This window comes from Argentina silus (assembly GCF_951799395.1).
Source record: "Argentina silus genome assembly, chromosome: 15".
NCBI lineage: Eukaryota > Metazoa > Chordata > Actinopteri > Argentiniformes > Argentinidae > Argentina > Argentina silus.
Genome location: NC_139669.1, coordinates 16,763,728 through 16,825,242, shown reverse-complemented (window position 1 = coordinate 16,825,242; position 61,515 = coordinate 16,763,728). Strand labels below are relative to the sequence as shown.

General features: G+C 44.4%; 3 protein-coding genes across 4 annotated transcripts; 2 read left to right on the top strand and 1 right to left on the bottom strand.

Annotated features, from left to right (window-relative positions):
• The first annotated feature begins 16,501 nt into the window (after positions 1–16,501).
• zdhhc15b (zDHHC palmitoyltransferase 15b) lies at positions 16,502–22,608 on the top strand. The gene is made up of 12 exons (XM_083685707.1): positions 16,502–16,639; positions 17,074–17,100; positions 17,226–17,320; positions 17,534–17,654; positions 18,345–18,414; positions 18,865–18,897; positions 19,100–19,220; positions 19,551–19,683; positions 19,899–20,025; positions 20,183–20,298; positions 20,733–20,791; positions 21,014–22,608. The coding sequence occupies exons 1-11, from the start codon at positions 16,522–16,524 to the stop codon at positions 20,777–20,779; spliced, it is 1,008 nt and encodes a 335-aa protein (XP_083541833.1). The 5' UTR covers positions 16,502–16,521; the 3' UTR covers positions 20,780–20,791; positions 21,014–22,608.
• Positions 22,609–22,649: 41 nt separating this feature from the next.
• LOC310815786 (uracil phosphoribosyltransferase homolog) lies at positions 22,650–25,723 on the bottom strand. 2 transcript variants are annotated; one of them, XM_083685709.1, is made up of 7 exons: positions 25,521–25,723; positions 25,394–25,436; positions 25,192–25,261; positions 25,051–25,113; positions 24,186–24,347; positions 23,482–23,580; positions 22,650–23,312 (listed from the first exon to the last, which is right to left on the bottom strand). In XM_083685709.1, exons 1-7 carry the CDS (start codon positions 25,718–25,720, stop codon positions 23,206–23,208), a joined length of 744 nt encoding a protein of 247 aa, XP_083541835.1. In that variant the 5' UTR covers positions 25,721–25,723; the 3' UTR covers positions 22,650–23,205. The 2 variants fall into 2 exon arrangements, with proteins under 2 accessions (XP_083541835.1, XP_083541834.1); XM_083685708.1 differs by having other exon boundaries at positions 25,051–25,261.
• Positions 25,724–26,171: 448 nt separating this feature from the next.
• abcb7 (ATP-binding cassette, sub-family B (MDR/TAP), member 7) lies at positions 26,172–45,859 on the top strand. Its single transcript, XM_083685706.1, has 16 exons — positions 26,172–26,465; positions 27,510–27,587; positions 27,821–27,898; positions 28,975–29,094; positions 31,108–31,240; positions 32,874–33,142; positions 33,850–33,938; positions 34,180–34,267; positions 36,090–36,264; positions 36,510–36,667; positions 37,636–37,799; positions 38,328–38,457; positions 38,794–38,965; positions 39,645–39,748; positions 41,243–41,350; positions 43,149–45,859. The coding sequence occupies exons 1-16, from the start codon at positions 26,313–26,315 to the stop codon at positions 43,365–43,367; spliced, it is 2,238 nt and encodes a 745-aa protein (XP_083541832.1). The 5' UTR covers positions 26,172–26,312; the 3' UTR covers positions 43,368–45,859.
• Positions 45,860–61,515: the final 15,656 nt, after the last annotated feature.

Sequence of the window (61,515 nt, the reverse complement as noted above, 5' to 3'; positions counted from 1 at the left end):
CACCTTTAGGCCACTGACGTCTTTTAGTCCATTCTTATCAATGGATTGAAAACAATTTCAATCTCCTACATGACAGTGTCAAGTGATGTATTGGAGGTAGCGATATTTGTGCGTGTTCATTTGAATAGGTGTGTGCCGGGTGTACCTGGGTCTGTCTGAATGTATAGACCTATGTGTGTGCGTGAGAAACAGAGAAAGAGAGAGAGAGAGAGAATGTATGAGTGTGTGCGGTCCTGCTAGTGTACTTCATGAACAGCCTGAAAAGCGTGAAACGGCCCTCAGTGGACCGAGCCTCCGCACTGTCTATCACTCCATTACCAACAGAACCGCTCAGCTCGGTCAATGTGCAAAACAGCTGTGGAAAAGGCCTCATGCCTTTCTTTTTTTTTTTAATAGAGTGTCCCCTTAGAAATGTTTTCCTACTTTGTCCATTTTTATCAGAAGTATAGAAATACCCACCCACTTCTGTCATGTTAGATTGGTTTCCCTCCAAGTATGACATGATCTAGCTCATCTGGTTCTAGTTAGGGTGGGGCACCGTTTGGAGATAGAATGGATGTGAATGTCATTACTGAATCGATAAAGCCTTGTTAGCATGTTTGGACACACATTACATAACAACAAACACAACTTCAAATCCTTCGTACACGTTCAGCAGACAGAGCAGTAGTAATGTACTACAGTAGATGACTGTGCACCATATTGAGTGTGTGGTTAGGTTTAAGTACATCACCCCCCCCCCCCCCCCCCCTACCCTCCCACCCCCCGCTTCTGTTTCTGGTATGTAACTTGTGAACCACATGTTGCACAAATTTTAGCACCATTAAAGTGCTCTCTGTTGCCACTCGGGCCGTAAAGCACAGATCATTCTGGCAGGAAAAAGCAGGTTTGGGCGTCTTTCTCTCTTTCTCCGATTTTGAGACGAATTCAGACAACTGCTGCCCCCATGTTTCTGGAGGCTGAATTACCACAAGCACTTCAATAGCAAGTTTGCACTCTCCGCCTTTTCTCAGTTGTTAGAAACTGCTTGTGTTGCGTCCTCTCCTCCATCCTTCGCGTCCTACTGAAAACGTCGCAGGGAATCGAAGAGAGGAATCGAGGCGAGTTGATAAGAAATGAATGTTCCTCGTGCGATTCTCTTCAGCATGGGATGCGCCTTTTGAAATGACCAAATACACGCTGTGGAGATGAGCAACTTCACCAACATATGAACGAACTATCTACTGTATCATGACCATCCTCTACTAATGTGTCCCTTTTAGTGAATGATTATATGAAAGATTATACAATAGCCTCAGCTGATATGAAAGACTGATCTTAATAATAATTCCACAATGAAAATGATCATTACCTTTACCTGTAGATGGTAAATATTCATCACATAAGCAAAGGGGAACATGATTATATGATCATGTACAGTTACAGTAGTGCAAATTATGTCGTTTCCCATCCTCATTTTCTTAATGATATTATAACGGTCAGACAGGTGAACCCAGGTGCAGAACACAGACTAAGAGACAGGATCAGTGAAACCCCAAGCTGGGGTATATTTATTAAGAAAAGGCTGACTGAGCCGATATGTAGACAGGTAGTCCGGTAAGGGTCAGGCAGGCGGTTGGTCAGGCAGGCAGGGGTCAAACAGATAAGCTGGCAGGCAGATGGGCAGAGTTCAGGCAGATAATCGGGTTGGCAGACAGGCATAGGTCGAGTAGGCAGGGGGGCAGTCGTACACACAAGAGGTCAGGCAGGGAAGCAGGCGGTCATGCAGGCAGATAGGCGGATAGCCGTCCAGGCAGGGTTCAGGTAAGCAGGCAGGCAAGAGGGTCAGGCAGGGAAGGAACAGTGGACACAGGAACAAACAAGGTAAGGAGGCTGGGAATGCTAAGAAGCAGGAACTAGGAATTATAGCTAGAAGCGTGACTAACAATGAACTGATGTTATGATCCAGCAGGGTAGCAAAGGTTGAACCAGGTATTTATGGCAAACGCTGGTAATGAAAATGGGGAACAGCTGGTCATCTGACTCCTGCACACCTGACACCACTCCTGAAATCAGCCTGACTGGTCGAGAGAAAGAAAGAGAAAGACTGTCCTCTACTTAGAGGTAGAGGGCGTGACAGATATTATACAATACATTTATTTTCTAACTAATGTGACATATCAAGTTGTTTAAACCTCCCGTTGAGGAGAAACCTGAGTTTGAATGAATGGAGCGCAAATGTGTACTAGTAGACAGTGAAGCAGCATGTATGGAATGGTCAAGGAATGGAACGAGAGGGTTGCTAGTCAATAGCATCTTCCTCAAGTGGTTGGCTTACGGAATGCTCTATGGAAAATGCTAACAGTGCTCTCTCTTTCCTACTTTCTCTCTTCGGAGGATTCAACCTGTTGAACAATTAATATGCTCTTAAATATGGCGACCATCGGGAGAGGACAGATTTAGGAGAGGACAGATTTTCTGACTATCTCCTTCCACCCTCTCTCTCTCCCCACCCGTCTTTAGCGATACCCTCCTCCCCCTCTCACTGCCCCCCCCCTCTCTCTCTCTGAGCATAGCCAGTAGAAACAGCCTCTGGGCCATGTGCTGCTGCTGCTCGTGTGCGAAGGTAATTGGGTTTAATTAGTTGCACATAATAGGCACAATCTACTGAGACTGTCTGTGAAATCATGTCAAGTAATGGGAGGCGATGGAGGTCAATGAACAAACTATGAGAGAGAGAGAGAGAGAGAGAGAGAGAGAGAGAGAGGGAGAGAGCGAGCGAAAAACAAGCTTGTTTGTCATGATGGCTCCTATTTTAGCTGTGTATCTCAGAGTTCCTAATTGAAAGTGTATGAGGAATTTGGATGTTGCTCTTGAGGAGCACAAAGCAAAACAACACTTTTGAGCTCTGTCTTGCAGGTCAAATCAATTGAATAGCATGAGGATGTATTATTATCATAGATCTGAACTAAAATGTCTTGTATCACAGGAGTGGATCAATGACAATCGTCATCCAGCATCATAAGAAAAAAAAATAGGATTGAACTAATACCCATCAGATCTTCTGTTTATACTGATATCACACATCATTATGTTTCATAAATTCATCTATCCTATCTGCAAAATCTGTGTTATCTTGTCTTATCCCAGTAAGTTTAGTTACAGGTTAAAGTTCAATACTGTATACACCAAGAGAGGCTAGAGGAGGTAGAAATTCCATGCATTACAATGATGCCTGTCCTCCGATTTCTACCTCCACCAGCCTCCCCTGGTATACACCCCCAGTCTCTCCCAGTCACATTGCTTCCCCCCACCACCATAGTGGCTGTTTGGCCCAGCCTCTAATCCGGGTAATCGTTTATGCAAGCAGACGTAAAGGCATAGCTGAAATTTCCCCAAGTCCACTTTGATTACGTGCGAGAGACTCTAATGAGAGACATCAGGCTTGTTTTCCAGTCCTTTGTGTGCATGTCTAACACACACACACACACACTCCATCCTAGCCTCCATGTCTATTCTCCTGGCTCTCCTTTGATGCCAGCGGTGAGCAATCAGCCTAATTGGCCGTGGCAACACTGATGAAACATTTCAGAGGGAGGGGGGGGGGGAAACACAGGATTAGAAAACTACATCAATATCATTAATCACGGGCAGGAATCTGGTATTAACGGTGCCTGTTTTCTGTTAGAGGGCTAAACAGACATGAGGAGTGCGTGGAGAGGGAGGGAGATTCTCAGGCCAGCCGGGTCGTACGGTACACTGACCCCAGCTGTCCTCTGGAGGGCCAGACACCAGAGTTCACCCAGAGAGTGCTTCACCACCATCACCATCCAAACAAACAGTAACACGTCCTCACGCCTGTCACTGTCTAACACTGTCTGTCAGTTCCTTAGTGTACATGCCCAGGAAGGAACAGGGTGAGGACTACAATAGAGAACCATGATGGAACAGGTTGAGGACTACAATAGAGAACCAGGAGGGAACAGGTTGAGGACTACAATAGAGAACCATGATGGAACAGGTTGAGGACTACAATAGAGAACCAGGAGCGAACAGGTAGAGGACTACAATAGAGAACTAGGAGGGAACAGGGTGAGGACTACAATAGAGAACCATGATGGAACAGGTTGAGGACTACAATAGAGAACCAGGAGCGAACAGGTAGAGGACTACAATAGAGAACCAGGAGGGAACAGGGTGAGGACTACAATAGAGAACCAGGAGGGAACAGGGTGAGGACTACAATAGAGAGGAAATGTATCAACATCGAAATGTAATGACTATGTATCAGGGAGGTGGAGATGACCTCAGGTGGCTAGATTTACCACTGTGTGTACAGTGTGTGTGTGTGTGTGTGTGTGTGTGTGTGTGTGTGTGTGTGTGTGTGTGTGTGCGTGGGCATGCAAGGGTGTGTTTCATGACAGCTCTTCCTGTCTTCTTCTGACTCAGACACAGCAGCATTGACTTTGGAAGGCAGACGATGCTGTAGGAGCGTCTATCAGATTCAAAACAGGCGTAGTCATCCTTCCTCTGAGCAGGGCTGTCTGGTTCATACAGGACCAGTATGTTCCTCAGCTGTTTCTGTTTTCTTTCCCTTTCTTTTGTCTGCAGCTCCTCTTTAAATCAAGTCAACACGCTCACCTATCGCAGCTCCCGTCTTTGAACCCGGTATGCGATTGGCATTACGATATCGGCTGAACACGCGTGTGTTCAGTGTTATTGTTAACGTTGATACGATTGAGATACCGAAATGTATGCAGGGGCACACAGCAACAAACATTGGGTGACTAGATGACGTAGGGTCGTTTCTTGTTCCCGGAGCATGGCAGAGGGGTGAAATAAGCAGGGCCGTTACAATAGCGGCATCTGACATGAAAGATTCTGAGTGCAGTGCAGTGAGCAGAACGACATGAAAGGCCCTTTAATGAGTGGCCTGGTTTTTTTTTACGAGGGCTCCATGGCCCAGGAAAGCAGGCACTCAGCAGGCCAGGCCCTGGTGACTCTGTGGCTGCCTGCCCATCGGTGGCCATCCTGATGCCCAAGGCCTGGACAAGACTGCCCTGCCATAGACACCCACACCATCTGTCTCTGTCATCTCTCTCTCTCTCTCTCTCTCTCTCTCTCTCTCTCTCTCTGTCTCTCTGTCTCTCTCGCTCTCTCTCTGTCTGTCCCCCCCCTGGGCCCTTACCTCAGGCGCTAACGAGACCCTTGCCACCCTCGCCACTGCAGCTCTCTGTTTTCTCCTCCTTCATAACAACACTGTCTGGAAACCCTAAAGAGATCTTGTAAAACAAGAGAGGCAGGGGGATTTTACAGAACTACCTCAAGTGGAAAGTTTGGTATGCTAATGCAATGGGGGGCTGAGGGGCGAAGTGTCAGGCGTGGTGTATGAGTGCAGCTGTAGGAGAGCCCCAGCTCCAGCTCCAGCTCCAGCCCCAGCTCCAGCCCCAGCCCCAGCTCCAGCCCCAGCCCCAGCTCCAGCCCCAGCTCCAGCCCCAGCCCCAGCCCCAGCCCCAGCCCCAGCCCCAGCCCCAGCCCCAGCCCCAGCCCCAGCCCCAGCCCCAGCTCCAGCCCCAGCCCCAGCCCCAGCCCCAGCTCCAGCCCCAACCCCAGCCCCAGCCCCAGCCCCAGCCCCAGCCCCAGCCCCAGCCCCAGCCCCAGCCCCAGCCCCAGCTTCAGCCTCAGCCCTAGCCCCAGCCCCAGCCCCATCTCCATCTCCAGCTCCAGCTCCAGCCCCAGCCCAGCTCCAGCCCCAGCCCCATCTCCATCTCCAGCTCCAGCCCCAGCCCCAGCCCCATCCCCAGCTCCAGCCCCAGCCCCAGCCCCAGCCCCAGCTCCAGCCCCATCCCCATCCCTAGCCCCAGTGTGTGACTGTGTGACTGTGTGACTGTGTGACTGTGTGTGCATTAGCAGGAGGCAGGAGGGAGGAGGGCGCAGGGTGCACAGGAGCAGCGAAAGCAGCCCCTCTCTCGCTCTCTCGCTCTCTCCGTCTCGTTAACCCCCTCTCTCTCTGCCGCCCAACTTTGAAGTGGCGCTGCTGCTGATGTGATGTTTTTCTTGGCTATTGTATCCGAATGGAAAATACAATGTAACAAAGTTCTCATCGCTGTCCAAGTGCATAGTTTTCCTTTTTTTGAATGTGTGTTTAAATGATGGGGGAGCTATTTGAACGTGACACTGGCTCTCTAATTCCTCCTAATCCCTATCTCAACACTGAACTCTTACGTGAATGAGAAACCTCTTCCACTCTTAGTGCTGTCTCTCGATCGGTACATCTTTTGTGTTTCTTCCTTTGTCTACAGGTAGTGACATCATCATCTCAAGACGTGTCCATTATCAGTCGTCTGATGACATGTGGACAAGTTATTGTATTAGTTGTCATGGAGACAAAAAACATTGTATATACAGTACATACCTCATAGCGCAACAACAACAGCATCTTTTGGCACTATGATATTGCACATGTGTTTCTAAGAGTGTTTTTTTAAGCCGTATGGAGATTTAGCAAATCTACTTTTGACACTTTGACACACACTGTGCCAGAATATACATGCTGACTGAACATATTTCATTGTCGTGAATTTAATGATTAGAAGATTTTTTTAGGCAATTGTGCCATTACACACGCAAATCCAAATGCCAGAATATACATGCTGAATGAACATATATCATTGTCGTGAATTTAATGATTAGAAGATTTTTTTTAGGCAATTGTGCCATTACATACGCAAATCCAAATAATGCCCTAACCCCAACCGCCTACACACTCCTGGGTCCAGTATTTCAAAACATTTCATCTATTATTTAATCTATCAATTAGTCAGATCAATCTGATCCTGGATAGCAAAACAGAATCTGGTTAATTCTCATCTAAATAGTGGGCCCTGTAGATCTAAAGTGATATGGAAAATATCAATATGGAAAAAGTTCCACCTACTGTAGCCAATCAGAAGGTTGAAAAAGTTGAAAAATCTGATTTAACAGAGTGCTCCAGGGGAAAGGGGTTAGGGGTCCATTTAGAATTCAGTAAGAGAGTGGTGCCATTCTCAATGCTTGAACTCTGTCCAAGCCAAAAATATGACAGTTGTTCATAATATTAACCTTACAGGACCATCCAAGAGCAACACATTTCTGCCCGTTCAAATGCTGTTTCCCATCAATGAATCACACACACATTGTAAAGTATTTGTGTTTGCACTCTTTCCACAGCGATGACTCTGCCATCAGTTGTTGAATTTATAACGGTCCTTGGAAGGGCATCACATGGTGGGGGTGGGAGTTAATGGGGGCACATAATGTGTGTATTTGTGTGTGTGTGTGTGTGTGTGTGTGTGTGTGTGTGTGTGTGTGTGTGTGTGTGTGTGTGTGTGTGTGTGCGCGCGCGTGTGTGTGTGTGTATGTTGGGGCGGGGCGGTGGGGGTGCGGTGGGTGAGGTGCTGTGAAGACTGGTATTGACATTAGGCGTCTGAGGAGAGTGTAATAGGTCCCCAACCCAGCCAGCCACCCAGCCATCCAGCCACTGCACCCCCAACTGAGGATCGTTGAAGGCCAGAAAAGCTCCACAGAAGTCAGACTCTTTCCAAGACAGCTGCCCCCTCAGATGGACCTAAAGACCTCTTCACCCCCACTACCCCCCTGTACAAGTTTCTCTCCTGTTAATATATATACAGTGGGGGAAATAATTATTTGATCCCCTGCTGATTTTGTTAGTTTGCCCGATTACAAAGAAATGAGCGGTCTATAATTTTTATGGTACTTTTAGTTTAACAAATAGAGACAGAATATCAACAAAGAAGTCCAGAAAAAACACGTTATATAAAGTTATAAATTAATTTGCATTTGATCGAAGGAAATAAGTATTTGATCCCCTACAAACCAGCAAGAATTCTGGCTCATACAGACCGGTTATATGCCCATGAGGCACACAGATTACTCCTGTCACTTTAAGAAAGTACTCCTAATCTCTGCTTGTTATGGGTATAAAAGACACCTGTCATTAGAATCAATCTCTTCCATTCCAACCTCTCCACCACTATGGGCAAGACCAAAGAACATTCAAAGGACATCAGGGTAAGAGTTGTAGACCTGCACAAGGCTGGAATGGGCTACAAGACCATCAGCAAGAAGCTTGGTGAGAAGGAGACAACTGTTGGTGCAATTATTAGAAAATGGAAGAAATACAAAATAACCATCAATCGCCCTCGGCCTGGAGCTCCATGCAAGATCTTGCCTCGTGGGGTAAGGATGATCATGAGAAGGGTGAGGGATCAGCCCAGAACTACACGGGAGGAGCTTGGTAATGATCTCAAGGCAGCTGGGACCACAGTCACCAAGAAAACCATTGGTAACACACTACACCGTAACGGATTGAAATCCTGCAGTGCCCGCAAGGTCCCCCTGCTCAAGAAGGCACATGTACAAGCCCATCTGAAGTTTGCCAATGAACACTTAAATGATTCAGAGAAGGCTTGGGAGAAGGTGATGTGGTCAGATGAGACCAAAATTGAACTCTTTGGCATAAATTCGACTCTTCGTGTTTGGAGGGAGAGAAATGCTGAATGCTACAATCCCAAGAACACCATCCCCACCGTCAACCACGGAGGTGGAAACATTATGCTTTGGGGTTGTTTCTCTGCTAAAGGTACAGGACGACTTCACTGCATTGAGGGGCCAATGGACGGGGCCATGTACCATAAGATCTTGGACGAGAACCTCCTTCCCTCAGCCAGAGCACTGAGGATGGGTCGTGGATGGGTCTTCCAGCATGACAATGACCCAAAACATACAGCCAAGGCAACAAAGGAGTGGCTCAAGAAGAAGCACACTAAGGTCATGGAGTGGCCTAGCTAGTCTCCAGACCTTAATCCTATAGAAAATTTGTGGAGGGAGCTGAAGCTTCGAGTTGCCAAGCAAAAGCCTTGAAACCTTCAGGATTTGGAGAGGATCTGTAAAGAGGAGTGGACCAAAATCCCTCCTGAGATGTGTGCAAACCTGGTGACCAACTACAAGAAACGTCTGACTTCTGTGCTTGCCAACAAGGGTTTCTCCACCAAGTACTAAGTCATGTTTTGCTTGGGGATCAAATACTTATTTCCTTTGATCAAATGCAAATGAATTTATAACTTTATATGTGTTTTTTCTGGACTTCTTTGTTGATATTCTGTCTCTATTTGTTAAAATAAAAGTACCATAAAAATTATAGACCGCTCATTTCTTTGTAATCGGGCAAACTAACAAAATCAGCAGGGGATCAAATAAATATTTCCCCCACTGTATATGTATATAAACAATTTTCCTTCTTCTAGCATTGTGACTGCCTATGGCCCCTGGTCCGAGCATTGATTACTTGATCTTAGGATGACTGATGGAGAGATGATTCACTTACTTAAACTAATGTACTTGTTGTAAGTCGCTTTGGATAAAGGCGTCTGCTCAATGCCATCAATGTAAACGTAAATGTAATCCAACACAGGGGGACTTGAACGAGCTGCCAATGTCTCTGTGACGCTGCAGAGAGAGGGCTGGCTGATAGACTGTAATCCTTTGTTGGGTATGTACCGTGTAGCATGACTCTGGTGAGACGGAAAGGATGGTATCTGTTGGAACTTGCCAGATACACAGTATGTTCCATTAATTTCTATCTATATCAGCCATGTCAGCTAATGAAGTGTTCGGATGGCGTGGCGGGTGATTTGCATTGGCACATGTGAGCTGTGTGTACGGCTGCCTGCCTGTGCTTCAAAGGCATGTATCAGATGTAAGACCTTTCCAGGATCCTCGGGGGGTGGGGTGGGGTGGGGGGGGGGGGGGGGGGGTGTACAGGGTCAAACAGCGTGTGCTATGACTACCAACCAACCCCCCGCGGCCTCCACTGCATCTGTCAAATTCCTCCGAAAACAAAACAAAACGTTGTGACCCCATTTGTTTTGGTAACCCGGAGCATGAAAACACATTAGCGTCTCAAAAAAGGGGGATTGAACACCAGAGGCTGTGATTCTCTAATGTGGTTTACAAGTCGTCGGCCGCGCCACCTTTGGCTGGCTTCTCCCTCTCAGCTCTGCTGACTGCTGGGAGCTGGGCTGTCTGCAGGGCTCTGGCCAGTTTTCACTTCAGAGACCTTCTCTTTTTAACTTCTCTCCTCTCTTTTGTTCTCTCTGCTCCTTCATCTATCCCCCTCTCTCCTCATCCATACATCCAGCTATCTCTTTCTCCTCTTCTTCTGTCCTCCAAGTTTTCCTCCTCTCCGGCTCTCCCTGCTCCTTTGCTTTGTCTTTATCATGGAAAAGGATTGCCAGAAATACCTGATGAATTCCTCTGCCCTCTCCCTCCCAATGATAACTCCAGATCCTTTCCCTCCCTTTTCTCATACAAATCTGGGAAAACAGTCAACCAAAACCAACGTTTTCGGAGGGAGAGAAAAACCAAGCCATTTAGGTATTTTTGTACCCTTTGAAATGTAAATTATCGACATTGACAGAGTGTCACTTCTTTATTTGGTAGGTCTCGTCAGAATATTTATGAGCATTTAATCTTGGATGGCATTTACTTGTGTATGGTTCAAATGGGCCACTCATAAATTGCTGTAAACTGTCAAGGCAGGAGACAGATTGGTTGTTCTCACCCAGATTTTCTCTATGCCACATTAATGTCACTGCTCAGCCCATTGTACCAGCTGACTCTTATGGAGCTATTCATTAACAGCTGGTATATGGAAGTTTCCGGGGTTTGACACATAAGCACCCTTCACTTAACCCTTGATACCCTCCAGAACGAGCGATTTCAGATGTACGTGGATGTGAGACTATGATTACCATTCATAATTTAGATGCTATCAAAACCCCCGGCTTTTTCCATGCAGCTCTATATTTCAAATGGACTCCATTATGGTTTATGCCAAATGCCACCTGAGTAGACAGAGTTTGTATACGCATGCTAACAGATCTGCCCAATTTGTGTAGTCATTTTTCAATCATTCATTTAAATATGGAAACCACAGTTAGTTAAATATGGAAACCACATCCATAGTAGAGACTGTGTCCTTTCCTGATGAATGAAGTTCAATTCCTCTTCCCCATCGGAGATCATTGCGTCAGTAGAGCTGGATCATCAGAAACCAATGAGGCCTACTACTGTACACTCTACCTCAGTGAATTCCCTGCAGGACCATCAGTGAGTAATAGGCTCAAAATCTGCTTTCTGGAGTAGTGGAACTGCAAAAAGAGAAAAGGGATCTTCGCTTTATGATCCAGCATACTGTACCAGTCTATACTGTTCAAGCATGGCACGAAGATGGTCAAAAGAGGTAAGAATTGTATTTGTTTTTCCGTCAGCTACTTTTTCCGTCATCGACTCATTTCCTGCTCTTAATCATCCAGGCAAAGATGCCCTCATGGGGGTGGGTGTGCTGTCACCGAGCAATCTTTCTTTATGTGTGACGTGTTTCACACATAAATAACACAACAACACTGTTGCGTGTGTGCGTGTGTGCGTGTGTGTGTGTGTGTTGATGCTGGCGTGTGTCTGTGTGTGTGTGTGTGTGTGTGTATGTGTGTGTGTGTGTGTGTGTGTGTGTGTGTGTGTCTGTGTGTGTGTGTGTGTGTGTGTGTGTGTGTGTGTGTGTGTGTGTGTGTGTGTGTGTGTGTGTTGATGCTGGTGTGTGTGTGTGTGTGTGTGTGTGTGTGTGTGTGTGTGTGTGTGTGTGAGACTGGTGGTTTATGGAAAGAGTACGCAAACACAGGTAGCGCTCTCGGGGGGGGAGGAAACTGTTGGCGTTGGAGTACAATGCAAAGCAAACAGCCACTCAACCTGTGGGATGATAGAGTTTCCAGCTGCCCAATGTGTCCTACGCACCCGCTGTACGGCCCAGTCCTCAATCTCTACCCAGTACCTCAACAGTGGAACTAGACAAGCACTTCCTTGTCACTCAGCAAAACAACACATATTCATGCTATCGGTACTATTTATGGAAAAACGGACCAAGGGTGATGAAAATGAAGCTATTTGAGAGGACTTACTTTTGTTCTGCCACCCCTTTTATGGGTTTATTTTCGTGTCAAAGAGGTGGTTAAGTATAGACAAGAGTACAATCAAAGTTTCCATTCCCGAAAGCGCACCAGACAGGGACAAAGCATCCACGAGCATTCTTTGATCTTCCACTCTATATATTACCATTTGATTACTTATTCCTTATTCATTTCACAGAGGACCCAGTACCAACCTGGAAGATTCCAGTGATGTCAATATGATAAGCCAATATGATAATCACTGTTCCAGCCCGATAGGTAACAAAGCGATGGAAAGTGGTTGCCATACGAAGCACGTTTTTCAGCCACCCCGTGATCTGAATACCATTGAGCAAACGCAACCTCTGACACGCACTCGGGTAATTTACTGCTTTTATGATGTCGCGTATGGCCTTCCTTGTGGCGCGACCATTGAAATTTCCATGATTGTGGAAGACACACACGGCTCCACCCTGTAGCAGATTTATTTTCACACATGCTGGATGAGGTGTCTGTAATTCCTCCCCGCCCTGTCATTGTTTGTTCTGCTGTTAAGTGTGAATATGAGCAGAGACTGGGCAGAAACGCAGCCCTGTTTTAAGGCCATCGCACACATGCTCACTTGCCCGCCCCTCGCTCTGCCATTTGCTCGTGTCACTAACTCAACAGCTCTCCAGACCCCAGATCAACCCCCCCTGTGTCCATCAGCTGCTGGGGGACCAGTGAAGGCTTGCGGTTCAGAAGTCGTCCCCAGAGTCAGAGCTTTTGCTAGTATGATAAGGTGGAGTCATCTATTCATAAACACGGGCCGTAATGCACCCATCTACAGTACCAGTCAAAAGTTAGGACACCTTCTCATTCAATGGTTTCTCTTTATTTTTTATTATTTTCTAAATTGTAGATTCATATTGAAGACATCAAAACTATGAAGGAACACATATGGAATTATGTAGTCAACAAAAAAGTGTTAAACAAACCAGAATATGTTTTATATTTGAGATTCTTCAAAGTAGCCACCTTTTGCTTTGGTGACAGCTTTGCACACTCTTAGCAAGGTGCGTCCAAACTTTTAACTGGTACTGTATGTTGGAGTACGGTAGCCTCCACTGTAGAAGTGAATGGCTCTCGGGAGGACCTAGGAACGAATAAGTTGTTCTCTCTACGAAAAGAACAGCCAAAGCTTTAGCCAGTCTTTTTTGAGTGGAAGATTGGTGTTAGTAGGGTAATGGTAGAATGCTTAAAGCCTGTTTCTGCATCATGTAAAAGAAAATGACTTATGAGGTTTGTGACATGTCTTTTCTCCCATGTTCTGTGAAGTCATACCCTTGTGTTCTTGTACTGGTCAATCTCTCTAATTACTCCTGTGTTCATGTGTGACTTTCCTTAATGAACCTCAGGCCGGAATGAAGTAATGTGACCGACTCAGACAAGTGGTTCTTTGATCACCTGCACACACCAATGACCATACATAAAGACGAATGCAAACTTTCCAATAGGTGTTCCATCTTGACTTCACACGGGTGCACACATGATGAATTCACTGTCCAGACGCTGAAGCATGCAGGGAATGAAATGGGAATGCTATCAAACTCTATACTCCATCTCAGGGTGATGCAAAAAACACCAGCCCTTAACCCTGTCAGCTTGCCAAGGGAGCAAGAGGAGAGAGCAGCTCTAGCAGACAGAGCTAAAAAGTCTGGGAATGTAATTAAGTTGCACACACACACACACACACACACACACACACACACACACACACACACACACACACACACACACACACACACACACACACACAGACACACACGTGGCCCCCTAATGCATCCCCCATTAAAGTGCTGCACATCCTCAGCATTCTACAAGTCAGCTCTGACTGCTGAGCAGAGCTATTTGAGATGACAGTCACAGTGGTCAAATGAACCACACGCTCTAAGTGCCACTTTATCTTACACGGCATAACACTGAGCAGCAGCTTTAGAGAATGCTTAAACGATTGGTAGGCGCGTCGGCCATTGTGTGTCTCTCAACAAGTAATAAGCCTCTACGTGGTGCATTGTTAACCCCAGTCCCTTTGCACTTTTCTCCAGCCACGCATGACTTCTCCTCAAACGGGCTCTCTTCCAGACCCTGCTGTCTGTTTATCTACGCTGCCACCAGGGCGGCATGGAATGCATCGCCAGCACGCTCCGCTCACACACACACAGACCCAGGGTCTGCCCCAACCTGCTGATATGAGGTGTTTGTGTTTCACTTTTTATTTTTTTTGTGGGTAAATGTTTTGATTAAGAGGCCGTTACTGTTTTGCTAGTCACAATGGCTTTGTAGTGGTGGGGTTTGCTGCCGTGTTGAAGGACGGGCGGCCGCTCCCTGCCTCCAGTGAACGGGTGAGTGAGAGAGGAGCTGTCATCACCCGACTGCCGTCACCACCACTGCCTGGGAGAGGGAGAGAGAGAGAGAGAGAGAGAGAGAGAGAGAGAGAGAGAGAGAGAAAGAGAGAGAGATGGTAGAAGAGAGGAAATTAAGGCAAAAGAGGGAGGAAGGAGAGAAAAAGGGAGAGAGACAGGGGGAGAGAGAGAGAGAGAGAGACAGGGGGGAGAGAGAGAGAGCGAGAGATGGTAGAAGAGAGGAAATTAAGGCAAAAGAGGGAGGAAGGAATGAAAGAGAGAGAGAGAGAGAGAGAGAGAGAGAAGAAGAAGGGAACAGGCGAGAACACGTGTGAGGGAGGTCAGTGGTGGGCGCAGCAGCCGCTCACCTCACACCCCCCATCCCAGATGAATCCACAGAGCTGACACGGAGGCTGGATTACGTAAAGGAGAGAGCAGGTGGTACTCTGAAGCACACACAGCCCCTCTCCCTCCGGCCTCCCCCCGGCCCCCACAAACCCTCTGATCAACAGGACTGTTGGGCTGTCAGAGCCCATGGTTAAATGCTCCAGTGACTGAGGTCCCCAGACATGATGAAAAGTTTCACAGTGTTCAGTAATGGGGAGGTTATTACGCTGGTTGCTATGCATTGTGTTGGACGACAGCGTCAGAGGATGACGGAATGCCATAAATCTTAGAACAAAAGGAATAAAGGAATAAGGCAGCATCTCTCTGGAGAGACGGAGGGCTTTTAGGATGAGGTATTAATACATTAAAGATGAGAATCACAAAGTCATAAAGAGAGAGAAAAGATGATCAAGTCAATGACATGGACAGCATAGTTCTTTGGGGACGGCTTCATTTTTTAATGCCTTCAGATTCATTTGGCTGGTCTGGGTCTCCACAACTGTCAGTAATTCAGTAAGCTGTCAGTAAACTTCTAACCTCCTTTTAGGTTACACATATAAATAGATCCCTCTTTACAGTTTCAGACATAACAATTTAAAGTTATAGAGTGGGAATGACCAGTGACCAGAAGACCATAATGGTTATAGGTTAGTGCAAACATATTGAGGCAGAGAACGCAATAGTGCCAGGTAGCAGATATAAATTCTACTCTGATTACTAAACTATTTATGGTGATGCCCTGAACTCACTTCTACCATGTCCATTTCTGTAAAACATCCTATAGGCCTACAGTATAGCAGCAATAGACTGAAAGTTCTCATGCTTTTCAGTGTTGATTGAGAGAAATACAGGTTGAGATTTCGGTTGGTCCTGCAGTGCCTCCTATTGGTAAATTTATCAAATGTCTACACATGGTGTTGTTTTTTGTATTGTCCAAAAATGTGTTTAGCTTCATCTTAAGTGAACACAGAACAAGGTGACGTAATAGTTAGTGCAGTAAAGCATGAATGCTAGAGGAGAGAAGTCACTTTTTCCATGAGTAAACATACAATATATGAAATAGGGCCCTGTCAAACACAGTAAAATGCAGCTTTTTGGCTTGTCACAAGATATGCCTCTCACTCTGATTTATATAGGCTACGGAGGTGTATACTACGAAGTGAGCTAGGTGAGTTCCAGCTAACTCAGAGGTTAATTGCACAAAAAACGACTGATAAAAATATATTTAGGCCTATCAAATATTATCATGTGCTAAAACAAAATGATCGCTGACACAGTAAAGCTGACAGAGTAAAATAATATCAGAATGCATTTGATACATATCATGGAATGAACAGTTTATTAAACAAAACGTTTATTATGTGGACTCAAGCAAGCTGAGTTAAGCGGACGTTCATTGATTTCAGCAACAATGTCACGGTGTCAACATTGTGGCACGGATTCACTGCTTTCTGCATTGATATAGCCCTGTGCGTTCTGTACCAATGACTTCATTTGCATTGATGTTTCTTAAATGTTTCATTAATCTCCAAAGCCACTTCACAAATTCTTCCCAACTGAATCTTTACATGCCTTACAGTTTAAATAAGACTACTCAGAAGTCAACATTGGCTAGATGCTAAATGTTATGCCTCCAGTACTTTGGATGGATCAGACGTCATATTTTTGTATTCAGTGCGTTTAATCGATCCCAGATGTACATAGATAACTTTCAGAACTGGTAATCGAGTGCAGAGAAGATGATTGCCTAGCAGGGCTAGCACTTGAACATGGCTCTCTCCAGGGGCTTGAGATGCTGTACAAGGGTTTTCTCTTGGATACCTGTCATCATAATCACCGCAGTGGTGCTGTGGTCATATTATGCCTACGTGTTTGAGCTATGTTTATGTAAGTGTTGGAGAGAAATCTTCGTATTCAATGTTGTTTCCGCTGAGGAGTGTAATGATGGCTTAATGCAGAAAGCCCTTTAAATTTAGCGAGCTAGCTTGCTAACCAGGAAGTATTTATTTACGGGATGTAACCTGTATTTAGCTACAAAATAGCTGTATACAATATTGTCATTTTGTCCCCGTAAAATGCTTACGAATAACACTTATCAGTATCTATCTAAAACAGTATCTATATATATATCTATATATCTATCAAGCTAGCTAACTGGCTACAGTGAGTATTATTTGTTGAGATGGAGAATACTGTCAGTAACGAATTGGTTAGCTTTAGCAAGCAGGTAGCGATAAGAATCAGTGAAGGATGCATTTGCATGAGAAATAAAATGTCAGCTCTTTTCATATCAACTGATTTACCATGTGTATGCTTTACAGTTACAATCAGCAACACACTGGAGAAGGGTGAGTTCTCTAGTCCTTCATGTACCCTGTATCTTGCATGTCTTCTGGTGCACACCAGGGGTTATAACTAGGGGTGAAGAAATCTGTCATCTTCTAAATTGTAAAAGTAATGTGTCTGTCTGCAGTGGCCTACCTGTTGGTATTCCATGTTTGCTTTGTGATGTTTACCTGGACCTACTGGAAGTCTATCTTCACTCCACCTTCGTCCCCTTGCAAGAAGGTAAGAAGAAGGTAGCCATTTGAAATGATAGGTTAAGTCATTCTAAAAGCAACTTTCTGTGCCGTGTTGTCAACAATAACCTGAAAAGTCATCATAAGGCACTGATCATCAAGGCACTTGATCAACCTCAATGGCTTATTATATGGTCTTCATTGTCAAGCAAAGGCTTATCATTAAATCTCTTATGATGATCATGTCTACTTGTTGGTCCAGTTTCAGCTGTCCTACTCAGACAAAGAGAGATATGAAATGGAGGAGAGGCCGGATGCACAGAAACAGATCCTGGTGGAGATTGCTAAGAAACTGCCTATCTTTACAAGAGCAACGTCTGGAGGTGACTGATTAATTGATTTCAACCTTTGACAAAAATCCCCAACTGTAACTGCCCTTTACTGAAGCTAGAAGATATTACTATTAGGGGCCATTCATATTATCTTATCAAAACGGATAAATCCCTGTTTTATGCTGTTATCAATACGTCTATCTGGCCCTGCTAGATGCCATGCGATACTGCTCCCACATAGCTGCCATAACTGAGAGCCAGTCAGATGGAAAGGCAGGCTCCGTCTCCGTTCTAAATCCCTTCATTGACTTGCTGCAAAGCCTGCCATTTAACATTTACATGCCAAAATGATGGCTCTCTCCCACACTCTTAACAACCTAGCAACCCAACCCTCACTTCATCATCCTGCACCTAATCCTCCTTTGCTGAAAACTAAGAGGCGAGTGTAATTAGCTTTTGTGTTTGTGCAAGTGCGTGCGTGAGTCGTCTGTTTGTGTGTGTGTGTGTGTGTGTGTGTGTGTGTGTGTGTGTGTGTGTGTGTGTGCGCGCACATCTTGTGAGTGTGTGTCTGGCGTGCGTGCGTGCGTGTGTTACATCCCCAGGAGTGTAAACAGCAAATGTATCTCTTTCATAAGGGCTGATAGCTAAGCTCAGACTAAGTTCTCAGTGGCAGGAAGTAAGTGAAGGGTAAGTGCAGGATCGTATGGCTGCTCTGGCGGCTGAACCTCCTCTTGCCTCCAGCTATCAGGTTCTGTGACCGCTGCCAGGTGCTGAAGCCGGACCGCTGTCACCACTGCTCCGTCTGTGAAACGTAAGTCTCCTCCCCCTCCCCCTCTCCCTCCTCTAACCCATTCATGTGGAGAGTAACACAGGGAAGAGGATATTTGTTAGCCTGAAACATTTGTGATAATTAGAAGGTGTTGGCCAGCAGGTAGACAATCTGTTTGAAAGGAGATCCTAATAGTGTTCAATCAGAGCAGTGGTGTTGTTGTTACCTGAACAAAGACAGGTAGACAGGCCTGGATTCATGTTTAATGAAGTATTCCTTGATTTATATTGACAGATATTTGAAATCCAGAAATGTTTGTTCCCATTTCTCTATGATACCATAATTATGCATACACTTTCCAAAAGTCAAGAAAAAGAGTCTAGAGTGGTTTTCTTGTCAAGAGAATATTTGAAAGTCATGTACTTTGACCTTTTCCAAGATTTTTCCATTGATTACTTAAAACCTGTTTGTCATATCCCGTGTCTATTGCAGGTGTGTCCTGAAGATGGATCACCATTGTCCATGGTGGGTGGGTGGCTGGCTACTGTTCTATTGAATAACCTCAACCAACATTGCATTGCCTCTCTCAGGCCAACTGTAGATAGGATATCACTACTTATCACCAGTCTGTTGAGTTGAAAGAGGACTGACCCTACTATTATTGTCTCTTGTCTCTCATCTTCTTTTGTGTGTGTGTGTGTGTGTGTCTGTTTGTGACTCTCCTTAGGGTGAACAACTGCGTCGGTTTTTCCAACTACAAGTTCTTCCTGCTCTTCCTGTCTTACTCCATGGTCTACTGCGTCTTCATCGCTGCGTCAGTCTTTCGGTTCTTCATCAAGTTCTGGGTGGTGAGTGAAACGATAGAGAAAGTAAAAACACGATACACATTCAGTTCATCAGGTGCAGGACAGAAGAACGTATCAAAGAAATGGCCGCAACTCTGCTATGCTGCCATGCTGATTTGAATTTTTCTTTGTTGAGTGAAACTAACCTCTGTCCTTGATCATGCTGCTCATCAAGTCTTGTGATGAACTCATGATTGCAAGTTATTGATGGACTCACGATTGACTCACCAAGGGTGATTCTGTGTTGTGAATTGGTGCAGCTTCTGCATTTCACTCTGCTCATTAGGCTCTTATCTGAGTTTCACTTCTCCTATTTCTCCTATTCTTCTACAGGGAGAGCTGCCCAATGGGCCTGCTAAGTTCCATGTCCTCTTCCTCATGTTCGTGGCCATCATGTTCTTCGTCAGTCTCATGTTCCTCTTTGGCTACCACTGCTGGCTGGTGGCCAAGAACAGGTCCACTTTGGGTAAGGCCACTGGTTTTCACTGATTTACTGGTTCCCCATAATCTCTGCTGTGTGGTAGACTGTTGACTAGATAGAGGATGAAGACTCGAACCATTTTGTGCAATAGAAAGAACCCCTCTTAGAATCAGTGTGTACATTTTAATTCTTCTATCAAAGAAAAAGTATTATACCCTGTACTTATACCCTGTACCTGTTCCATCTCTCCTCTCCTTCAGAGGCTTTCTCAGCTCCTTTCTTTCCCAGTGGTCAAGACAGAAACGGCTTTAACGTGGGAATCCGTAGGAATCTGCAGCAGGTGTTCGGAGAGGACAGGAAGCTCTGGTTTATTCCTGTCTTCACGGGGTGAGTGTGTTAAAGGAGACTACACCAGCCGTATGCATGGACCTAGTTTCAATAACGTGACTTGATTTGAAAGGTGGATGGAAAGGATGAGGATCAGAGTCCTGGCTTTCAAAGCTAACTTCCATCCTCTCTGCATTTGTCCTGTGTCCTTTTTCAGCCAAGGAGATGGCCACTATTTCCCCTTGAAGAGCCTGAGTGAGTCCCGGAACCCCCTTCTGGCCAATGAAGAGAAGTGGGATGAGGACGAGGAGGGATCTGAGGAGGGGAGCTTGGGTGAGTGGAACTTGGGAGCCTTAGGTCACCTCAGAGCTGTCGGTGACCAGAATGGTCTTGTTGTGTTATGCCAAGTTAAGAACAAAAACAATACAGCAACAGCACTGTTACCTGTACTGACCTAAAGACATCACCACATGTGTTCGTGCTGCAGTCCTACCCAGCTGGCAGGTCAAGTAAATGCGAAACATACTATGTATGAGGAGACACCCTCAATTGGTGAGGAGAATTCTTGCTGGGTGGCATAGTGGTTAAATATCATGGTCTTCTACTACCATCCGGTGGACACTTTGCGGGACTTCAATGTGTTCATCTAGTATTAAATTGTAAAAATTGTAACAATTAAAATAGAATCATCCCCCCAAAAAAGGCAGTTTAACCTTCACAATTGTATGAATTTGCTGACAGGGAAATGACGTACTTTATTGTTTCAGCCGGTGACAGGGATCCTTCTGTTACCATAGAGATGGAGGAGGAGTAGGACATTGATCACGTGAGTTATGTCTGACATCTATGAGCCTCAAAGAAAATACATTTCATACCTAGTGTGATTTTAAGATGCTGAAGTATATGTCTTCCCATTGACTAGTTGAATCATACCCAAGGTGCTCTACATTTACCTTTTATCTGTACTCTGTCACAAAAAGGTTGGTGTATTATTGTATTGATATTTCAAAGGACATTCTTGTTCTCTTTTGTTCTCTATAAAACATAGGGCCACCTTCGTAAGCTCCATATATGGACTTTTTTACAGTACATGTGGAGTTGTACCAATCCCACTGTACCATGAGGCAAATGCATTCCCAATCCTGTGGAGTTTCAGACACATTGAACAACTCAAGATGGAGCCAAATGTGTGGAAGAAGCCTGGGGTTCTTTGCCATTGTCATTTTATCTTGATTAATGGTTGAATATAATTTGTGTATCATTTAAGTTAATCATGGACAATCAACAGCATCACCCTTCTGCATGGACACATCTACAGTATCACCCGGGTTGGGAAAATTATCAACAAAGTGTTTACTCTGTTTCTTACACTGCACTTGTTCCTCTCAAGGCTTTGTCCTCTGTCAGACTAGACGATTGTTAAAACCTGTGGGAAAGTCTGCATCTAACATTGCAGTCTCTCTCTTTTCTGTTCTGACGTTGTGTTCTGATGATGCGTCCTGAGTTTGCAGCACATACAGTATCAGACCTTGGGGTTCAACCTGAGCACAGGGGCTCCAAACTGACGTAACACCCTCAAAGCCCTGGAGGCCTCCTGGAGTGTTGTGAGAGATTTGCCTCAACATTTGGTGTCCTTAAGACACCACACTGCACATTAGAATTGTTACACAGGTGACAGTTAGTGTCAATGTTTGTTTGTTTTATGACATACTGTATTGTGCACCTGTGGTATGTATTGTATGTCTATTCATTCCTTTGTATTGTAAAGATAAAGTTATTAGAAAGTAGCTCAAGGAACTACTGAGGTATTTGGAGATGGCTCCTTTCCACTGGTTGGTAGAAGTCGTCGAATTGCTACTGTGATATTGTGTTTTAATTTTTTCTACCTGTGTAAACGGAACATTTTGTCGATGGTCTTCATTACAAATGAAAAAGATAACATGACTCATGTGTTACACTGGCAGACTCAAGGGCATGTCAGCATGTGAGGACTATATTGTCTTGGCTATTGTTCCTTTGTAAAAAAAAATATATATATATATATATTAATTGATCCATCTATTCTGTACAGGACAAGTAACTGATAAAGCTATTTCCAGACCTGGTAGAAATAGTTTTCCTTTTTTTAATGCTGTAGGAAGGAGTACCTGATTTAGCTTTTCAGGTGCAATGGGTTTGCACCTTTTGTTGAAATGAAAAAGAAAAAAAATGACTACTATTTTCTCTCGGGTCTGTCTATTTCATATCATCTTCTATTTATGAAATTATTCCTTACTAAATATTATTTTACAATCATGTGTGGAGTTGTGAGAATGGCAGTGGCTGGGGTCTGATTATCTACCCTACCCTTGGACGAGAGGGTACTATCATGTTACTTGTTACACTTGAAGTGGAGTGAACAAGTGTACTCTGGAAGAAGGGTAGGGAATCAGGCCACAACCGCAGTGTTTGAAGGCATGTGTGTAGAGATGAAGAATGTCATGGATGTTGAGTGTGCCATGTGATGTTATGTGTCTTTGTATTTATTGTTATACTGTACGTCCACAGTGGAATATTTTTTTTGTGTGGGTCATGAATTCACTGATGTCTCTCTGGTGTGTCCCATTAAATCAAGTGATTATGTTGTTAATTATATAAATGAAATTTGACTCCAAGCTTCTTTTTTGACATTTATTTTTTATTCTATAGGGGGGTGAAAACAAACAGGAGTAAAACATTGCATTAGTAATGAACACAATCATTCCCAAAGTTATTTCCCCAAGTCAGACACATGGTTGCGACACATAGAATCTCCCTTCTGAATATATCTTGATCTTTAAAAAAATAAACTCTGATACAGCTTGGCGTAGTGTCTTATCTATCAGCACAAGTGAACTGGAAACAAATCCTTCATAGTTTCATCAGTCTGACACAAACCACGTCAAATCTATTGGTTTCTAGCTTGCATAGGCATAGAGGTGTGGGCCCATGTACCTGAAACTGTGAAAAGAGATTTTGCATAAACCTGCAAATTACAGTATTTACCTTTTCAATACATTCAGTTTCTGTGGGTAAATTGGTCTACAGCAAAGGCTAAGACAATATAGTGAGCAGGATTTTTAGACTTTTTTTTAGACAGAGGGGGTTTATGGCACAAAAAAAGGTGTACTTAAGAGGCTACTTTCATAACATTTCAGTAAAGATAGAATACACACTGATAGCGTTTCTCATATCACAGTGTGTCTTTGGTGCTGTAGCAGGTTAGTCTGTACCAAAGTACTTCTTCCCAAAGTGTGTCGGGGCCACTGGGTGTACCTCCGTGGTCAGGATGGTGATGTCTGGGAACTGCTGGATGATAGACTTGGCTCCTGGTACAGTATACAAGTAATCACATGTTCTGTTATAGTGATTTTGATATAATCTATCTAACAGTAGGTTTTTGATGGTGATGGATAGAGGGAGTGACAGGGTTCTAGTGGCGGGGATGGGGTGAATAGAAGAATGATAGTGAGGGGATAGAGTGGAGGAGTAACGTACCGTGAGGGGTGGAGAACAGGCTGAGGAGAATAATGTGTTTGGGCTGAAGGCTATGTTCTATCAGAACCTTTAATGCCTCAATCACAGTGTTACCTGTACCTGCACACACACAGACACACAGTATATTATTTCAGCTTTGACAAAAAATATTCTCCCACAATGGCTGTGCAATATTCACCAACAGAGCAGTCAGCAAAGTCAAAGTTGACACCTCAACTATTCATCACTTTAACTGGTACCTGCTATCATGTACTATGACAAAAAGTATTCTACATGGCTTCATCCCTGTCTTATTTCATCACTGGGGAACATTATAATGCAGTCGCATCACGACAGGGGAAAGCTGTGACCATTACTGCACTATTTCTGGAGGTCTTCATTATGCTATTCAGCAGCTTGCTGGCTATCTAGCAGGCACTGTATAATTTTCCCCAGAGAGCTGTAATTATCAGCCGAGGGTGAATGGGCCTGAATGATGTAGAAATGTGGAGCAGGCAGAAAAGGTCAACCTAAAGGGAATTTTAAAAACCCCTTGCTGTTTTCAAATCGAAAAGAAAATGTACTGTACATTTACATTTACATGACTGCTGGTTCTGTGTTGTCTTAAGTCAATGCAAATATGTTAACAAAAAAACTCCTGGTCAAGACAGGACATTGTTTGAAGTTGGAACTAGGGATTGGGTACATGAGTAGAACCTACTCACTCAGAATAGGGCACATGAGCAGTACTTTTCTCCTGTAGATGTCTGGGGGGAACTTGGCATAGTAGACTTTGGCTTTCTGGGTCTCCTCATCACTCTGGATGAGGATCTTGCCAATGCATATTGACTGGCAGCAGTCCCTCAGACCCTGCTCCATAGCCTCACCTGCAAGGGAGAGATTGGTGCTGTGTCTCTCAATATTCTAACATGGCCTATTTTGTGAATGAAATGGTTAAGGCAAATTCTCAGTAGGGATCCACTACCTTGGTTCACCTGTTCTAGTTTTTAAGATCAGTGGAAAGGAGAGGAGACAGCCACTTTAGCCTTCTGAGATGTATCCAGAGCACACACTGTAAGTACAAGTCATTGTACTTACCAGTGAACGATTAGTCTGGATCTCATTCCTACTGTATTAAATTGATCACTCAATGTCATTAAAGAGATGCTAAAGGATTTTGTCACTCATTCTTTACATCTATTTTGGCTTAAGTGTTGACTGTATGGTTCATGATATAATGTTAATTCATTCCTAATCTTATTAGACCACACAGTCCTCAATTTAAGGCCAACAAACCTTTGCAAAATAAGCTTTTACTCATGGGAGTAGGGAGGTGTACCCCTCTGTCCAGTCAGGTAAAAATAATGACCTAAGTCATTTTAGAACTACAGTAGCAGCTGAAAATATTTGTTTAAATCCTGAAGCATCTGTTTAAAATGACAGGATCTAAGATACCTGCTGGTAGGGTGAAAAACTGCAATACAATGCTTTGCTTTGCTCTCATTCTGAATTTAAGTTTGCAGCAGAGTTAGAGGAAAGTAAATTCAGTGGTGTGTTATAGGACAGGGGCTTGACCGCCTTTCGACTTACCACTCCTCATAATGCTGACTCCACAGTTGCCTCGCTTGAATTTGACACCCTCATACTTGTGCCCTGGGGGAAAATAAAGCAGAAGCTGTTTCCAGACATGTTTCTGGAATATAAAGTAATCTCTATGAAAGGGTGTCTCACCTGTTGGAGTGGTGACAGTGCACTCTGAATAGGGGAGTTGATTGAGTCCCTCTTCAACTACCAGTCTGATCTTTGGTAGAAAACCAAACAGACAGACAAACACTGTGCTATTATAACTAAACAGACTTTTGAAGACATGTAGTCTGTATGTATACTGTATCATCCATTTTGAAGAAATGTTATGATGGGGTCATAATCTTACCAATCGGTCAGCACAAAACACAAAATCCCCTCTGCTAGTTGTCCTACAAAAAATAAATTCATCATAATGTAATTTCAAGTGAATAAAACCCAGAGGATATTCAGAAACATGATGACTATGCACTCACTTGTCTCTGATTAGGGTCTGTAATTCGCGTATCTGGTCATTTAATGTGATCAATTTCAGTTGAGGTCCCAGACTATCTTGGTTTAGCCAGTTCACACACTGATTTCTGACATCATCCGCTTCAGGATTCGCGACCACCGGGAGGCTGCTTGCAAACCGCACATGCTTCACGACAGGGGGCTCTTGATCAGTGACATTCATTTGCTGATTGTGGCAAGGCTTTTTATTGTAGCCTACTCACATCAGCAGTCTGTGGCTGAGAAGAGCTCCCTTGGCCAAGTAGGTAGGCCAACAGCAAAGGAATTTCAGCAACACGTGTTCCCTTTCCCTTTCCCGTTCTCTGACTGACAGCAATGACTGTCAAAACACTGACAGGTTGCTATGCGGCTGGCAAATCAGGAACAAATATTTACAAATCTTAAATATGTATTTTTATATATATATATATATTAGCTTTATAAAACGAAGACTTAACATGTGACAGTGCCGTGTGACTGGTTTCCCCAACAAGTGACAGGAAATACAGTTAGATCATTAACTCACAAAAACTCGCACCGAATGGTTAAGAAATGTCATCAGTCACAAGAAGATCACTTGTGATTGCTAAATGAACAGTTACATTTTCTATATTGCCGGCGTTCACGAAGTCCGAATATTAATATTAGTTCAATTGCCAAATGTTATTTAAAAAAAAAAAAAAGCCTAATAAGTGACAGGGGGGTTGAGGCAAATTTCGGTGTTATCGGAAATGACGGAACTGTATTGATTATGCGAACACGCCTTCCTCCACAACATGGCGCCGGCGTTGTTGGTACCGCTGAAATGTGGCTTCCACTTTCAAAGACGCAAATTAGCCCTTTTACTTCAGCAGACAAGTTCGTATCATGTATGGAGTCAAGGGGACAAGCCGAACAGCAGACAACGTAAACAGAAAACGACATATTTGGTAAGTTGCGCAGGAGGTTGAAGAAGGACATTGTGTTTTAGCTGAGATTAAAGTGCCTGGTCACAGTGACACACACACAAACAAGCAAGGACAGTTCAAACCTTTCTAGCTAGCTAGCTAACGAATGTGCTAGTATATGATACGAAAACACTATAGTAAGCTAGTTTCGCTGTCAGTCAGCTACCAGCTAACCGAGCGTGTGTTGCGTATTAACCAGGGTTGTAATGTGGTTCATTCTTGCATGAGTCAAGCTGTTGTAACACCGGCGTCACCGATCCAGGCTAGCTAGCTGATAAGGTGCTGTTAGCGTGTTCCTCGCATCGCTTTATGTGATCGCTAATGCTTCGGTCACTAACGTGTCCCTAGCAAGCGAACGTAGTCACGTTAAATACTGTTCTTGCCAGTTAGTTAACTCTGCTTACTTTTGTCGTACATTGTTTGCTTATGAATAGCTTGATAGTTGGCGTAGCGAGTTAGCTAGCTGTGTTTGGGGTGCCCCTTCCAGTCACATGTTGGTGTCCGTCATCGACTGCGTGTTGTACAACATGTCCCGTGTGAGATAAGGTCCTGGTGATCCCACCCTGTGACCATGTTGACCTGTGACAGCGGTCTGTTGCTTGTTATTTACTTAACTTTTAAACCACTAGCACTGTTCACAACTGGCGGATTTAATATCGTTAACTGTGGTGATGTTGTTGTTGTGCAAACGGTCATCATGAACTGTACGTATAGTTGTTGTAGCCTCACAACCATGTTTTTCTTCTTCGATCATCGGACAGCCCTATTTTCTAATCTAGATCTTCCTCCTTGACACCCAGCACGTTTTTAGTTTTTTTTTCCGGGACACGATTATCTGTAGCTTTTAGTGAAGTTAGGCGATTATAGCTACTACGTCTAGCATTAACATTGTGACCTTAAACTGACACTAACTGTAATTGTATTGCATGCCAACCTTTTAACCCGTGTCCATCGGGCATTTGGCAAGATGCAATGAATAACTGATGTACGAATGTTTGTTAAAACAGGCTTTCTTGTATTTTTCAGTTGAGTCCAAACCTTAGAACAGCGACATGGACAGTCAACAGAGGCGAAAACAGCCGACGGATACTGGAAGCTGCCAAAGTGCGTTTATTTCAGTTCTTTAACCTCTTGTCCTTCATTATATCAGAGACATTCGGTCTGAATATGAACGCTTAGAATCATGTTCTTTGGTATGAGCTCTTACAGTGAAGTCACCATCATGCAATTATTAGTTTTATTTATAAGTGTATAAGGTCAAAACCCAATGCCCATGTGAAATAAGGGATGTATGTGTTCACAACAATGTGTCTTTCTTTTGGCATGTTTGCTTACAGCATTTGCAGGTGACGGACAAGCGAACATGCTGGCATGGAAGTGCAGGTGGACGGCTGAATGCAGATCCCAAAAATGTGGTAAGACCAACACAATAGACCTACGTCTAATGTTATATAATATATGCCATTTAGCTGACACTTTTATCTAAAGAGACTTACATTGCCGTGAGTGCATACATTGCAGTATATATGGTCCCAGCGGGAATCAAACCCACAACCCAAGCGTTGTTAGCGCCATGCTCTACCGACTGAGCCACAGAGGACCACATATATGAATATGCATCCAACAGGACGACATGCGTTAACGTATGTTTTCGTAGCTCATTGATCTACAGAGATGAAAAAGCATATCATTTTTATACTATATAACAGTACATTCAATTGTCCAGGGAAAGTGTCACATTGGTAATGTTGACCTTCACTATCCAACCGCAATTGTTGTTGATTTTCCTGCCAACACTGCCTCAGTTATTGCCAGATCATATGTGATTAAAGGCAGGTGTTTCACTTTAATTTGTCTTGTCCCGATGCCATGCAGCAGCTTTGTAGTATTGTGGCACCATATTGAGTGGATTAGGGGAATTACTGCATGTTCTTAAACCCATAGATGGTCCCTGCAGCAGGTGGCTGACAGAACTAGGTAAACAGCCATGTTGGCACCAGTGGGCTGCCTCTCAGCTGGGATGACAGCCCAGGCGTCTCCTTGGAGAGCTGTAGGGTCAGACAGGATCCCCAGGTCCACCTGGAGACTGTGCTGCTGTTGCTGCTGCTCCCCATGCCTCCCTTGGGGCTTCCCCTGACATCTGTGACTGTTAAACCCAATGGGAAAGGGAGAAATATGCTGACAATAATTGGTCAACTGATGCACCGAAATGTCAGATTGCTGTAAACACAACCTTAGTTATTATGAGAAAGAACACCTACACCCACATTTAATTCCACAATTCTTTTTATTTGTCAATGGTCGGTGAAGTTGACCTTTTTGACCTTTAGGTATAAATCCAACCGTCCCGTGTCTTGTAAAGAGAGATAGAGGGCGGTTTATTTAGTTTGACCTCCGCTGCCCGTAATGACATGTAAAGGGACATGGTTTGGTTCAGTCTTACTGCTGTCGTCTAAAAAAGGATTTTCTTTCTGTTGTGTTGTGGTAACAGCTGAAGGAGGTGGATTCGACCACGATCCTGTCTGCGATGCTGTCCTACGTGTGGCCCAAGGACAGGCCCGACCTGCGGGCTCGCGTGGCCATCGCCCTGGGTCTGCTGGCCGGAGCCAAGGTAGGCGGAGAGAACACGCTGACACGCACCACCACACTGACAAGGGGGTGGGATTTCTCCTTCCTCTGTTACTCGCTTGACGGCGACGACGATGATGATGTTAATGATGTTTATAATCCACCAAGGGGAGGACATTTGGTTTGAATTGTGTATATTCAGTATATCCCCTCAAAAGTAGTTTGAATCTGCTGGTTAAGATGAAAGGAATAATGAGGTGATGTATTTTAAACCTCACTCAATCAGTTTCCTCTGTTTGTTCTCTCTTTGATGATGCCCTCCAATTTACACCCTGAAAAACTCCCACAGCTCCCAAATAATCATATCCTGCTCCCACTCAGCATGGCTCCCTCTTGCAACACACACACACACACACACACACACACACACACACACACACACCCTAAGAGTTCTGCAGTATGCAGTTATTATATTAAAAGCACATACAGTAAAGCTCATACAATTCACACCAAAGAAAAACAATAATTCAGCCAATACAGTTCTTGTATGCAATGATTGTAAAATAATGAATCCATATATTTAACAATAAATAAAAATGGCATTATTTTGTGCTTTTTCAGGATACTGCTTCTAAATCCTCCTATAGGTCTGAAATACAATGTCTTGTGTCATGGATTAGTTTTCAGGCTTGATTCAGTCTGTTTATCTGAGTATCAGACTGTAATCCCTGTGGCCTGAGGGCCATCTCCACCTGAGGGGCTTATCTCTCTCTCTCTCTTTCTCTCTATTACATGGTCTATCTACAGGTACAGATTGACAAGGAGAGATAATCTCAAGTGTTATAATTGGGGAAAATGGAGCACATCCTTCTTATCGTGTTTAAGCAGTAGCATTGGGGGCATGTTTGGTTTTTGGCGATCTCCTACGACTTGTAATGTAACAGTTTGGTCTGTTGTCTTGTTTGCAAAGTGGTTCTTATTGGTTTCCTTTGGAGCGATATTGCGGTGGGCCCACATGTTACAGCAATGAGAGAACCCACTAAATGGAACCACGAGTGTGCTTCCAAAGCGTTGGTTCCAAAGCTTCCAAACACTGTAGGTCAAGTAACCTAATTGAAGTGTGTGTGTGTGTGTGTGTGTGTGTGTAGCAGTCTTCACTGCATTGCTTTTGTAGCTTAATTGAAACAACATATATTGTGGCAGAAGAAATATTAGCGCGCACAGGATTGCCGACATATGATTCACCAAACATTAAATCTGCACATTTTTTAAATGTGTTTTTAATTTTTTTTTATAGTAATGTGATGCATCAGAGGAGGAAAAAAACCCAAATCCCTGGTGTTTGAGGTTTAGGCTAAGGGTTAAACTGAAATGGAGTCCAAATGAGCGGGTTTATGTGTGTGCTGTACACTCTGGCTGTTCTAATGTGCTGTGGTCCTCCTAGCCTGAGTCACACAGCTGTCCTTGTGCTTTTAATTAGGCCTAATAACCATCTCAATTCCATTAGCTGGATGCGTCAGCCACCTCACCAGCCCGCAGCGCACGCACACACACACACGCACGCACACACACACCCCTAATGCACACACACACCCCTAAATACACACACTCACCCCCCTAATGCACCCGACTACACAGGGTACTGCGACACAACATCATGCGACACAACGGACCTCATAGAGAAAATACACACACACACAGCCTTAATGCACCTAGATATACACAACACTCGGATAGACCCCCGTAGAATAGACGGACAGCTCAGGCTTAGTGCACTTAGTCACACAACCCACCAGGAAAGACCCCATAGAGTTGTAAAGAACACTCTACCTAATGCATCCACACAACACTGCACAACAGGGCTACCGCCAACCGGAGTACTCAGAGAGAGCTTCAATGTTTAAAACTGCCCTCTGTTTCTCTGTCTGCCCCCTACCCCCCCCCCCCCCCCCCCCCCCCCCCCCCCTCACTCTCTTCCTCTCTGCCTCATTTTTTCTTTCTCCCTCTCATTCTCTTTCTCCCTCTGCCCTCATCCCTCTCTCTTTCTCCTCCCTAGATGACGAATGTGATGGTGCCCTTCATGTTTAAGTATGCGGTGGACGAGCTCAACCAGATGTCGGGACACATGTTGAACCTGAGTGACGCGCCAAGCACCGTGGCTACCATGGCAACGGCGGTGCTGATTGGCTGTAAGTCCCAGACCGCGTTCGGTTGGCAGGTGCCGGGGCTCATCAGGGGGAATGTGGGACTGCATATTATCTACCGGCTGACCTTTCTCAACACATTCATATCAACGCCAATCCTCAACCTCTGCTTCTCTTTTTTTTGTCATTTCCATCATGTCTCGCGCGTCGGAGTTAACTTCTGTTGATCCAGATGGTCGGCGAATGTTGTGATGCCTTACGAGTGCTGTATGGATTTGCTCTTAGACATACCAACCTACAGGAGACATACTGTATTTCTTTACATACAGTATGTGTCGTCCAAAAATAGTTTTCCAACAGAACATTTTACTTGTTTGTCGGAGGGGGGGGGGGGGGGGGGGTTGTACAATTTCTGTCTTGAGTAACATGTCCAATGAACCTATGATCCGTCCCTGTGAGGCTTTGTTTACCCCTCCTCTCACTGGGCCCTGCATGTTCGCTTCCTCTGAACCCAGGGAGTAGAGGACTGGTCAAAGGTCGTGCTCTGTGATTGTGAAGTTCCTTCCTGGTTAGAGCGCCTCCATTGTGACACGGGCGACCAATAAATCCAATACATAAGGCTAAACCCGACCCACCACTCCGTTTCCAGTCACTCTGGCTGCGAGTGAAATCCGTTCTGATGTGCTGTACACTTACCCCTATAGCCACTTATTTTAATGAGCCCACTTAGGTCCTGCTCACTAATGCTGCATCCCGAGTAATTGGGCCACTTGAATAGAACTCCAGACTGTGGGGTATTGGAATGAAAAGAATAAGGGGATATTCTTAGAAGAGATGTTTTTCAGTTTTATATTTCGTAATGTTTCCCGGACGAGGACTGTAGAGTTTGAGCGTAATATGGCTGGAAGGAGGTATTCAGTGTTCATCCTACTATGTCAGATGTGGACACATTTGTTCATTAGCTGAACATTTCCATTTAACACCACATTTCCAGGCCATAAAGACTGACAGACGGGTCTATTATTACCCAGCCATGTAGTCACGGAACTCGAAATGAACACTGATTCAGTTTCGACCACTGAGTATTTGTTCATTCATTGTCATAATACGAGTCATTTGTTTATGTTGTTGACAAGGCTTTGGCTACTCTTGATTGAAGAAATGAGTTTTGCGGCGGTGACTAATTGGTGTCATGTCTGGCAGAAGTTCTTGTTGAGTGATGGCTAGCTGCTCATAAAGCTGCCAAATGTCAAACCACTGAAGAGGCGATCTCAAAAGGAAATGTAGCCTGTCTCTATAGCCCCCCCCCCTTATTATTCTCCTCACACACTCCCCCCCCCCCCCCCCCCCCTGTCTGGAGTGTGCTGCTCTGCTGTGGCAGTCAGTAATCAGAGAGCATCCAGGTCTGTAATTAGAAGAAGCCAGGGGAGTCTGGGGCTGTACAACTACATGGTTTAGAGACACGCCCGTAAACGAGTAGTCTTGGGATCTAAGAGCAACTTACAAGGAGTGCATTTAAATGAGGCTGAAAAACCACCCATTCTCATTCTACGTGAGTGAGATCCCCACACAGCCCTACCCCTGTCTGGAGGTGCTCCTCTGTGTCTTCTAGAGCGTGTCTAAACTGTCCCCTCTCCCTCCTCCCTCCTCCCCCCCCCCCCCCTCCCCGTCATCCTAGACGGAGTGTCCCGGGCAGGCTCGGCCCTCTTCAACGAGCTGCGGAACGCCGTGTTCGGGAAGGTGGCCCAGAGTTCCATCCGCCGCATCGCCAAGAACGTCTTCCTCCATCTGCACAACCTGGACCTGGGCTTTCACCTGAGCCGCCAGACGGGGGCGCTGTCCAAGGCCATCGACAGGGGGACCAGAGGCATCTCCTTCGTCCTCAGCGCCATCGTCTTCAACCTGGGGCCGACCTTCTTCGAGATGGGCCTCGTCAGCGCCATTCTGGTGAGTCCAAAACCAGAGAGACTGTGTAGTTCAATGCACCGTCTGTGATTTCTGCTTGTAGGGCCACCAACGAAACATAAACGATGAACTAAATGCATTTTATTTGAGATTTCTATCTGTTGTGCCCAAGGAATAACATTCCATGACCACATGATTTGAAACTATACATCGTTTGTGCTGTAGTGTTGTAAATGTTCTATTATAACCAATCTTAAATAATGCAGTAAATAGGTCCTTATTGCTTTGGTTATGGTGTGGTAAAGAAAATAAAGAAGAAAAACATTTGGCGGCAGCACGGAACCCATGAAAATCACGAAAGCCAAACCAATAGAAGGTTAATGTCTTTCTGTGTAGTATGCCCTGAACAGATGCCCTCCACCTCGCCCTGCTGATGCTGATGGCTCCTCCATGTCTTTGTGCCATTATCCCACTCACATCCATAATATCAGGTTGCCTTTAATGAGGGCAGACTCCATTGCCCAAATAGCTAAAACATTAGCACAATTTGCTCTCTCCTATTTTCCCCTCCATTTGCAACACTCAATTTCATAGTGACATAACCAAAAAGAGCACACTATTATAATACCTTGTGAGACTATTATCGGAGCGTGATATTCAGATGTGGTTGCTTGACTTTGTCCATAATAGCTCTCTGGTTCCTAAAAAGAGCTGCTTTACATTAATAATGCTTTTGCCCTTCTCGACAGTATTACAAATGTGGAGCGGATTATACTGCTGTGACTTTGGGTACTCTGTCAGCCTACACAGCCTACACCATCGCAGTCACCCAGTGGAGGTACAGAATGCGTGTTGTGTTTTTTTTTTCCCAGCTCTTATTCACACAATTCACACATGTATTTTAGGTATTCACACATAAGTTGATGGGGCTTGTTCTGTTGGAGGTTGGAACCAAGCCATGTAATACCGTGTCCAATGGCCAACTGAACCTTTCCAGAATCTCTCTGGTCTACGCTTGAGTCGTGTGTGTATCTGTGTGTCTGTCTGGTCTCTGACGGTGGCTTCCATCTTGTGCTCAGGACCCGTTTCAGGATAGAGATGAACAAAGCGGACAATGAGGCGGGGAATGCAGCCATAGACTCCCTCCTCAACTATGAGACAGTTAAGGTGAGCCCACCCTCCCCTCCTCCTCAGTCCTTCTCTCCCCACTCCTCCTCCTCTTCTCTCTCTCTCTCTCTCTCTCTCTCTCTCATTTAAACCCTTTTCTCCACCTCCACCTCCCTGGTCCCTTCTCTTATCTCCTTTCCCCTCTCTTCTCCCCCATCTAAGCCTGGCGCATTAACGTGAGCAAATATTTACTCTCCTGTGATAATGTCGTGTTTCATTAGCATGATTACCCCTCACAGAATTTGTCTTTTAATTAATTTGATCTTGGGGGGGCCTCTCACTTGACTGAAACAGTCACACTGTTTTTCTTTCACTCTGAATGTCGTTACATTTGTCACACACACCACACGGTCATCTATTGGACAATCACACCGCGGCTGTTAAGACTTTGACTTCATTGAATAATATTAATATTCAGATATTAGATATGTTTGAAATGGGGAGAAAAATACTCATAGGGGTGTGACGGTCATGCAGTTTTGGCTAACAACAAATTGTCATGCAAATAACTGTTGCAATAGTCTAAACGTGGGGGGCATATTGATATGCAGTCATCCTCTTATACAACACAAACACTCATGTTCATATTCGGGATAAGCAGCACCCAGCCTCAGTTCCTTTGTTGCTTGATCCAGATATATTTTGGTGCAATGTGTTATTTTCTGCGATGTGTTATTTTGTCCTGTTTTCTAATGTTTTGTTCTGTGTTATTTTGTGTCATCTGTGTCAATGCGGCTGGATTTAGCATCACTGTGAGCCGGAGTGTGCATATGTAATTAGATGCCCGCCCACTCAGAAATCCGTTCCACTTTCACAAAGGGCTCGTTGAGAACCTGAGCTCACGCTGCTTCTGTCTGTCATTCGTGTGCTACTTTCTCCCTCCCTCCCTCTCTCTCTCTCTCCCTCCCTCTCTCTCGCTCACTCCCTGCATTTCCCTATATGCAAATCAACCAAACATCATTACTGGCGAGGGTAGTGAGTCGCCCGCTTAGGTAGAGCTGAGGCTGGCGAATGCACCCTAAACAGCACAATTACATAAGTGCCAGAAAAACGCTAAATTAACTTGTGTTTTTGTTTTGGAATTGTCTCGATGGCTTGGCTCACTTTGTAGAGGCTTAGCCAAACTTCAATGTGCATGATGCTCAGGACGCGTCACGCCTTTCCATATAGCAGCATCCGATGTTCTCTCTCTCTCTCAAACGTTTGCATTTCTACCTTCGTACTCTCATACTTCTAGTAATCCTGGACGGAGAGACCTGACATATTGAATAAAGCTTTGTTTGGAACCACGGCCACAGTTGGTCATGTGCGATTTAATTTAGCTGGGTTCGGAGCCCGTGTCCTGTCTTTGATGCCGAAGCTAACGCTACTGCTAATGTTAGCGGTCTCCCACCCTGTAACATTGTGTGTTTGAGGAATGAGACAGATGCTAATCCAGAGGCTGAGCGTGGCTTGTTTCTGTGATGTGCTGCTCTCTGTTTGTGCAGCTGCTGGCCTGGAGATAAATTGCCTCACGGCTTACTGTTTGTCAAATACATCATTAGCTAGCTACCTTATTCTACTCTGTATGATGTCCTGCTCTCCCTTCCTTGTATCCACTTCTCCATGTCTGCTGATACGTGAGAGGTTGGACACATCACAAACCTTTTATATTGTATGAAGCGATTCTGACAGAAAGGCTTTAAAGGGAATTTGAAATCTGATCCCTATCCCAGACTGGGAAATTCAAACTGCCCTCTGCTTTCAAGCTTCACCGTGTCCTTTCACTATTCCCCCCCCCGACTCATTCTCCTTTCTCCGCCCTCCCCTCGTTGTTTTCCAGTATTTTAACAATGAGAAGTACGAGGCCGACAAGTACGACAGCTATCTGAAGACCTACGAGTCGTCCTCTCTGAAGACCACGTCCACCCTGGCCTTGCTGAACTTCGGACAGAGTGTGATCTTTAGCATCGGCCTCACCTCCATCATGGTGCTCGCCAGCAAAGGCATCATGGCAGGTGAGAGGAGGGCAGTCAGAATACTTAATGATAGATTGCTCATTGGAACTGGATGCTACATATCAGTTCTCCATTTCGAACTCCTCATCCTCTACAAGCACTAAGGAGGATTTCACCTTGTCGAATCCCCTCAGGGACATTAGATTGATTTTAGATTTTCTTAAACCGCTATCATGTATTGTATGTATGAGGTTTTTTTTCCACTGAAATGAATGGAGATTTGACGGATCCGTTGTTGTCTTTAGGAACAATGACGGTGGGAGACCTGGTGATGGTGAACGGCCTCCTCTTCCAACTGTCTCTGCCTCTCAACTTCCTGGGCACCGTGTACAGAGAGACCAGACAGGCCCTCATAGACATGAACACACTCTTCACTCTGCTCAGCATCGACACCAAGATCAAGGTACAGAACCAAGGTCCTGGGCTTGGGCCAGGCCGGGCCGGGCCGTGGCGTCTCTTAAGACCTCTCTCTCTCTCTAAGGCAACCCGGAAGGCAAGACTAGATGTAGGGTTGGACAGCGTCACCCATGCAACCACGACAACACTAAAAGACTCTTATTTTACTTAGATAGTATAGAGGTGCCATTTGTTGTGGCCTTGCAATCCGAAACTCGTGTCTCTCTCGCCAGCCTGTTATTACTGTGGCTGAAATGAACGTGCTCACTTGTTTTCCCGGGTCAGTAATTGTCCTCACCATTGTGGTCTCCCGTGGGACGGCTCCGCCTGTCAGCCGGGATATATGACTGAACGCTTTTCTCTCTTTCTTTCAAAAAATGTGAATTACGTAGCTGTAGAATTAAGGCAAACATCCCTCGTATAACCGCGCGACACAATTGCTAATGTTATTCCGGCCCGTTGTCTTTTCCCATTTGGGGCGGCTGGAATTTGCATCTGTTTATACTAATGGAGCATGTGTGTTATCAGCCCTGTTCAGTGGCTGGCGAGAATGTTGGTAATTGCACTGCTGTTAGACACAGAGCAGGAAAGGCTTTTACTCTGGAAGTATGGACAGTGCTGTATTCACAGTCCTTGGCTGTGTTCCAACACTTAGAAATACACCCCCCCCCCCCCCCCCCCATCTGCCATCTCCTTCTCATGGTCACTGATCATTACATGAGCTGGATTGGGTCCTCTCAGGGTATTGATCAGAAGGGGAGGGAGATGAGAAAAGGATGTTTCTTTGAGAGTATTGAGACCCAGCCGCTGAATACAACATATTTGCTTTATAATGATAACAGTAATGGATTGTTTCATCAAAGCACCAGGTCTCAAAGCACAGGCTAATGTTCTGGGATAAATCCCACAGGGGCTCTGTGTTCAGATCCCCACCCCCTGACTCCTCTTCTCTGTACCCCTGGCTGTGTGTTCCAGGAGAGGGAGCTGGCCCCCCCTCTGCTAGTCACCCCGCAGGAGGCATCCATCAGGTTCGAGGACGTCTACTTCGAGTACCTGGAGGGCCAGAAGGTCCTAAACGGGGTGACCTTTGAGGTGCCTGCAGGAAAGAAGGTGGCCATCGTTGGTGGCAGTGGGTCAGGGTAAGTGTTTGTTTTATCCACATGCTTGACTGTTCAATCAAACACCTGGAATTAGGCCCATATCTTGAGTGAGAAGTTGTTGTTTTTTCCGATTGTCTGGAGATGCAGCTTGGTTGATGGACAACCTGATTATTTCTTCAGCTTTTCTCTGCAAATTCTGAAATGGAAACGTGTCTTCAATGGTTCTATCCGTATGCATTTAAACTTTCACCTCAAATTACCTCTGGTGAATGGGTATAATTCCCAATTAACTCAGTGTCTCAGCCATCACTGTTAAAACAAGACTATCCCATGTTGATGTCATTCGTATTGATGTGTTCAAATTTCGATTTATTGCAGGACTACAATAATCTGTCTCCCAACTCTAACACTATTTATTTGAATGGGATTTCTTGCGTGATTATGGCTACAAAACAAACAGTGTGGAGATCTCGTAAGATGTTTCTTGTGTATGTTCGCCGAGCCTCGTCTCCCGCTAACATCAGCAAACTGATCGGAGTGTGATTCGGTTCCACGTCATCGTTTCAGGAAGAGCACCATCGTGCGCCTGCTGTTCCGGTTCTACGAGCCGCAGCAGGGGAACATCTACATCGGAGGGCAGAACATCAGAGACGTGGGTCTGGACAGCCTGAGGAAGGCCCTGGGGGTGGTCCCTCAGGTAAGGGAGAGGACCTTCATTCGATACAACAACAATGGCCATATTGTCTGAATGTCTTACGTGAGATATATGCTCTTAGTTTAGGGTCAGTGGTCAATATGAGCAGTGGTCAATATGCTATGAAAGATGTTGCCAGAGAGGCAGACCTTTACATTTAACATTTCTAGTCATTTAGCTGATGCTTTTATTGATTTTAACTGAAGTGCTTACAACAAGAGGGCAGTGTAGACCAGTATAGAAACGTTTGTATTTGAATGTATAGATGAATTGTATGGCATACTGACGGCAGCACTCTTCTCTTCCCTCCCCCTCTCGTCCTTTCTCTCTCTCCGTCAGGACGCCGTTCTGTTCCACAACACCATCTTCTATAACCTGCAGTACGGGAACATCCAGGCCTCGCCGGAGGACGTGTACCAGGTGGCCCGGCTGGCTGGCATCCACGACGCCATCCTGAGGATGCCCCACGGCTACGACACCCAGGTCGGGGAGAGGGGCCTGAAGCTGTCAGGTAACACCCAGCCCTCTGAAGGCACACAATAGCACTCTTCATCGTCCCCCTCCTTTTGTCTTTGCACGGTTCATTACGTCAAACATACAGAATCATCTGGGTTAAAGATGCGGTATATTAAATACAAGTGCAGTAAGACAATCTATAACAAAGGACAATCTACCGTACCATCTGCTCCACGGCAGGGTCTGGTGCCGCCGACTCCGCTCACGGTCGTCAACACTTTGCATTAAACCCATTAACACGACATCCAGGCACGATTACTGACAATGGTGGATAAAAAAAAAACAACAACAGCCGTTTTTCTTTCTCAGGAGCTAAACTCGTAACTTCATTAATTCCACTGCCGCGGTACGTGACTGCTCCCAGGGAGTTAGCAGGAGGGGTCAGCTGGGGCCATGCAGCTCCTAACCTACTGTACTATTCTACTGCTACAGGCTGCTGTATTTATATCTGCTGTTGCCTGCACACCAGTTGCTTTTATGAGGCCGCATACCCTGCCAGAGTTGGGAGTACAGCTTGTTTTGCTTGTCTGGAGCCTCTAGCTGAAACAATTTTTAGTTTTTGGGGTCGTTACGATATGTAGGTCTTTATGACGAGTGTTGGGACTTTGTATGTAAGTCCTTTCACTGGCCTAATTCGCAATGGTTGTGTTATTGACTTTGTGTATGTTTTTCAGGAGGGGAGAAGCAGCGTGTTGCCATCGCCCGGGCGATACTGAAGAACCCTCCCATCCTGCTGTATGACGAGGCCACGTCCTCCCTAGACTCCATCACAGAGGAGGTGAGAGAGCGCGTACACACACACACACAGACACACTGGTGGGGGGGATGTCGGGGTCTGTGTGGGTCTCTATCTGTCCTGTGCCTGGTGTTTCATGCTGTGTGTGTCTGTGTGGTTCTCAATGTGTCTCCTACCTAATCCAAGTTAAGACATTACTTGGAGATCCTGTGTAACATTAGAGTAGTTCAGCTTGGTGCTCAAACAGTCCCAGCAAATGTTAAAGAATGGGAAAAGTACATTATGTGATATGAACTTCAGGAGAGAATATTCTAGATGTCTTTTCATTTTCAATTAGATTTTCAATTTTTATTGCTTTCCTATTGTGATGGCTTTTTATATCCGAATATTTACACTTCAGGACGGAGTACAATTATTTTTATGCACATTTTGATGGAAAATATTGCAGAAGCTACTTTGCATTTTCTTTGGTGCCTCAAAGTATTAATGTCATTTCTGAGTCAGTTTTCATATATATCCTGTCATTCATACCGCTGTTACTTAATAGAACAACAAATCAACTTGTTACCGACTGAAACCAAAATTATTTGACTGGCATACCAAAGTAGCAGGCAATTTATTTGTTAATTGGATTGTAGCAGCATAGCTTTCTTTATAAAAAACCAGCTATAATGCTACAATTGAGAAACTGTTGATGAGGCCGTATAAACTTGCTTAATTGTTTAACGGATTTCATTTTCAGAAAAGTGAGCCGAGCAAGTGAAAATAAATAAAATACACAAAAATGAAAAGTATGAGATATTAATTAATTTGGGAGCCGTGGTGAGATCTTAGCTTGTCATTGGTGTTTTGGTTATGGAAAGGTGAGACAGTAGTAATTACCACATTATGCTATTTTTAAGTCATATTTATCAAAATCCAGGGGTAGGCTTATACAGTTTATTTGAAATGACTGGGAAAATGACAGACTGTGGCTTTAATGAAAATGCTGCTATTTAAACATCGCCAATGTTTGACCTGAAACTATGAAGCATATTAAATTGCAGCCTACAATTTAAAAAAATAAATAATAATAATAATAATTAAAAAATCTGTCTCTTCATAAAATACAGCACTGCCCATTTATGACCTCAATCAACAGACCTCAACCAACCAGTTTGTCTATCTTGAGTTGAACAGCACTAACACAGCTGCAAGATACTTGAGATACAAAATATGAAGCCTGTAGTTTTTAGTGTTGTTAATCAGGTCTTGCCTTATATCCAAACCTAAACTAACGAATGTTGAATTCTCTCCCTTGCTCCGCTGTCCCCTTTCACCTTTCAGCTGCTGGTCGCACCAACAGATCGCACTGAAGCAATAATAGGCCCCTTGGTGGCTCATGCCCGTCTAAAATATAAAATATGCTGAAATAGGCCCAATCAGATTATTTATTTATTTATTTATTTATTTATTGAAGTGAAGCAGGGTATCAGTTAAACAATGAATCAAGTCCGTATGGCCTAACTCTCCTTTCCTGTCTCTTGTTGATTTTAGAACATCCTGACTTCCATGAAGGAGATGGTGATGGATCGAACATCCATCTTCATTGCCCACAGACTGTCCACCATCGTGGACGCAGATGAGATTATAGTACTTGACCAGGTACGGACTTCTTTACCTTCGCTCAACTGTTTTTCTTTCTCTCTTAAAGCGCAAACAAATATTTTGGGGGTATTTCTCACCAGTCCATCATTGACGACAGGGTCCTGAAATATCATTAGTTTGCACAATAGCAACATTAGATTTACTACCTGGAATAGTGCCATGATGGTCTGACCTCACAACTAGGATATCTATGAGATTTGTCTTAAAGTTATTACATTTTTGGACCTTATCAATGACGGGTTGACGAGAAATATAAAACAAAATATTCATATTCTTTCTGGAGCCATGTTTTTTTTTTTTTAATTTAAAATAAATAAATAATAAATACCAGTGGTACTGGTAGCTACTTAAGTGGCCAATTAGGTTGCGGATCTGATTTATACAGTATAAACGTGCAGTCCTTAATTAGCACCCCAATTAGATGGCTGTGTAATGGTGGGAGTGATGATCACCAGTAGAATGTGGCCTCCAGACCCTGACCTCCCTGCTCTCATCACTGAGCAGTCTAATGATGAGAGAAGCAGGAAAAGAACAGTCTTTTACGTTTTAATCATATATTTTGTTGTTCACCTTTCATTCTACCTGGTACATTGTGCGCCGTTCTCATTAAAGCAGCAATCTGTCATTTTGAAATCCGTCATCCCAGCCACATAAAGCCGAGGGTTGGAGTTGGAGAACTCTGCATACAAAGACACATACGGCAGTATGTGACATCAACATGGGAGTTTTAAACAGATTTTAAAGCCGTGTTTGTTTACATTGTTGTTGTGTGTAAACACCGGCGTAAAACCGGCTTCTATTTTGGCTTTTGATGGGAAAATATTGCATTACGCTCATGAGGAATCTATAAGTAATATTTTTCAAGAATCAAGGGTGTAAGTCATAGATTTCTACATTGGTTTTCTTCAGAGAGTGCCTTGTTTTGGTCAGATGGCGTGGCGGGTAGTCATATCTGTTGGCACACGTATCCTGCCTGGTGACTAATGTGTAGGTTTAAGGTGCCATAGTGATGACTGGGAGTCCGAGTGTAGGATACAGATTCTGTCTCACCCACCCTCACCTTCTATCAATAACCTTTATGATGGGGGGGGGGGGGGCAGTCAGAGAAAGAGAATCATGTTTTATGCAATAGACCTGCTTTATCCGTCCAAATGAGTCAATAGTGAGAAATGTTCTCTCCCTTTGAAGTGAGAGTGAAGTGTGGTTGTGCTCGGAGAGAAGCTCCCTCGTCAGATGGTTGGGATCAGAAGGTCACGGCGAGGAGGCATGTTTGCGTGTGATGTCGCCATGGCGTTCGCCGGTGTCATCAGAGGAGGAGCGCCCGGGGGGGGTGGTGTGCTCATTAAAACGTTGTGCGGATCTCGTCACGTGCGTCTCGTGCACGATGAAGGCGATGCCAACACCTCTGCATGCATCCTTGGGGGGGGGGGGGGGGGGGGGGGGGGGGAGGGGGTGGGTGGGTGAGAGCTGCAGGGGGGGGGGGAGCAGTTGTTGGAGAGGCGGCAGGGTTTGTAGGGGGGGGGGCTGCCACTGTTCTTCTCTCCACTGTCTAGTCATGCAGAGTGATATGGTAAAGAGGAAAGAGCCGATGGGAATTTATATTCGTGTCTCCATTCCGTCCTGCCTTTTGTGTCATGTTCTTTCTCTCTACCAAAAGTGCCGAGAGGTGTACTCACTCAACTATGCTTCATGGTAGCATAACCCTCCATCTCTCCTCCTTCCTCCACACCACCTGTCTCTTTCTCTTACCCCCCTCCTCCTCCTCCCTCCCCCCCTCTCTCTCTCCCTTCATCAGGGTAAAGTGGTGGAGAGGGGGGACCACCACGCCCTCCTCGCCACTCCGGGCAGCTTGTACGCCGACTTGTGGAACACCCAGAACAGTAAGATCCTGGGGGACAGCAACGGGACCAACCAGCCCCTCCCTGAACGCCTGTCCCAGAAAGAGGAGGAGAGGAAGAAGCTGCAGGAGGAGATCCTCAACAGTGTCAAGGGCTGTGGGAACTGCTCCTGCTGAGGGGGATTCCAGCCTCCTCCTCCTCTTCCTCCACCACCCACTCCTCCCTCACTGACAGCCTGCACTCAGTACTTTAACTTCTCACAGGAACACCCAGGGCGGGGGGGCGGGGTGGGGGTACAGGTGGGTGGGAGGGAAGGGGGGGAAAAAAAACTCACTTCCACATCCCTTCCCGCTCCTGCCAAGCCCTGTCCTTAGACCTCACACCCACCACATGACTGCCCCTCCCCCCCCCCCGCTCCTCCTGAGAAGGCGATTAGTCGCTGAAGAGGAGCAGGAGGCGAGTCGGTCTGCCATTGGCGGACGTCCAGAGAAATGTTCCTCTGCCAGTCATCTCCGCTGAAGCCAAGCATAAGAGATCCTGTACAATACATACATGTGTGAGACACCGGTCTATGAACATGACGGCTTTGTGTTTAGTGTTTCTTATGTCACTGGTGACCGATGCGAACACGCGTCACAAATAAGACACATGCCTTGACGTTGACATACTACTTATGTTGATTTGAATTTATTTTAAAATTATTTTTCCATATAATTAGGAGTTTGTAGGTAACTGTTTTTATTAAGAATGTGTACATAGTGCTATCAAGATTTGTCAAATACCTGTGATTAAAGAACCAGCACACTGTCCAGGTATATTTGTATCTACTGTATAAAATATCGTTTTCACAAGGAAACTCTGGCTTGTATGGTTCAATCGTTTTGATTGTTGCACCAAGAAATTAGTACCCCTATCCTAATATGTGGCCATGAAAATTAACATTTTTATTAACAAAATTATATGAATTGGCAGATAAACATGCATCCTCCACGTTATCGGAAATATGGAGTCTTATCTCGACCTGCCACAGAAGGGTTGAATGGTGGCTGATACAGAGAGGCTGCAGAGGCAGTTCAACCACCAGTAGCTGTACGTCTTTGAGCCTAATGCGCTCATGGAAATGTACAGCAGCTCTTTAATGATACCCCTCATTACCACTGGTTTCTGATGATGGGAACAGTGATGGAACAACCCTTGCGACTCATGAATGGGTTTTTCCTTCTACTCTTTATTATAGCATCTGTCATTGACTTTATTGGACATTTCTAATGGAAAGTAATGATGCTTTTAGATTGTAATACCATGCTAATTCTGCTAAGGACAACTTTGTAGATGATGTGTATTACACGTATCCTCAGCCCCCGTGGTGTGGGATGCACATTTAAATGTTCATATTTAAGGGATGGGTATTATATCCTCGTTTTTGGAGGGCTTATTTGGCAGGTCAGTGCACTTGTTGCCTACAGTTTGTCAGACCACTGTCTGAACTTATACCTATATAGATATATAGATATATATTATGTACCAGAACCACAGAAGGAGTGCCTCAGGTACCTGTTGCAACATGTTAATCATCATTGATGGCATTCTGATGTGCGTGAAACAGGAGAAAGTATGAATACATGTCAATATGCTGAAAGGCAGAACATTTCTATTGGCTTTGTGTCTGACAAAGACAATAAAGATGAGTCAAACAGGTCTACTTGTTTACGTCTTTTGATCTGTCAGTTCTAACAGAGACTTAATGATTCGACTGTTTAAGTGCATCTTCACGACATTTGCATAAAGCCCAAATGGTGGAAAAGGAAAGCCTTATTCACAGGCGGAGGTGGGTATTGTGCCAGTTCCGTTAAGGCCAGGGGAAAAAAGGTAAATCCACATTTGTGTGAAATGAGTCCTGCTGGTACCATGTTAGTAAGATAACCCTCCTAACCGAGGTCCTCTTCAGTATGATAGACCATTCCGAAAATTGCTGATAAAAACATAACTCGTGGTATACCATTTCTTTGTGTGTCTTGTGTGATATGACATATGCAACACTTTCAAACCTATTGAATGAACCCCAGGATTTTCTCGCGGAGATCAAAGGTCAGACTGAGATTTGTTTGGCCCTCCTGCCGTATCACAATGAAAGCAGCTGATCACAAAGCGTTCGTAGGGTCTCACAGGCTAACCCTGGCAGAGCGCCAGGGTACAGCCTCCCCCCACCTCCAAACCAGCCACATAGTAATAGATGAAAGCCGACTTTGATGGAGCTCTGCACAAAAGGAAGCCAACTAGATGACTTGTTGGATTGGATCTCCTTTCATGCGTTAGATGTCTTTGGTGATGACTTGATTGTAACGATGTCTCTAATCTCACATGGCAGGAGATCATGGGCCTATTCATCAGTGACTCAACAATAGTTAGCTGCCGGCTTTGACTAGTTATTAGCTAAATATTCAATGGAGTAATTCCTTGTGTAAGTTATAGACTGATATTTTTAGTTCAAAGATATAAAGTCAATAAACAAAAGCAATGTTGGTATTTTTCACTGGTTTGTGATTAAATAACTGATGCTACCACAGATGGCTGTGTGCGATGTACTGTAGTGTGTCTTTGGTCTGTTTGTAAGGACACTCTTGATGCCAGTTCTGAGATATGAAGTCATTAAACTAAAGCAACATTGTCCTGGTCTGTGATGTGATGTGATGCGCTGCGCTGTGTGTCCGTGTTTCTTCAGGAGGTAATGAGGAGATGTCTGTTTACCATGCAGAATAATGCAGCTATGCAGACAGACCAACACGCAAAGGCCTCTAATAACCCTCCTCAATAGGGACCACAGCAGGAGACATCAGCCCCGAATGCAAACCAGAGCCCTCAGATGTAGATCTTAAAAGGAGATAGCACAGTGGTGTGATGTGATGATGATTATGGCGCCTACAGTCTTCGCAATAAGGCATTGGATTTCTAAAGTGTTTCTACCTATAGGTGTTCTCATGGTATGTATATGTTGTCTGGACAGGTGATGAAGTTAGAAGGTGGTTTCAGCAGCCCAGTAATGCCCAAGGTGCTGAAGATGCCCTGTTGATAAGGTCTGCAGCTTCCCTTTCATCACGATAACAGGCAGAATAGGCTCAGACCGAGGGCTGTCCCTCAGCACCAGACAGCTAGCTCACTCTCATCCTACTGCAATAGAGCTAGTATGTGGCTGAAGGCGTCTCCAGCAACATGAATATGCATCAATGCCTCAGAGAAGATGTAGTTATTTACACCGTTTTGTGTGGGAGTGTAAATTTATGTGCGTAATCCCTATGTACAGTATGAAGGCTCCTGGTCAGAATGGGAATGAATATTCACACGCACGCATATATACACACAGATACTGTGGCGTACTGTACAACACAGTCTTAAAGACGATGAATACAAATATGGTAATACAACATATGAATTCAGTGTATCTATGCTTAGAACTAACACTATGTAACTCTACGCTGCCATACAATTGGTATGATAACCTTGCATTCACTCTTCAACTCTCAAATGAATGCAATTGTGTTGCAAAGCTCATGCTTTACATGAATATATTTAATGTAATTTATGTTTTATTTCGTGTGAATATACAGTACAGGATGTACAGGATATCATACTTTTTTTTTTTTTTTTTTTTTTTTTTTATAAATTTTTTACTTCAGTTAATTATTGATAATTAATAATATCAGGTAATGTGTACTTGGGTGTTTACCTGCAGAAATAAGATACATTATGTATTAATCCTTTGCTGCTGAACCAATTTGCGAACTCATTTGTCTCTAAAGTGTTGCTAACCTCAAAATAATTTCCTTGAATTGGAAAGGTATTTTGAAACCAACATGGTCATAATTTCAGTTTCTATGGTGATCGTTAAGTCCTTGTGTTTTCAACTAAGTAAAGAATTACAAAGATGCTTCATAACATAATTGCTCCTCATGTATTTGCAAAGCAACACAAGTAACTCTTATCTTGTCCTGCACAAACAATGAGAGTGAGTGCAAGTGTGTGTGAGAGTGAGAACATGAGATTGGATATATAATGGTAAATAGGTATAATGACTTTAGAGGGATCTTGTGTATTCCTATAGTATCTATAATACTATCAACCTGGGCATAGACCAGTCCAACTGCACCAGTCTCAACTGTCGAACCACACACACAGAATTATTTCTATTAGACTTTGAACACCTAGGTGTGTGTACAGTGTATGGTGAAAATGTGTACAGCATACAATGGTGAATTTGATACCAGCATAGAAGTCATATTTATGCACCAGTTAACCACTGCATGTTCACAGCAATATGAACAGATGAAAATGATGGAGAAAAACATGAACATGGCTTAAGTTTAAAGATCATACTGTAGAGTAAAAACATCCTTAATTGAATCACCATCCTGTGATAACTCAGATGCAGACATATTCTTTTATGTTTTAAGCAGAACAACCACTAACCATAAGATGTTAGATTGCAATAAGTTCCTATGGGTGTAGTAATTACAATTGGACTTGTAGGTACAGTATTGAGAAGTTAAAGCAGGCCAAACGTATCAAGGACAATCCATATGCAAAATGCATTTTTTTTCCATGGGGGAGGTTCTCTGTTGAGTGTATCATTACATAGGCATATGTAATAATACATGAGTATTCATTATTCATGCCATTGCAGTTGCCCATGTTATGATACTGTATTTGGAGTGGGTACCTGATTTGCTGAGCGCGTCCGCTGAGCGATGCGTGCATGGCCTTGCGTCGGCCTGGTGTGCGCGCTCATAGGTCGGAGAGAGAAAAGACGGAGAGTGGGAGCATACAAGAGCGCGCCTACGAGACTGCGCTCGGCAAGGAGGGGGAGAGGTCCAGCTGCAAAAAAAGGAAGAAAAAATACGCCGTGACAATGGCAGCATCAAGCATCTCGTAAAAGGTAGATAACAGGCTAAGGGGCGCCACGAAGTAGGAGTTTTGAAAGCGGACGCCCTTATTTATCCTATGAAACCTGGAAATGTAATGCCATGCTGACTGTCCTTGTGCATTTCCTGGAATACGAATTGTTCCGTAATTGAAAATGGAGCGGCAGGGGAGAAGAGAACCGCGCTGTCTCCATCACTGAGAGGCGCGCCACCTGCTAACACGGGAGGCCTGGGCTGGTGGTGGGGATCATGCAGGGGAAGTGTTTGTTTTTCGGGGTAAAGATACATCTCTGATATTGTGACAGGCGACGGAGAGGGATCCTTTTGCGACGGGGAAAAACGCAGTTTGGTTGCATACGCTGGAGGTAGGCAGCAAGTTCGTTATTACACCGCTATTCAGAGTGCGTTATGCCTTTGAATGGGGATCTGAATACAGCTCCGTTTGTGCATAAACCTTTGATTTTTAATTTCTGGACACATAGGTATTCATATACAGCATGGGCTCCTCCAAGCATGCGGTGTAGCATACCTCTCCGGGACAGCTGTCGTATATTCATTCGTCACTGCTCCATAGATTACCATATTCTCTGCGAAAAACCTCACATATTCAAAGTAGAGTATCAGTCATACTCCCTACAGGGGAAAGCGACATCGAAAGAAATGCCACGTGTAAACTTGCATGTTGGACTAACCAAAACGCCAATTCATCCACATGTTTTATTGGCTACTAGAATTTGTTGCTGTTGTTGTATCCGCAGACTAACAGATGTGTTACGGTCGTCACGTTGAGTCAACTCGTTTTCAATCACATTGGCAGACTGAACAGCGCAATTGCCTTTGGATTTGGGAAGCTGAGAATGGTTTATTAACCGTTTATAAATTATTACTAAATGGTTTATAAAGCCCAATGGGATGAAAACAAATCAGACAGTCAGGATGGATGTCACACTCAAGCCCCCACACTCCACATCTGCACTGTGAGGTTCCCAAATAAATGTTTCGTTTATAAATGCTTTATGGATGATTTTTGTGAGCTCAATAGGAAACATCAAAACGTCAGAATGTCACACACACTCACTCTGCCCGGTCTGTGAGGTTACCAAATCAGTGACATCTGAGAGGTACCATCTGACAGAGGTTTACTGGATGTCCCATACAACTAAATAGACAAAGAAGTGATGTTTTGAATGAAAAAAATCCCCTATTGTGATGATCATAGCCATTTGTTCAATTGCTTACTTATCAGATAATGGAATGATTTTCATCAATCAAAAATGAGATTTTACCTCTAATGTTGACTGGTCTTAATTTCTTGCTCTTTAATTCAGGATTAATGTGAAAGATCAATATTTATTGCCCTCTATCACTGATAATGATCCTTTGATTTGCAGATTGTGATTAACAGCTACTCATAGATTGTGACTTATTTTGGAACTTAAGTGGTATTTTAATTCACTACATTTACATGACATTGTTATTATTGCAGTGCAGTGCTTTCATGTAGGAGGTTGCGCTCTGATTACTCTAAGTGGAGATGAAGCGTTGACACAATAATTAACTATTATACTCATCTGCCCTACACTTTCTAGCCCACTGTATATGAGGAATAAAGTGAATGGCCTTTGCACTCCTGAATCTCTCCATCTTCCATGTGAAGACAGTTGTGTAAAACCAGATGGAAGGCCATGTGTTGATTGAGTCAAAGGGAGCCCATAAGAGGGGTAAATTGAGTTGACACGTTGACGTGGGTTTCATTATCATGTGTGACGGCACTGAGTGCCATTGGGCCCGAGGCTAGGTGACGCGTGGAGGAGAGAAGGCCTCTTCTGTCCAGCCGCCTGGCCTTGTTTGAAGATCACAGACGCGTAAAGCGACCGGCTCTATCATATCAAACCATATCTCCAGTGGTGTGTGATGCATCACTAAGCTTCCAATGGAGACTTAGCTTGCGTCGTTGTTCATTCATTCATTCCATCATTGTTCTTCATAACTATGCTGTCTTTCTGGTGATGTAAATGGGGCAGGAGATTGAGCTCAATGAAACATCACAGATCGGCCCCACAGAACCAAGGACAGTTTGTGGCAGGTTTCTGAAACTGTGAAAATTGCAATTCAGGCGTTAAGAGGAAGCAATAAATCCACAAGCTTGTGTACACAGCCTCTTATCTACTCTTGCCTATGTATGTACTCAAGCTTTCTCCCAGCCCCAGCCAGGGCAATTTGCCTTTACTGCTGTTCTTGCCTTAGGAGTGTATCTCATACTGAAGTCTCATCTTCTTCCTTTACCTGCATTGATGTGAAAGAATTGGATATGTGGAGGAAAACTCCTAATTGGCATCCACCTTCCTTTTCACTTTAATTCACCCAGTACTTTATCCATTTCCCTTATTTAAATAACTTAGATTAAATAAGAAATAATCAAGCCACAATAGAATATTGAGTTACACCTCCAGCCATTTTAGCCTCCTCTGTGCCCATATACAAAGCCTTTCCCCTACCCTTACCCACACAGTGACTCCTGATACTGAACTGTCTCCATGCTAGCCTATACTGTATAGGACCATAGTCCGCTCTCCTGCTATCAACAGTCCCTCAGCCTAATGGAACATACTGTATCTAGTGTATCTCATACAGGCTAAACGAGGCCATCATAAAGTCTTTAGTAGACCTACATAGATGCTTCACAAATGGTGTATAGCCAAATGTCATACTAAGGATACCTATATCAGGTGTTTTGCCAAATATGGCACCTTTTTTTACGTATGTGTAAGTTGTGAAGCATCTACTGTATGCAGTCCATATGAAGGCTGAACCATTCTGTGTCTACCCTAAGCTAGTCTACGCCAAGCCATGCTGGTTGTGAACTCACCTGTGTACAACTTGGTAAGGCTATGGGTTTACCGTATGTAGAAGCATGCTGTGTCTATTTTCACTTTCTGTCTGTGGAAGCATGCTGTGGCTACCTTCACTTTCTGTATGTGGAAGCATGCTGTGGCTACCTTCACTTTCTGTATGTGGAAGCATGCTGTGTGGACCATAGGCTACTGTATGCATAGCCATGCTGGCTGTGCCCCTGCTCAAGCAGCCTGTGCGGCTGCTGAGTACTGTAATTAAAGGCAGAGGTAAGTCCAGGGGAGAAGGCTTGGCTCTGATTGCTTTTCATGGCCGCAAGGAGGGAGCTGCGGCATCTCCTGAGGGACTGAGGCTGTGCTGAGCTCTTTACTGGCTGCTCTGCCCCCCAGACGTGAGCTGCTCTCGCTCCACACACACACATGCACACACACACACACACACACACACACACACACACACACACACACACACACACACACACACGCTCTCTCTCTCGCACACACACGCACACACACACACACACACACAGACACATACGCACACACAGACACACGCAAGTTTGTGCACACACACACACACACACACACATACACACACGCACACGCACACATATTCTCTCTCTCACACACACACACACAGAACAGGGCCTTCTCCTGCCCATAGAGACACACACACAGACAGGCACACACTCAGAAACACTTACACTGAGAGAGGAAAAATTACATCTTTTGCCGACAGGCTTATTGTGTTAATCTAAGTATTCCCCATTTTAGAAATATGTGTCAGTGCGAGGCGAGAGACACAGAGGCAAAACTATTACAGTGCAGTCTTGTGTTGAATTAAAAAACAGCCCAATCAGAAACACGTTATGGTAAGAGCTCTCTCCAATGACAAAGCTCCGTGTTGACGGGGCATGGATTTGTGATTGGACATGCTTTCAGTGTGACTGGAGCCTGTCTGCGGTTGCCTTTGCCCAGACCTCTGCAGGGGTAGCAGTGCACTGGCAGAACTGGGGCTTTGTGCTTCCCCCCCTCACCCGCAGCCAAGCAGACAAGGGCTGCTCCACCATGTAAGGGCCTGGCAAACATGGAGGAGGACACATCCAGGCCTGGGTCCCAGCACTCTGAAATGGCCTCCTATCCTTGTATCCTTCCATTCACAACTATTGATTAGTGAAAGAACTGGATGGGTTTAAGTCACACTGCTCACACGGGAAAGGAGATGAGGATGGGGAGGCGTTTGTGAGGGAAGGAGATAAGGATAGGAAGCTAGTATGAAAAAAGGATATAGTAGACTATTTAAAGACTGATTTGCATGTACAGAAATGTGTACAATTAGGGCAAAGTCGGCCATCTTTACCTTAATATTTCTAATAGACGCAATGAGAAGTAATCCAACGGGAGTTTTGAATGCTGCGTCTAGCTTTTTTCCATGAGATTCAATGCATTTTCAGTCTGTTTACAAAAAAAACTGATTGAATCATTTTTCTCAAAACTGTTGTTAAAAATCAAAAATCAAGCTGTTGTGAATAACGCTCTCCTAAACAACATCAGGTGCTTGATGCAGCCTGTAGTGGGGTCTGGAGACCTGAACGTGAATGGTTTTCATTGGAGCCAATTCCTTCAGTTTGCTCCGAACGCTTACTGTTGACGTGTAGATGGAAAGATGATGGGAGATTTCCCCTGTTCCCTTCTTGTTCTTATGAGTGTGTAAGCTCATGGGGTTCAGGAATCCATGTGAGATTCAATGGTGGGAAATCATTGCCTTGCCTACACACAGGGTGACTGATACATTGGACACAGGTGCACTGACATGAATCGTGTGAAAGTAGCGTCTTCACAACATGACTAGGGAGTGAAGAACATTACTGGGCTGGATTTTAATTAATTTCTCAGGGTGCGATCCTCTGTTCTGTCCCTCTTTTGCAGTGTACACAGGACGCTAACAGCTACGGTTTCCGGCTATGCTATATATCAACAGTAATAGATTCATCACCCCATATCGGATCTGAACATGTTTCTTTTTAGAGCAATCAGAGAAAGCTATGGTGGTCTGCTGGGTGGGTGTGCTGTCAATGTCCTCCCCTCTGGAATAATAAGCTACCTTCGTTAGCTCTGTGTGTGATACAGGGGGAGGAGGGAGAGGGGGAAGGGAGAGAGAACGACAGAGAATGAGAGAGAAGGATGGGGGATAGAAGAAAGACTGGAGGAAGAGAGAGGGATGGATGCTGAATAGAGGAGGGATGAGATGAAGAGAGAGAGATGGAGAGTGTTGAAGAGAGGGAGGGAGGGAAGGAGAGGGAGGTAGAAAGAGGGAGAGGCGCAGTAGGTGTGGTGGGGGTTCAGGGTTCTTTCTGGCACAGTCAGAAAGAACAAACGAACAACATTGAAGCAGTGTTTTTCTAATGGGAGAGAAAACCTCACTCTGCACTGAATGTTTCCCTGCACCTTTCATTTTCTAAACGCTGTTTTGTCTGTTCACCACTTAACAAGCCACCGGTGCCTCAGAAAAAGAAGCACGCTTTATTTGTTGCTGCACATAATTACCAGCCATTCAAGACAGGCTTGTTTGCTACCCTAAACGATGTTGTGAATTTATGAGACAGGATATATTCCTCCCGTAAATCTTTTGCCACATGTAGTGTGAGGGTTTAAACAACGTGATTACAATGTTCAGTTTGAGATGGATTCATTAGTCTACCATGCATTCATTTCAATTAAATTCCATTCCATTTTTGAAGATGGCACCAATTTGTGTCTTAATTAAAAAGATATATTAGTGATAATTGAATAGCTGTATTATTATATTGTATGGTGGGTTGTAGCAACACCCACACAGAATTTACAGTACTATATGACAAAGCCAGGTCTGTTCGGGAGCTACAGCGACATGCATTTAACTGATGAATGGTACTTTTACTCTCAATTACCTCAGTAATATAGTGCCTTATGCCTCTACCTCTAACACAAGGGGAAACCATATTTGAGAGTAGATTGGATATCTCAAGGCTGAAGATTTGAATATGTTTTTGCTCAAATCTGATAGTACTGTGCATAATAAAGAAAGGAATTGTATGCACATTTCTCAAAGATCTGACCCTGCTATGATGATACTATCACTGTGACTTCAAGTAATGATTCTCATCATTCACAGCAGTGGTACTTCATAAGATTGTGGCACAATAGAAGTCTTAATTATTTCAAATACAACAAAGAACAGGGTATGTGTGCAGTGTGCATGCTTGGATGGAAAGCTTCGTGTGTGTCTGCGCGTGTGTCTGCGCGTGTGTCTGCGCGTGTGTCTGCGCGTGTGTCTGCGTGTGTGTGTGTGTGTGTGTGTGTGTGTCAGTGTGGTTTCAGGACTGCACATCAGTATGAATTTGCTACAGTTTTTCCCTTTGCTCTCTGACTCCCTCTCTTGTCATGTCAAACTCCACGCATACACACATACTTCTGTTGTACACACACACACTCCCATTTCGTACACACACACACACACACACACACACACACACACACACACACACACACACACACACACGCCTCTTGTACACACACACAATATCATTTGGAAGCTGTATGAACCTGCCCATGTTGTCTCTAAATGCTTCACAGGAGATATGACTGTATGTTTTAAGCTCCAGTGAATCTCCATGAAACTAATGTGCTCTCTGAAGCATCTTGATTTATGCTGTGTGGCTTACTGCACTGGAATCCTACAGCTGAATCTCAATGCTAGAATCGCAGCAGCGGTGGCTTTCTACTAGGGCTGACCCTGACTAGTCGACTATTTGGTTGTTTTGCTCTCAGTCGACTGAGATTTGTTTAGTCCAACAGTTGCTAATTGTTGTTTTTCTCATGGAGCACGAGCTACAGTACACACAACAAATTATAGCTTGAGCAGACTTCTCCATTCCAGAGACCGGGGGTGGCACAGACAATCATTCTAACTGTGCTGGTGCTGAAATTAGATACGGTTATATTCGAAAAATGGTACACTATTCAAAATAATATTATTCTATCCCAAATGTGTTTTTTCCCCCGAATTGTAGGGTTTATTATTGTTAAGAAATCATGCCAAACGTCTGCTCTCATATGTGACTTGCTCCATCATTTTCAATTGGACCACTAAACATATTTTGAGTTCTGATGGCTGTTGAAAAGGCGAGAATAATTCTCCAAAAATATATTCTAACAAATGTGGGTTTTGTTTAGTTTTTATATAAGAAATGCAAATTATTGATATTGATAATGAAGAATTTTCAATGAAATTATTGATATCAAAAATGGGATTCATTTACAGTGCATTTGGAAAGTATTCAGACCCCTTCACTTTTTCCTGCATTTTGTTATGTTACAGCCTTATTCTAAAATGTATTAAATCATTTTTTTCCTCATCAATCTACACACAATACCCCATAATGACAAAGTGAAAACAGGTTTTTAGAAATGTTTGCTAATTTATTAAAAATAAAAAACTGAAATATCACATTACATAAGTATTCAGACCCTTTTCTATGACACTCGAAATTGAGCTCAGGTGCATCCTGTTTCCATTGATCATCCATGAGATGTTTCTACGACTTGATTGGAGTCCACCTGTGCTTAATTCAATTCATTAGACATGATTTGGAACGGCACACACCTGTTTATATAAGGTCCCACAGTTGACAGTGCATGTCAGAGCAAAAACCAGGCCATGAAGTCGAAGGAATTGTCCGTAGACCTCCAAGACAGGATTGTGTCGAGGCATAGATCTGGGGAAGGGTACAAACTAAATTCTGCAGTATTGAAGGTCCCCAAGAACACAGTAGCCTCCATCATTCTTAAATGGAAGAAGTTTGGAACCACCAAGACTCTTCCTAGAGCTGGCCGCTCAGCCAAACTGAGCAATAAGGGGAGAAGGTCCATTGTCAAGGAGGTGACCAAGAACCCAATGGTCACTTTGACAGAGCTCCAATTCCTCTGTGGAGATGGGAGAACCTTCCAGAAGGACAACCATCTCTGCAGCACTCCAACAATCAGGCCTTTATGGTAGAATGGCCAGACGGAAGCCATTCCTCAGTAAAAAGTACATGACAGCCCGCTTGGAGTTTGCCAAAAGGCACCTAAAGGATTCTCAGAGCATAAGAAACAAGATTCTCTGGTCTGATGAAACCAAGATTGAACTCTTTGGCCTGAATGCCAAGTGTCACGTCTGGAGGAAACCAGGCACTGCTCATCACCTGGCCAATACCATCCCTACGGTGAAGCATGGTGGTGGCAGCATCATGCTGTGGGGATGTTTTTCAGCGGCAGGGACTGGGAGACTAATCAGGATTGAGGGAAAGATGAATGGAGCAAAGTACAGAGAGATCCTTGATGAAAACCTGCTCCAGAGCGCTCAGGACCTCAGACTGGGGCGAAGGGTCACCTTCCAACAGGACAACGACCCTAAGCACACAGCCAAGACAACGCAGGAGTGCCTTCGGGACAAGTCTCTGAATATCCTTGAGTGGCCCAGCCAGAGGCCGGACTTGAACCTGATTGAACATCTCTGGAGAGACGTGAAAATAGCTGTGCACCGACACTCCCCATCGAACCTAACAAAGCTTGAGAGGATCTGCAGAGATGAATGTGAGGAACTCCCCAAATACAGATCTGCCAAGCTTGTAGCATCATACCCAAGAAGACTTGAGGCTGTAATCGCTGCCAAAGGTGTTTCTACAAAGTACTGAGTAAATGGTCTGAATATTTATGTAAATGTGATATTTCAGTTTTTTATTTAGAATGAATTAGCAAACATTTTTAAAATCTGTTTTTGCTTTTTCATTGTGGGGTATTGTGTGTAGATTGATGAGGAAAAACATGAATTGAATCCATTTTAGAATAAGGCTGTAACATAACAAAATGTGGAAAAAGTTAAGGATGTTAAAACGGCTTTCCATAGACTGTCAATTGACCAAGATTTTGTTTAGTTGGGGACAACCCTAGTTTCTACAGAGCATTTCTCTTGAGCTATTTCACTATAGTGACCAGCTGTGAACACCTTTCAGGATACCAACCTGTGGTTTGTTTAGCTGCTGCTGACCAAATGCAGTGTATGCTATTGAGCAGACACTTCTATCTAAAGCTACTTACGGTACAGTGAGTGCATATATGTTTTGTGTCTCAGTGGGAATCGAAACGGACAACCTTAGCATTGCTAGTGCCATATTCTACCAACTGAGCCACAGAGGACCACAGGAACAGTCAGGGAACTGTAGACACACTGTAATACTGTTATAAACCAACTGCTATTTATTCAGCTCTCTGTTTCTCAGTGCTCTCATAAACCGTGTCCTCGAGTCATCATTCAACACTACAGTCAGAATACCCTATCTATAAAAAAACAACAAAAAAAAAAACCATATGAATTTTTAAACCAAGAAAAGTCAAAATCTCCACTTCAGAGCAGCAGCTCGCGGTGGAGAGCTGGAGCTAGCTCATCACTCAGTCACACTGCCAAGCTCAACATAGTCAGATATTTGAGATCTGCATAGTGAAGGGCCCTTACATTTTATATGGAAATGAATCTGTGTGATAGTAAATGTCTACCTGCCCCATCATCCATTCAGTAAATCCCCGACCCCCTGCTGGGGTGAAATGGAGACGCTGAGAGTGATATTTCCATTGTGGGTATTTCCATTGCATTGTGTTTGATACAGCAATGTTTCTGTCACCACAGGCTAAATATTTTGGGAGCCTCAAAACAGTGTGCGGGTATTTTTCTTTTATATTCAAATGATGTATCATGTAACCTGCTCCTTTGAGATCTGTTGGATGTGTGTGTGCAGTGCACTCTATTGGATGTGTGTGTGTGTGTGTGTGTGTGTGTGTGTGTGTGTGTGTGTGTGTGTGTGTGTGTGTGTGTGTGTGTGTGTGTGCATTTATTGGATTTATTGATGTATTATTTATTTATACAGGAAATCCCATGGAGATGAACCACCACATTGTCAAAGGAGATGTCTGTGTGCACTATGTTAGAAATACAAGCACTTTATTTGATTTATGTGCACTACATATACATATGTTGTCATTGTTCACCCTGTGTTGTATAAAATGTGCACCCGCATGATCTTAATGTATTTGTGCCTGTGTGTGTACAGTGTGTTATGTAAGCATGTGGGGGGTGTGTACCTGTGATGAGACAGACCCCCTGGTGTGGGTGCTGCCCAGGGGTACACTACACTCTGCTTTCTCTGGGCTAAGAGGAAATCAGCATGCAGAGCCACAGCAGGACCTGCAAGGTCTCTCTCTGTCTGTCTCTCTGTCTCTCTGTCTCTCTGTCTCTCTGTCTCTCTCTCTCTCTCTCTCTCTCTCTCTCTCTCTCTCTCTGTCTCTCTCTCTCTCACTCTCCCTCTCTCTCTCTACACACGTGTGAGCACACACACACGCACACGCAACACACAAACACACACACACACACACACACACACACACACACACACACACACACACACACACACACACACACACACACACACACACACACACCTCCCTCACTCTATCCTCTCTCTGTCTATCTATAGATTTGACTCTCTCTGTATCTTTTTCTCCCTCTGTCGGTCCTCACCTGCATGATTATACGCCTGATTATAATCGCCCCCCCCACCTTCACCCTCACCATATCAGCTGGATTCAGAGTAGCGAGACAGGAATCCACCTAAACAGGAGCTAGGGTCAGAGACTAGGGTGCCGTAGACAGTCAGAGGGCCAGTGAATATACCCCAGGTTCAGATCTTAACCAAAGTCATTTGTACAATGCTCCCCACGCCTCCATGAATCATTTTGTGATAATATTTCAATTGTTGCTTTGGCCACAGGCATACTTGTGTGTGTCTGTGTGTGTGTGTGTGTGTGTATGTGCATTAGTGTGTATACTGTGTGTGTCTGTGTCTGTGGATAGCACGTGGAGTTTACAGAAGAGGCTATTTCATTCATTAGCAACTGTAATGTTTGTGTGTGTGTGTGTGTGTGTGTGTGTGTGTCAGTAACATGATTACATTGGAATTAGTGTTTTTTTAATAATTAAATTAAATGATATATGTATATCTTATTATCAGAAAGAAAGGAAATGTAAACAATGTATTTGTAGTTCAAATCAGCTTGGATAGACCCAGTGATCAGAGCCAGAGGAGAAAAGTTCCATTGCAGGAACATTGAGGGAAGATTGAACACATTGGCTCTGTCTCTGGAGATTTCTCCAATTTTAAGTTCCCCTTTAAGAAATACTTAATTCTGCCTAAATATTAATTACATTATTCTTCCAGGCGGTTGGGCCTGCCGTATCCGTAGAGATGAGGATGAAGTTCCCTCATGAGACCGTGGGTTCTCCCCATCACTTTTCAAATCAATTACCTACCTTTCTCCCTCGCCTCTCTCTGCTCTCAAGAAGTACTCCCCTCATATTCTTCATTAGGAAACACTCCACTTTAACTATAACACACTACCAAGTCTCATTCACCTGTGATGCAGTGTATTTTTAAGTGTTCGTGACTGATTTGAGTGCTTCTCTGTGGTTCAGTAAGGTATGTTATAATAGTGGAGTAGTGCTACACTTGCCATGGCTGTTCTGTTCTGTATGATGGGTTTCTCAATGCTGGGGTACTTACTACTGTACAGTCGGAGAAGAGTCTCTGGCTTGGGGAAACCTCCTTAACCCCTCCTTGAGCTGTGCTAAAGCACAAACATCTCTCTCGCTGCTCTAACTGAGGGGAATTAGCGTAGATGGTCTTGACGGCTGCTTCCTATTTTAGTCGTCGTCAGGTAGGCGGAAAAGTTGAACTGCGGAGGATCTCTGTGCAGCGAAGTCTTCGTCTAATTAGTTTGTCTAATTATGTCTTTGTGCTGGAAATTTCTTAAATTAGTGGTATCGTGCAGAATGTGAGCATGCTCATTAAGGTTGTCATGAGAATTGTGCGGCGGGTGGAAGAGAGAGAGAGACAGAGAGAGAGAGAGAGAGAGAGAGAGAGAGAGAGAGACAGAAAGAGAGAGAAGATATGTTGTGTTTGTTCACCAAACACAACATATCTTGTGAAATTAACTGTTGTGCTTACCCACAAAAGCCCTGTCTGAGCGATACTTTGAGGAAAATACTGTATATGTGCACCTTGCTCTTTCAGAACTCAAGACCCTCAGTAGCATTACTTTACATGTTCAGAAATCAGACTCCATTTAACCATTTTGAAAACCCATATCACCTTTGCAACCCTGACACCAACCCCCACATGAACACTGTCAGATCAGACACATTTCCTCTTTGGTTTCCCCCCTGCTGAATCAGCTGCAGAGGTGTCACTGCGTTTGGGATGTGACTCTCTTAATGAAGCCATCTGTACTAGAGCTCCATCTTCAATCCACCCCCCCCCCCCTGCCCCCCCCAAGCTCTCTGATCCTCTGCCCGCCAGTCTGGGCTTCTCCTGGGCTTCTCCTTTGCTTCTCCTGGGCTTCTCCTGAGCTTCTCCTGGGCTTCTCCTGTGCTTCTCCTGGGCTTCTCCTGGCCTCAGAGATGAGTCAAGCTCCCAGCCCTAGCTTCCTACTGGCTATCCATCCTTCTCCTTCTTCTCCTTCTCCTTCTCCTTCTCCTTCTCCTTCTCCTTCTCCTTCTCCCTCTCCTTTTCCTTCTCCTTCTCCCTCTGCCTCTCTCTCTCTCTCTCTCTCTCTCCCTCCCCCACCTCTGAGCCCACAGTAATTGGTATTCCGAGTGGCAGCTGGGATCCGCACAAACACAGCAGACAGAGAGAGAGAGAGAGAGAGAGAGAGAGGGAAAGACAGAGGGAAAGAGAGAGAGAGAGAGAGGGAGAGAGGGAGAGGGAGAGGGAGAGAGGGAGAGAGGGAGCGGGAAAGAGAGCGAGAGAGAGAGAGGTAAAAAGGAGAGAGGGAGAGCCAGTGAGTCAATACGCTGGTTCATTAGAGCACTGAGTCACAGCGTCCGCTGCCTCGTTTGTTTGTGTTTGTCCAATACTCTCTCTTAAGCAGCCACCGCCGTCCCTGGCCGCTCACACTGGCAGACCTGACAGAAACACACTATAGGCTGCCTGACTGTTTTGGTTTCACTATGATGGGGGTTTCCTGGCCCTGTGAAGATTTTTGTCGTGAGAACAAATGAACTAATAATGCCTCAGTAGAATGATGTCCCTTTCTGTTGATACTTCCATTGGCAAGTCCAGACTGAGGATAGGTCAGTGTGCTCTGAGTGTGATGTGGAGACTGTTGTTGTGGCAGAGTTGTATTGCGGCTTATTTTGGTCCCTTGGCATGTGATGCTGAGTCAGAGTCATCATTTTCATGAGTCATTTTCAGAGTCTCTTTTTCTTAAAGGTGCACTATGTAACATTTAAGCGTTCTAAAAAACGTCCTAAAGGTTGTGATGACTTTGTTTATTCGGTAGTGATCAGGTAATGAGATTCCTTGAAATAAATGTTTCATTTACGAAAACTGTTTTGGTCTCGCGAAAACGGTTCCTGAAATAGAGTGTCCCATTTTGTATACAAAATGTTACTGCCATGGGTGTTCTTGGGGAGTGGACTGATTTTC

Excerpts from the sequence above, each read along its gene's own strand:
- zdhhc15b (XM_083685707.1), top strand. The coding sequence starts at position 16,522 with ATGGCTCTCTCCAGGGGCTTGAGATGCTGTACAAGGGTTTTCTCTTGG. Across the intron at positions 18,415-18,864 it reads CACTGCTCCGTCTGTGAAAC|GTGTGTCCTGAAGATGGATC; the intron begins GTAAGTCTCCTC and ends TGTCTATTGCAG. Across the intron at positions 20,299-20,732 it reads ATCTGAGGAGGGGAGCTTGG|CCGGTGACAGGGATCCTTCT; the intron begins GTGAGTGGAACT and ends TTATTGTTTCAG.
- LOC310815786 (XM_083685708.1), bottom strand. The coding sequence starts at position 25,720 with ATGAATGTCACTGATCAAGAGCCCCCTGTCGTGAAGCATGTGCGGTTT. Across the intron at positions 23,581-24,185 it reads GCTCATGTGCCCTATTCTGA|GTACAGGTAACACTGTGATT; the intron begins GTGAGTAGGTTC and ends GTGTGTGTGCAG. Across the intron at positions 23,313-23,481 it reads CCTGTTCTCCACCCCTCACG|GAGCCAAGTCTATCATCCAG; the intron begins GTACGTTACTCC and ends ATACTGTACCAG.
- abcb7 (XM_083685706.1), top strand. The coding sequence starts at position 26,313 with ATGGCGCCGGCGTTGTTGGTACCGCTGAAATGTGGCTTCCACTTTCAA. Across the intron at positions 29,095-31,107 it reads GTCTGCTGGCCGGAGCCAAG|ATGACGAATGTGATGGTGCC; the intron begins GTAGGCGGAGAG and ends TCTCCTCCCTAG. Across the intron at positions 36,265-36,509 it reads CAGCAAAGGCATCATGGCAG|GAACAATGACGGTGGGAGAC; the intron begins GTGAGAGGAGGG and ends TGTTGTCTTTAG.